The following is a 72,089-nucleotide window of genomic DNA, read 5'->3' on the forward strand; positions in this document are numbered from 1 at the left end:
ACCCCCTCTTCTGGCTAATGTTCAATCCATTGAAATAAGCTAGATGAACTCAGAAGTCGGATTGCTTTTCAACGGGACATTAAGAACTGTAACCCCCAGTTTCCACCGGGTCCGGCTGCGCCGCGTTACGGCTGCGCCGCGGCGGTCGTAGGAATCGCGGCCCACTCTAGGTCCAATGGGTGCTATTTCCACCCCAAGTGCCGCCCGTTACGGGTCAGAAGCGTCCCAGAAGCGGCTCGGCATAGCGCTTCTAAAATTAGGATGAATCCTATTTTTGCCATGGCGCAGCAAATGGCAAAAGGTCGGGCAGGCAGCCCCCCCTCGCAGGAAGTGGAAAGGTGAGCATCTGGGCCAGGCCCATCCCCCACATATACTAATTTAGCAGACCCCCCTCCTTCACTTCCACTACGATACGCACAATGGACGACGAGGTTTTCATAATGGAAGTGGACTGTTACAATTATTATTAACTGTGTCTGGAGACTACAACACAACAAAATAGGAAATTTATAACAACAATAAACACAATTTAAACAGACACAAAAATAAAACATTTAACTACGTAGCCTACAACTTTCTTGTAGACGTACAAATGTCCAGGATGCCCGAATCAATAACAAAACTGCGCAAGCCTGCACACACGACGCTACGCTTCTGAAACGCTTCTGGGACGCGTCCCGTGGGTTATGGCGCTAGAGGAGGTCGGACCCAAACCGTGGCGCAGCCGTGACGCGCGCAGACTGACCCCAGTGGAAACTGGGGGGTAACGGCCCCTAAACACGGCGAGTGCGTTGAAGCTTCCAACGCTTCTGCCCATTCACTTTGAATGGGGTGGGTGACGTCACTTTTAGCCGAACTGCATTTGGGAAGCAACGTGGAGCGTTTGCTGGTGTTGCTGGCTTCAAAAGTTGAGCAATGTTCAACTTTTGACGCCTCGACGGAGGCGTCAGCCAATCTAATCATATGCCAGTACAAGCTCTAGCCAATCAAACTGCGTGCTTGTGTGTCTGGGGCGGGAGATTCATGTGATTGGTTGTTGGTCGAGTGTCATACACGCCCACCGGCAAGCGTCAACGCACGCCGCTGTGTGGACGGGCCATAACGTGTTAATTCTCACTGAGACTCGGCTCAACCCCGCTATCCCGGACTCCGCCATTGTTCCTGACGAATTTACAATTTTTCGCCAAGACCGGACTGCTAACTCGGGAAAAGTAAAGGAGGCGGTGTGTGTGTAAATAATGACTAATAACAACTGGTGCACAGATGTGAGGATTATTTCTTCGGACTGTTCCGCTCATTTAGAGCACCTTATGATCTCATCGGCATGAGATCAGGGCTTTTCACCTGCCGAGAGAATTCACATCTGTGATAACAGCAGTGTATATTCCGCCGCTAGCCGACAACAACACAGCACTCGATCAGCTGTTTGGGATTATCAACAAAAGGGAGAAACTTAAACGGGACAGACCGGTAACAAGGACAGTACAGCGATGGAGTGACGAGTCAGATTCAGCTCTGCAGGATTGCTTTGCATCTACGCAGTGGCGGCCGGCCCATAGGGGCGCTAGGGGCGCCGCCCCACCTCTTGCCAGATACAAAATAAAAATAAAAATTAAATTAAAAAAAATATATTTAAAAAAAATATATATTTTATATTTAAATTTTTAATGAACAAGGTAAATATCATACAATTAGTATCACAAAAATGTATAATCTACAATACAATCTCGTTTAAAATTGTGTTACGATGTCTAAAGTTACTGATAAGTCACCTGTTTCCTGTCTGGCCTTGCCCATGGCATTAGTTTATCATTACCGGGCAGAGCCCCCGAGCGAAACAGCAGCAACCAGCAGGTTGCACAAGTCTCAATAGTAAACTGTGCCGCCGAAACATAATTTCAGCCAATCAGCGCCGTCAAATATTTTGGTCACGTGGGCACTCACGTTGGCGCCCATGTTGCTTACGTGCGTTGACGTGAGTTGTTTTTTAGACTCGTGAGTGACCAAGGTGACGCAGTATTTGGATGAGAATGGTGTGCAGGTGGAGTCGCCGGAAACTCGGTCCGCCCAAGAGCTACTCTCCAATCCTTTTGAAAGGAGAAGTTTGGGAGATAAATTGATACTTAAAGACCTTGGGACCGGACCAACCCGATTTGTATATATCACAGCAAGCTCGTTAAAAAGACAAAACGTAATCAACAAAGCTTCTCACATGGCTAGCTGGATGCAAACAGGTAAATGCTATCTTTTGTTTCACATGCTTGCTCTTCAAACAGCCGGGGACAGATACGATCTGTTCAGAAACTAGACAAAAGTTAAACAAGACAAAAGTTAAACAAGTACAAACCACAGACTGTCTGTGTCACAGTCGCTGGTTTATTTATGTCTGTAGGCCGTTGTTGTGAGTGTGGACGGTCGGAGCATATATAGCGTTAGCTTAGCCAAGCTCCATTCAGGGAACAAGCATTCTAAAAGGTTTTTCGCCTGCCGTCTGTCTGCAGACTTGTCAAAGCATTAATTCATGGTTTTTACTAACTGGTATCAGTGTGTTGTTACGTCGGCATCATTTAGAAACGTGTATTACAATTAAATCACGGTAAAATATGTTCATGTTGTTGTAGCTGTAGCTCCCGAGCCAGCGCGTCTTGTTTGAATGATGCGAGTAAACACAGCTGACAGCTGCGGTGAAACTCGAGCGACTAGAGTGAGCGATGCGATAGGAGCGTTTAGAGCGAAGCGAATATTCGCATCGCGTCCGGTCTGAACGCAGCATTAAAGCGAGCTCCGCGCTGCACTGGAAACGCGCCATTACATCACCAGAAGTCCTAATTTAAGGGGTCATTTCTCCCAAAAAAATTTGTTTTACTCACCCTATCAACAGCCCCACCAAAAATATTTTCCACCAGCCGCCACTGCATCTACGGATTGGAGTGTGCTTGAGGACAATAACATCAACACACACACGGATACGGTCATCTGCTACACTGTGAAATGCATCGATGTCAAAGGGAGAATCTAGTAATTCAGTATGTTAGTAGGCTAACTGTAGTGATTACTGATTTTATAAAGTAACGAAGTAACGCGTGTCGGTCAATGTTAGTAACTGTGTGATTACTGAACGCGCTACATTACTCCGTTACCGACAAAAGTAATATTATTAGTAACGCGTTACTGTAATAATATTACTTTGTAACGCGTTGCACCCAACTCTGCTGATAGCTCTCCGGAGTTCATACCTAGAATTCATGAACTCCTCCAAATCTCCAGCTTGGTACGCACCTCGCTGTTTATCCAGGGCTTTTGATTTGGGAATGTTCGTACAGAAACCTTCGGCACCACGTCATCAGACAAGAGGGATTTCCACCGCAGGTTAATATTTACGTAACATTAGCGCGACTTGCAGATGCAGTACATAAACATGGCCTGAGTCAACAGTGATAACTTTCGAGGGGTGGAGCTATGCCCATTATTTTTGAGTTTGTCCGAAGATAAGGACAGGAATGTGGACGGTGATGTGCAAATTGTGTCCAGGTCAGAAGCTTTTGTCCACTGCTGCAAACACAACGTCAAACCAGACAACATTGCTAACGTGAAAGCTAATAGCTAAGGAGGACCTCCGACCGAATACAGAGTGAGGATGTTGAGTGTGCGCCGCCGCCGCCGACACGGGGGTGCTAGTGGAGCATCGCAGCGGCGAAACTCTGGCGTGCCTACACTGTAGACTGCCGCATTTGTGCGTCAGATGAGGCTCCCTCCGCAAAATTAAGCACCCTCCGCATCTGCGTGTTCTGCCTGTTAGGGAGGGTAAAGCACGAGTAAAGTAACGCGTTTTACTTTTTTTTTTAAGTAATATGTAATATTTGTTTGAGTAACGACCCATCCTGGCTATCAGTAGTGCAAGAGACAGTACAAAGGCAAGGTGGAATCTGACTTCAAAGGCTGTACACCCGGAAATGTGGGCGGGACTAAGAACAATGACAGACTACAAAGGAGCAGCGGATGAGCTGAACAGATTTTTTGCTGTGGAGGCACAGAAAGACCAGGAGCCCTGCCCTTTTGTTTTAAACAGGGCAGATGTGTATCAATCCTTTAAAAGGATTAACCCACACGAGGCTCCTGGGCCTGATGGCATCCCTGGCCGTGTTCTCAGGGTGTGTGCAGTTCAGCTGGCAGAGGTGTTCACAGACATCTTCAACAGGTCCCTGCTGCAGTCTGTTGTCCCCACATGTTTTTAAACTCCATCGTTCCTGTCCCCAAAAGACAAAAATCACCAGCCTCAACGACTACCGCCCAGTAGCACTCACCTCCATCATCATGAAGTGCTTTGAGCGTTAGTCAAAACCTTCATCACCTCCTCCCCTCCCTGACTCTCTGGACCCCCTGCAGTTTGCCTACAGAGCAAACAGGTCTACAGGACGATGCCTTAGCCCTCACCATTGTGCCCTCAAAGCTGGTCATCAAGCTCAGAGACCTCGGGCTCAACAGCGCCCTCTGTGACTAGATCCTGAACTTCCTGACGGGCAGACCCCAGGCAGTGCGGGTGGGAAACATCACCTCCTCCACCCTGATCCTCAACACCGGAGCCCTCAAGGCTGCGTGCTCAGCCCTCTCCTCTACTCCCTGTTCACACACGACTGCGTGGCCACACACAGCTCCAACAGCATCGTGAAGTTTGCTGACGACACGACCGTCATCGGCCAGATCACATACAGCGACGAGACGGCGTACAGAAAGGAGGTCGAAACCTGACATCTTGGTGCCAGGAGAACAACCTCCATCTCAACGACGGCAAAACCAAGGAGCTGATTGTGGATTACAGGAAGCAGCAGAGAGAGGGACACGCCCCCATCGCCATCAATGGGACTACGGTGGAGAGAGTCAGCAGCTTCAGGTTCCTCGGGGTCCACATCACTGAGGACCTGACATGGACTCTTCACACCACCACCATCACCAAAACAGCGGCTCTTCTTCCTCCGCAGGCTGAGGAGGTTCAACATGGACTCCAGGATACTCTGCAACTTCTACAGGTGCACCATAGAGAGGATCCTGACCTTCTTCAGGTGCTCCATAGAGAGGATCCTGACCTTCTTCAGGTGCTCCATAGAGAGGATCCTGACCTTCTTCAGGTGCTCCATAGAGAGGATCCTGACCTTCTACAGGTGCTCCATAGAGAGCATCCTGACCTTCTTCAGGTGCTCCATAGAGAGCATCCTGACCTTCAGGTGCTCCATAGAGAGGACCCTGACCTTCTACAGGTGCTCCATAGAGAGGATCCTGACCTTCAGGTGCTCCATAGAGAGCATCCTGACCTTCAGGTGCTCCATAGAGAGCATCCTGACCTTCTTCAGGTGCTCCATAGAGAGGATCCTGACCTTCTACAGGTGCTCCATAGAGAGCATCCTGACCTTCAGGTGCTCCATAGAGAGGATCCTGACCTTCTTCAGGTGCTCCATAGAGAGCATCCTGACCTTCTACAGGTGCTCCATAGAGAGGATCCTGACCTTCTACAGGTGCTCCATAGAGAGGACCCTGACCTTCTACAGGTGCTCCATAGAGAGGACCCTGACCTTCTACAGGTGCTCCATAGAGAGGACCCTGACCTTCAGGTGCTCCATAGAGAGGATCCTGACCTCCTACAGGTGCTCCATAGAGAGGATCCTGACCTTCAGGTGCTCCATAGAGAGGACCCTGACCTTCAGGTGCTCCATAGAGAGGATCCTGACCTTTAGGTGCTCCATAGAGAGGATCCTGACCTTCTACAGGTGCTCCATAGAGAGGATCCTGACCTTCAGGTGCTCCATAGAGAGCATCCTGACCTTCAGGTGCTCCATAGAGAGGATCCTGACCTTCAGGTGCTCCATAGAGAGGATCCTGACCTTCTACAGGTGCACCATAGAGAGGATCCTGACCTTCAGGTGCTCCATAGAGAGGATCCTGACCTTATACAGGTGCTCCATAGAGAGGATCCCTGACCTTCTACAGGTGCACCATAGAGAGGATCCTGACCTTCTACAGGTGCACCATAGAGAGGATCCTGACCTTCTACAGGTGCATCATAGAGAGGATCCTGACCTTCTACAGGTGCACCATAGAGAGGATCCTGACCTTCTACAGGTGCTCCATAGAGAGGATCCTGACCTTCAGGTGCTCCATAGAGAGGATCCTGACCTTCTACAGGTGCACCATAGAGAGGATCCTGACCTTCTACAGGTGCACCATAGAGAGGATCCTGACCTTCTACAGGTGCTCCATAGAGAGGATCCTGACCTTCAGGTGCTCCATAGAGAGGATCCTGACCTTCTTCAGGTGCTCCATAGAGAGGATCCTGACCTTCTACAGGTGCTCCATAGAGAGGATCCTGACCTTCTACAGGCGCTCCATAGAGAGCATCCTGACCTTCTACAGGTGCTCCATAGAGAGGATCCTGACCTTCTACAGGTGCACCATAGAGAGCATCCTGACCTCCTACAGGTGCTCCATAGAGAGGATCCTAACCTTCTACAGGTGCTCCATAGAGAGGATCCTGACCTTCTTCAGGTGCTCCATAGAGAGGGTCCTGACCTTCAGGTGCTCCATAGAGAGGATCCTGACCTTCTTCAGGTGCTCCATAGAGAGGATCCTGACCTTCTTCAGGTGCTCCATAGAGAGGATCCTGACCTTCTTCAGGTGCTCCATAGAGAGCATCCTGACCTTCTACAGGTGCTCCATAGAGAGCATCCTGACCTTCTACAGGTGCTCCATAGAGAGGACCCTGACCTTCTACAGGTGCTCCATAGAGAGGATCCTGACCTTCAGGTGCTCCATAGAGAGGACCCTGACCTTCTACAGGTGCTCCATAGAGAGGATCCTGACCTTCTACAGGTGCTCCATAGAGAGGATCCTGACCTTCTACAGGTGCACCATAGAGAGGATCCTGACCTTCTACAGGTGCTCCATAGAGAGGATCCTGATCTTCTACAGGTGCACCATAGAGAGGATCCTGACCTTCTACAGGTGCACCATAGAGAGGATCCTGACCTTCTACAGGTGCTCCATAGAGAGGGTCCTGACCTTCTACAGGTGCACCATAGAGAGGATCCTGACCTTCTACAGGTGCTCCATAGAGAGGATCCTGACCTTCAGGTGCTCCATAGAGAGGATCCTGACCTTCTTCAGGTGCACCATAGAGAGCATCCTGACCTTCTACAGGTGCTCCATAGAGAGGATCCTGACCTTCTAGAGGTGCTCCATAGAGAGGATTCTGACCTTCAGGTGCTCCATAGAGAGGATCCTGACCTTCTACAGGTGCTCCATAGAGAGGATCCTGACCTTCTACAGGTGCTCCATAGAGAGGATCCTGACCTTCTACAGGTGCTCCATAGAGAGGATCCTGACCTTCTACAGGTGCTCCATAGAGAGGATCCTGACCTTCTACAGGTGCTCCATAGAGAGGATCCTGACCTTCTACAGGTGCTCCATAGAGAGCATCCTGACCTTCAGGTGCTCCATAGAGAGCATCCTGACCTCCTACAGGTGCTCCATAGAGAGGATCCTGACCTTCTACAGGTGCTCCATAGAGAGGATCCTGACCTTCTTCAGGTGCTCCATAGAGAGGACCCTGACCTTCAGGTGCTCCATAGAGAGGATCCTGACCTTCTTCAGGTGCTCCATAGAGAGGATCCTGACCTTCTACAGGTGCTCCATAGAGAGGACCCTGACCTTATACAGGTGCTCCATAGAGAGGATCCTGACCTTCTACAGGTGCTCCATAGAGAGGATCCTGACCTTCTACAGGTGCTCAATAGAGAGGATCCTGACCTTCAGGTGCTCCATAGAGAGGATCCTGACCTTCTACAGGTGCTCCATAGAGAGCATCCTGACCTTCTACAGGTGCTCCATAGAGAGGATCCTGACCTTCTACAGGTGCTCCATAGAGAGGATCCTGACCTTCTACAGGTGCTCCATAGAGAGCATCCTGACCTTCTACAGGTGCTCCATACATCGTGCATCGTGCGATTCCCTGGAAACAACAAGCACACTGCACAGATCTCAAGTGTCCTGAAAGACATCTTATTTGTATTAGTAATATAATTTATTCTACATTATTTTTATAACAAAACAAAACACTGAATTGCAAATATTTAAATCGTCCTCTGAATAAATAATTATTATCTCATAATTACATAATATTAAATCAAGTATGAAGTCACAGTAAAATCAGTTTAAAGGTCACTTATTTGTTGTAATATGAGACCATTTTATAGGATAAAGGTCAGTAAGATTTTTACATATAATGGTCAGAAATAATCATTTAAAAACATAGAATATATTCTTTTGTTTAGAGAAAACATTGAGATCAAATGCAATACAACTCTTGCAGACATGATATCAAACATAAGGGAATATGAGAAAGAAATGCCTTGAGAACAGAATCACATGTTTACCAAATGCAATGTCTACATTTCACACGTGCAGATCTTACAGACACTTAGTCGCCACCGTAGATTAAAGACAAAATGCTCTTGTGGTGAGAGACTATGGATATGAGACTTACGTCAGTGAATCATCATTTCACTTTAAGGTGCAGCGTGGCCCTGTAGGCTTCTGGCAAAGCATTAGTGCACAGGGACACTACACTTCAAAGTGCATAGCTGGAGTTCTGTGAAGGCACGCACTGTATTCCAGCTCTCGGACACGTCGTGGAGCCGTGATTGTTTCGGGGTTCTAGAGTTTTGGACGGAGGGACCCGACCACCGGCTTGTCGGAGCAGAACTCCTTCCACCATGAAGGCCGCTCCATCACCTGCTTGCCCTGCATCACTGTGGACCACAGGTTCTTGTAGAGCTACGTGAAGGAGAACAAGGAGAAGAGGTCACTGACCGTTCTGATCCAGTCTTTAGTTTGTTGTAACCTTTTATTTTCTTAGACATCGTTCTGCTAATGCACCGTTCTATTGGGATGTCGTAATGTGAGTTTATGTGGTTGGGGATCAAGGATCCTGTCGAGTCCAATACCTCCGACACCTCCGACACCTCCCATACCCCTCAGTAATTGTCTGTCTTTTCATTGGTCTAAAGATCACAAGACCTTTATGGTTCTGTGATCGTAGAAATTAAGACTGTTTTTTTATTTTCTAATCAAATGCTCGGCCTCCAAAATGGAAAACATAGATGACCCATTTTCACATCCATCTGGTTTTTGGAACATGGACCGTTGTTGTTCTAACTGTGGAAAGTTTGGTAACACATCGCCCAACCCCAATGACAATACTCAAGTAATGACAATATCCTGTGTATTGTTCTTGTGAATCCTCCCTCTGACTGTTTAGCCTATCCTCTTTGGGTGTTCATTTGATGTTATCTACAGTCTTTATAATTATTTTGCTAACAGATGTTAATGTGTCAAAAATAAACCAAACCCCCCCCCAAACATTATTTTGCAAACATAGCTTAGCAACCATAGCTTAGCATGAGGAGAGGATCGCGTTTCTTTAAATGTGAAAGCACGTTCATTGCACTTTACTTAAAATGAAAGTCATTTTCCTAAAGGTTTGGAAGGTGTTGATTGTTTGGCCTTTCTAAAAAACATGTTAGCTGCTAATGTTAGCATGCTTTAGCGTACTGTGTTGGGTTACAGTTCGGAAACATTTAGGAAAACAAAGCTTTTCTTCAGGATTTGAAGATCCAGTCTGTTGGAATCACATAAGACCAGTCACAGACGAAAGTATATTGAGCTAGCTTACTTGCTGTACATTAGCCCAGCACATCAGAACATGCTCAGTGTTTCTATATATGTATAACAGAGCAACATCCTGTTTGTATTGACCTTTTGGTTGGGACTTGGTTAGACATCTTCATGGAATTTTTTGATACGGTAGAGTCAGGGGCGTCGCCTGGACCTGAACACATTCGGGGCTTAGCCCACAGTGGCGGCTGCGGCGCTACAGTGGAATGTTCTACTGCACACACAGTACACCCGACTGTTACAATGAAGGCTCGATAATCAGCTCACGGCATATAGGCAGGGGTAAAGTGCTATTTTTTTATGAGTGGGGTGCCTCACCTCCTCTAGGGGGGTCCGGGGGGATGCTCCCCCGGGAAGATTTGTTTTAAATATTGAAGTTAAAAGCATCAATCTGGTGCACTTTGAGAGCAACATGAAGAGATCTATGGATACCTCTCTCAACACCCAGATGACACACAACTGGAAGCAGATGTTCTTTTTCTTTATGGATATTTTACAAATCACTCCCCTTTCAAACTGTATTCTTGTTTTACTGCCATATAGTATTTCATAACTGTTTTTCCTTTATTCTCTTGTTTTTTTATAACTATAATGATCATATGAAGGTGTGCCTAAAGCCCCGAACGCCCAGGCCAGGCGACGCCACTGGGTAGAGTAGCCTTTCTGTATATTCTGAGCGGTCGCCATCACTTCCTGTCCTTTTGGAAACAAACCAACGACAAGAAGAGACAAAGCTGTCATCTTGAGAATAAAACAAACATACTGCTGGCCTTCCAAATGTCACAACTGAAACAGATTTGATTTAAAAAAACAGCCCACAGCCTCAATAAGTATGTGTTACGAAGCTGAAGAGGAAGTTTGTTTATGTGGGTTAATGAAGATTCCAGAAAGTTACAGACTTGCTGAGGAACTTGGCAGGATAAGGTTGTGGTCAAATCGTACTGATATACACCTGAACATCAGCAGGAGAGGACTCTTTAAAGTAGAGACACTACATACTGATATACACCTGAACATCAGCAGGAGAGGACTCTTTAAAGTAGACACTACATACTGATATACACCTGAACATCAGCGGGAGAGGACTCTTTAAAGTAGAGACACTACACACTGATATACACCTGAACATCAGCAGGAGAGGACTCTTTAAAGTAGAGACACTACACACTGATATACACCTGAACATCAGCAGGAGAGGACTCTTTAAAGTAGAGACACTACATACTGATATACACCTGAACATCAGCAGGAGAGGACTCTTTAAAGTAGAGACACTACATACTGATATACACCTGAACATCAGCAGGAGAGGACTCTTTAAAGTAGAGACACTACATACTGATATACACCTGAACATCAGCAGGAGAGGACTCTTTAAAGTAGAGACACTACACACTGATATACACCTGAACATCAGCAGGAGAGGACTCTTTAAAGTAGAGACACTACACACTGATATACACCTGAACATCAGCAGGAGAGGACTCTTTAAAGTAGAGACACTACATACTGATATACACCTGAACATCAGCAGGAGAGGACTCTTTAAAGTAGAGACACTACATACTGATGTACACCTGAACATCAGCAGGAGAGGACTCTTTAAAGTAGAGGCACTACATACTGATATACACCTGAACATCAGCAGGAGAGGACTCTTTAAAGTAGAGATACTACATACTGATATACACCTGAACATCAGCAGGAGAGGACTCTTTAAAGTAGAGACACTACACACTGATATACACCTGAACATCAGCAGGAGAGGACTCTTTAAAGTAGAGACACTACACACTGATATATACCTGAACATCAGCAGGAGAGGACTCTTTAAAGTAGAGACACTACACACTCTGATATACACCTGAACATCAGCAGGAGAGGACTCTTTAAAGTAGAGACACTACATACTGATATACACCTGAACATCAGCAGGAGAGGACTCTTTAAAGTAGAGACACTACATACTGATGTACACCTGAACATCAGCAGGAGAGGACTCTTTAAAGTAGAGGCACTACATACTGATATACACCTGAACATCAGCAGGAGAGGACTCTTTAAAGTAGAGATACTACATACTGATATACACCTGAACATCAGCAGGAGAGGACTCTTTAAAGTAGAGACACTACACACTGATATACACCTGAACATCAGCAGGAGAGGACTCTTTAAAGTAGAGACACTACACACTGATATATACCTGAACATCAGCAGGAGAGGACTCTTTAAAGTAGAGACACTACACACTGATATACACCTGAACATCAGCAGGAGAGGACTCTTTAAAGTAGAGACACTACTGATATACACCTGAACATCAGCAGGAGAGGACTCTTTAAAGTAGAGACACTACATACTGATATACACCTGAACATCAGCAGGAGAGGACTCTTTAAAGTAGAGACACTACATACTGATATACACCTGAACATCAGCAGGAGAGGACTCTTTAAAGTAGAGACACTACATACTGATATGCACCTGAACATCAGCAGGAGAGGACTCTTTAAAGTAGAGACACTACACACTGATATACACCTGAACATCAGCAGGAGAGGACTCTTTAAAGTAGAGACACTACGTACTGATATACACCTGAACATCAGCTGGAGAGGACTCTTTAAAGTAGAGGCACTACATACTGATATACACCTGAACATCAGCAGGAGAGGACTCTTTAACGTAGAGACACTACTGATATACACCTGAACATCAGCAGGAGAGGACTCTTTAAAGTAGAGACACTACATACTGATATACACCTGAACATCAGCAGGAGAGGACTCTTTAAAGTAGAGACACTACATACTGATGTACACCTGAACATCAGCAGGAGAGGACTCTTTAAAGTAGAGGCACTACATACTGATATACACCTGAACATCAGCAGGAGAGGACTCTTTAAAGTAGAGATACTACATACTGATATACACCTGAACATCAGCAGGAGAGGACTCTTTAAAGTAGAGACACTACACACTGATATACACCTGAACATCAGCAGGAGAGGACTCTTTAAAGTAGAGACACTACACACTGATATATACCTGAACATCAGCAGGAGAGGACTCTTTAAAGTAGAGACACTACACACTCTGATATACACCTGAACATCAGCAGGAGAGGACTCTTTAAAGTAGAGACACTACATACTGATATACACCTGAACATCAGCAGGAGAGGACTCTTTAAAGTAGAGACACTACACACTGATATACACCTGAACATCAGCAGGAGAGGACTCTTTAAAGTAGAGACACTACACACTGATATATACCTGAACATCAGCAGGAGAGGACTCTTTAAAGTAGAGACACTACACACTCTGATATACACCTGAACATCAGCAGGAGAGGACTCTTTAAAGTAGAGACACTACATACTGATATACACCTGAACATCAGCAGGAGAGGACTCTTTAAAGTAGAGACACTACATACTGATGTACACCTGAACATCAGCAGGAGAGGACTCTTTAAAGTAGAGACACTACACACTGATATACACCTGAACATCAGCAGGAGAGGACTCTTTAAAGTAGAGACACTACGTACTGATATACACCTGAACATCAGCTGGAGAGGACTCTTTAAAGTAGAGGCACTACATACTGATATACACCTGAACATCAGCAGGAGAGGACTCTTTAACGTAGAGACACTACTGATATACACCTGAACATCAGCAGGAGAGGACTCTTTAAAGTAGAGACACTACATACTGATGTACACCTGATCACCTGATCACGAGCCTTAATGGGCCCCTTTAACACGTTAAGTACATGTCCTGTCTTTATCTTTTCTTTGTTTCACTGGAACTATACTAGCTACTTGTTATTGAACTCAGATCCAAAAGAAAACATATTTCTTATTTATGTATTGGCTGACAATAGACTGTCATGGTGATGTATACTAATCCTATTTCACTCAATCCTGCTGTTAAAACCATTCTAATTAATAAGAAATGTCTCCAACACCAAACCTTATATTGCCTGGTAATTTATTTTCTATTTAGTTCGGCTCATTATTCCTACGCCCTTGTTTTGATCCGATGTATCCATAATTAAGACCCACAGAAAGACGTGAACAGCCAAGACTGAGTAGAAGTTAGCCGTATTAGCATTGTTATACTATACATGTTATTAAACTTGCAATATCTTGCAGTCAAGGACCAATTTAGCATCTAAAATAAATTGGGTGAACCGTGTGGCTGACGCAGAGACACAGAATACACTGCGGGTCCACGTGACGTGCTCTTCTCAGGCAGAACACACATTAGTTAAGCCTTCTTATGACACAGGAAGCTCTGACAGTGCAGAGGGTCAGTGTCAACAACTGTCAAAGGGCATTTATAACAAAAGAGCACGCTGGTGTGTTTTCCTGGAAGAGGGAGAGGCAGCAGCCAGAGCTCTGAACGGAACCTGAGTAACAGGCAGACTGCATGATGGGAAGGGGGAGTGAGGGAAAACCACTGTAGGGCCCGTTCGTGAGTCACTGAGATGGGTGTCGCTGTGTTCACAGCTACCATGCATTTAAACATTTTACAAATCTATGCTTGTACAATTTATTTAATTCATGTATTTAATAATATTAATATCATTTTGAGTGCCCACTGGATGTAGTCATCATTTAGTAATCATTTGCCCATAGCTGAACGTGTATACAGTCTGGGGTCTGGAGAGTGCAACAAAATTATTTTATAGATTTCATTTTACATTTAAAATAACTGATAGAAATATTGTTTTAATTTGAACAAACAATATAAATTGAAGCTAATACATCATATTTATTTTAGTTATAAATATCTGTTGGTTGTGGCCAATTACAAAACAATTACTGCTAATATTACAAATGCAAAAATATGAAGACAACAATTAATAAACATTCTTTTCTTCACTGTCCCTATATTTTTCAAAATGTTTTTTATTAGTTATTAATTTTACTTGCACCGCCTCTATTTGTTTTTGTTTTTTAAAATATATATTTTTTTCTTGAAATCAAAGATCTGAAAACAAAATAAGAAAAAAAAGCAAGTTTTAAAAGTCCTTTACATTACTTCTGTAATGTGCCTGCAGTATAGTATCCGGAATTAGTATTATTGATTTATTAAAACATATATACACTACTCCAGCTTTACGCTCCACGGGGTCACGAAGAAAAATCACATTCAAAGTTTCATCAAAGACTGAAACTTCTCAAATTAAATCAATGACACAAAGACACTGACGCTGTGCCATTGCCCGAAAGACTCATCTAGCTGTGCTGATAACATGTTAAGAGCATTCAACATATGATGGTCTGACATGTCTAGGAAAATACTAAACATGCTTAAACAAAGTTACACTTAATGTATACTGGAGGTATTGGTTACCTGTCCGTCAGCATAGCCAATAGGTGAGTTGAGAATGAAATCAGTGGGGGCGAAAACATCCACCAGCGATACGGCATCGTCCTTCAGCTACAGGACACACAACGCAGACATCGTGGAGAATGTACTTTACACTTTCAAAGGGTATGAGCGGAGAGCTGTAGCATGCAGAGGACGCCGTGTTGGAGTACCTGGGAGCAGAGAGTGAGAATGGCCGTTTGGAGCAGCTCTGCGGGCTTCCTTCCACTCAGATAGCTGCCTGCACAGGAACAGAGCCATGTTACAGGAACCACACATATACTACATGCTTCGTACATCGATGTTTGCAGTTTAAAGAGTGCAGTCACACCCTGGTAAAGTATGGCCATGTGTGTTCTGAGACTCCACAGCCCGTACAGAGCACACAGTTGGCTGAGAACAGGTCTGAGATCAGCCGGTGTGTCCTCATCAACGGTCAGGTCATGGAACCTCTGCAGGCAGTTGTGTTCTATGTAGGCCATCGCCAGGGTACGAGAGGAGTACACCTAAACACACACAAGGTGGAACATTAAAACAGTACATTCTAAATACAAAAACAGCAGCTACAATGCATGATTGTATAATGTGTATAGCCTCCTATACTTATATTGTATGAGCAGTATGTTGGAATATCTATTATATTTTATATTATCATTCTAGTGTGGATATGTATATATGTACTTGTATTGTTTATTTTATTTATTGTGTCTACTTTACAAATTGGGATTGATAAACTAGTATTGTACTTTTTATTTCTGCTGTCCACTCGAGCAAGAAAGACATTCAGCTCAACACTGCCTCCTGCAGGAAGTAGCATGAAGCTGCATGCTAAGCTAGCCTTATTCGCACGCCAGAGCCTCCAGATTTCCTTTCACCAAAGTAGAAATTACTACAAATCTAGACTTCGAATATTGTAATATTATATATATTGTGGTATGTTTTGATGTTCATAACATTTTCCTAAACGGGGATTGCAATAGAAGAATTAGGCAGGATTCACAATAAATGGGATTGTTAAACATTTTAAATCATTAATGTAATGCAGATGAATGCACAATGTTCCTGGAGCATGAATAGTGTAAATACAGTAACACATAATGGTGTGGAAGGAAAGAATTTTTCCACAGGTTTGGATGAAAATGATTATTAAAGCTTCCGATATCCCAACTATATATTCAGCTTTGCAAACGAGCAAGCTACTAGCTAGCCTGCTCGTTAGCAATGAATGTGAATGACAGGCAATGAACAGGAAATAAACTATGTTAACCGTAATCTTCTCTGGTCCCCTCCCCGATCTGATCAATGATGACATGTATAGCCGCATGTCATCATTTCAGCGCTGGTTGTCTTGGTGGTGCCCAGCAAACAATGTGGGCTTCGTAAATAATTGGACAGCCTTCTGGGGAAAACCTGGTCTGATTAAGAGAGACGGCATTCACCCTACTTTGGAAGGTGCAGATCTCATTTGGGCAAACATTTCAGGGCTCTGTGGATGATCCATGACAAACTGGAGTTGAGACCAGGAGGCAGAGTCGCAGTCTTACACGCTTCTCTGCGCTCTCTCCTAGGCAGTCATCCATAGGAATCCCGAACCCAATAAAATACCCAATATTAGCGTTGTGTGTGTCTGCCCAAGGACAATTTAAGGTAAAACCTAATAGAGGTGTCATACATAATAACCTAATAAAAGTAAATGTAATAACTACTACAGTGCAACAAAACAGGAAGATTACATGTGGTCTCTTAAACATAAGATCTCTAGCATCTAAAGCAATATTGGTAAATGATTTAATATCAGATTATAATATTGATATATGCTGTCTCACTGAAACTTGGTTGAGACATGAAGAACATGTCAGCATAAATGAGGCCACTCCACCCAGCCATGTCAACACTCATATTGCTCGAGGCACGGGCCGAGGAGGTGGAGTTGCAGCAATCTTTGACTCAAGTTTACTTATCAATACTAAACCAACATTAAATTATACCTCCTTTGAAAGGCTCGTTTTTAGTCTTACGCATCCGACCTGGAAAACTTTGCAGCCAATCTTATTTGTTACAGTGTACCGTGCACCAGGTCCTTATTCAGAATTCTTATCAGAATTCTCTGAGTTTTTATCAACTTTGGTTCTTAAAACAGACAAAGTAATTATCGTAGGTGACTTTAATATTCATGTTGACGATGATAAAAATAGCCTTACTGTTGCATTTAACTCTATATTAGATTCTGTTGGTTTCTGTCAGAGTGTAAATAAACCAACCCACTGCTATAATCACACTCTCGACCTTGTTCTGATTTATGGTATTGAAATTGAGCAACTATTAGTCGAACCGCATAATCCTGCTTTATCCGACCATTTCTTAGTAACTTTTGAAGTACTGTTACGAGACTACAAAGCATTAGTCAAAAGCTCTTGCAGCAGAAACCTATCTGTTAGTGCTATAGCCACATTTAAGGAAGAGATTCCACCAATACTTAACTCGATAGCACGTCTGCATGTAGGGGAGGAAACTTATACAAAATGTACACCACCCCAAATTGATCATGTTGTTGATAGTGCTACAGATGTGCTGCGAATAAAATGACTCTGTTGCTCCTTTGAAAAAGAAGAAAATAAAACAACATAGATTAGCTCCATGGCATAATGCCGAAACCCGCAAAATAAAGCAAAAGTCGAGACAACTTGAAAGGATATGGCGTTCCACTAAACTTGAAGAATCTCGTTTAATTTGGCATATTACTCTCAATGAATATAAGAAAGCACTGCGTAAAGCGAGAGCAGCCTACTACTTTTCATTAATAGATGAGAATAAGAATAATGCAAGATTTCTTTTCAGCACTGTCGCCAGGCTGACAGAGAGCCACAGCTCGATTGAGCCTTCTATTCCCATAGCACTCAGTAGTAATGATTGTATGTGCTTTTTTAACGATAAAATTGTTACGCTCAGAAACAAAATTAATGACCTCTTGCCTTTGACCAGTATAGTGTTATCAACAGCTCCCGGAAACGTAAGTTCTAATATTACACTAGATAGTAAACTAGAATGCTTTTCAGCCATAAACCTTGAACAATTACATTCAATGATTCTCTCTTCTAAACCATCAACGTGCATGTTAGACCCAATTCCAACTAAGCTGTTGAAGGAAGTTTTTCCATTAATTAGCACCTCTTTATTAAATATTATGAATATGTCTTTATTATCAGGCTATGTTCCACAATCATTCAAAGTAGCAGTGATAAAACCGCTTCTTAAAAAGCACAACCTCGATCCAGAGGTTTTAGCCAACTATAGACCTATTTCTAATCTTCCGTTCCTCTCAAAGATTCTTGAGAAAGCGGTCGCAAAACAGTTGTGTGATTACTTAAAAAACAATGATTTATTTGAAGATTTTCAGTCTGGCTTTAGAACACATCATAGCACAGAGACAGCTCTGGTTAAAGTCACACATGACATTCTAATAGCCTCAGACAAGGGACTTGTCTCTATTCTTGTTTTGCTCGATCTCAGTGCTGCATTTGATACTATCGACCATGATATCCTATTGCAAAGACTAGAGCACTTAGTTGGCATACAGGGAACTGCTTTAGGCTGGTTTAGGTCCTATCTATCTGAACGCTCTCAGTTTGTACGTGTTAACGATTAATCTTCCACGCAAACCAAAGTTAGCCATGGAGTGCCACAGGGCTCAGTGCTCGGACCTATTTTGTTCACATTATATATGCTTCCGTTAGGCAATATTATATTATGTAAACTTTCATTGTTATGCGGATGATACTCAACTATACTTTATCCATCAAGCCTGATGAATCCATTAACCCAGCTTCCCCACATGTCTTTCTTTTTGGTCTCTATATACACACCGGGATCCGGAGTCATGGATGATCCTGCGGTCCTGAGTCCTGGCTAGTGAGCCCTGGATCGTGAGTCGTGGCTGTGGCCCTGGATCATAAGTCCTGGATGGATATCCGCGTGGATTCATCTTCCTATTATGCACACATGCATTTCCAAACATTTGGACTACCTATGTTGAAAATGTATTATCTTTTCAATTTTCACACGGCATCTATTGCACGTCTGTCCGTCCTGGGAGAGGGATCCCTCCTCTGTTGCTCTCCCTGAGGTTTCTCCCATTTTCCCCTTTAAACTGGGTTTTCTCCGGAAGTTTTTCCTTGTACGATGTGAGGGTCTACGGACAGAGGGTCTGAGGACAGAGGGTCTAAGGACAGAGGGTCTAAGGACAGAGGGTGTCGTATTGTCATACTGATATTCTGTACACACTGTGAAGACCACTGAGACAAATGTAACATTTGTGATATTGGGCTATATAAATAAACATTGATTGATTGATTAACAAATCTGTTTAAAATCATTTAAAGGTGGGGTAGGTAAGTTTGAGAAATCGGCTCGAGATACACTTTGTGTTATATTCCATGGAATGCTCTGAGCATCCAGAGAGCAATGAATATCTGAAGTGCTTTGACAAAAAATCCATTAAAAAAGGTCATCAGTGGAAGCTGTGGCGCTGTAAAAAGCACGACCAATCATCTGAGCCGGCTAAAGTAACTGGATGCCTACCTGCCTGTCAGCCTTCCATCTGTGCACAAACTGATCTCGTGCCCTCATTGTTCATGTGCGCGTTCATGTGTGTTGGAGGAGGGGCTTGTTAGGAAGTGGCAGGTATTTTCCGGCTGTGTATTTTCAAATTCTAGCGCACTCGAGCAGCTTTCTCCCCCACCTTTAAAAATTGGGTTTAATTTGTTCGGTACAAATGTAATCCAACTGAACCTTCTTGGACTAAAAACAATACATGTGCATTTGTCATATTAATGGCCAAAACAACAACCAAATGAGTAAATCCAGTGATACATACATTTCCCAGAACTACAACACCCATCTGACACTGTAACCTCCAGCATGCATCTGTGGTACAATAACTCAAACCAGATTACGGCAGCCCGGCTCTGTAAAGACTGTCCAAAACTCCACCTAGCCGAACTCCATTTATTGCCGTTTCTAATGAGACGGCCTGGAGACACAACGCAGAGAGTCTTCTTCTTCTCTGGAAGGAGAATCTAATCCTGCTTTAGTTTGGCAAGGGTTTACTTAAGAAGTGGGAGTTAATGGCTCAGAATGTGTAATAATATGCCAACATCTGAGTAGCTCCAGACACATTACTTAAGAAACAGCTGTAGTGTTCAGATCTGCTTTGAGAAGGATTCTTAAGTCAAAGTATTTAACTATGAACAGGAAAGTGTACTTAGACTATTACGAGTAACTGTACTCATTGGAAAAAACTTGAAATAAATAAAAATATTTGAGATACTGTGAAATGTTTTTACCAAGCAGCAAACTGGGGAAGAGCCGGGACGCCAATACGGAAGTGCCACACACTGCAGTTCATCTAGTGGCCAGTAGGAGCAGGTTTAAGAAGGGAGCAATTTCCATAGACCCCCATGTTAAAATGCCCAACTTTACAGCAGAAATAAACATGTTTACATCGTGGTTCAAAAAACCATATTCTCTGTATAGTTAGATTCCCCCTTCATGACTACTGTGTGGGGGGTGCATTTTTTCTCAACTCATCTGTTTAATTAATATTAAGCCTTAAAGCTTTTGCATTAATTAGGGCGTGGTCACGTTGATGGACACGTACATGCCTCACTGGCAGCTAACAGCAACTTGTCCACTCTGCTAGGCTACAACCATAGAGGCTACAACGTTAGTTAGTCATAGTACTGTACTTGACCCTTTAGCTTTAGCCGTGTTCGTGGTGATTGTGCCTTTTAGGGAATATTGTTACAAATACCAAACAATTAAAATGTCGTGCTGTGCGCTTGAATGTACTAACAGAACTTCCAAGAAGTCTAAAATGATAATATTATACATGTTAACCCGTTCGCAGGTGTTTGTGTGCTTGGTAGCTTAGCTTGTTACTTATTAGCCAGCTAAGAACGTAGCCCTTTATGAATACATATACATCTTAGTTTATGATTCAGCCTTGGGTAAGAATTGTATAGTCTATGGCTATGACGCCCATAATGCTAAACGGGAGCAAATGTTAATAGGGGACCCAATTATCCCAGTGGTGGCCGCCGGAGCTAACGGAGCCGCAGGGGGCTAGCTCCAGCCGGCGTCCCGGAGCTAGCCCACTGCGGCTCCGTTAGGTCCGGGCGGTGGAGTCCGTCTTTTCTCAACGTGTGAATGACAAGCATTAAGAATAACAAAATACAGCTAATTCTCTTGCAGATTGTCTCATTTGATTATGAATGTAACGTTTATATAGGGGAACTACACTGTTAGCAGTAACTTGGTATGCATGTATTTCATGTTAGCTTAGCTTCTTAGCCTGAGCTAGCTCTGTTTACTTCCAGTTCGGAGGCAGCAGGTCCCACCTCGGCTCCGCCTCTTTGCCCTTATTTGGAGCAGGCGGGATTAGACTGACGTCACAGTCGAGCCGTTAGTGGCCGACTCCGCTACTAAGGGCTTCACGGCAACTCTGCAGAACCCTATGGGTGACGTCACGGACACTACGTCCATTTATATATACAGTCTATGGTTTTTACACACACACAAATTGACTGAAATTATTATCTAAACTGCAGACAAATATAAATCTATACAGAAACGTAGTTTAAGTTGTAAAATAAATGTAGTAAAGTAAAAAGGTACAATATTTCCCTCTGAATTTCAGCAAAGTAAAAATTGAAATTGCCAAAAAAAGGATAGTACAAGAACATGTGTATCTATGTTGTACTCTAGGGGTGTTGAAAATAATCGTTTCTACGATGCATTGCGATGCGGACGTGGACGATTCGGTCTCGATGCAGTGACGGAAGATAATCGGTTATAGAGTGGTAACGTTGCTTCCTGATTTTCTGGCCGCGGCTTTACTATAAAAAAAATTCTGTCACTTTAATATCAAATCGGTCGGTGACGCAGAGATCAGGGAACAGACGTGACAGCGGCATAGCAACACGGAGCAGTCTGCTTTATCCACCAACACAAGAACACCAGTCCAGAACCGACAGCAGAAGGACCCGCTCTCAATCACTCCGTGTCAGAGACACAGGGTCCCTGTGTCTCTGAGCCGCAGCGACACGGAGTGTGACAGGGATTTATGTTTTTCAAAAATAATCGCGTTACAATCATGTCAGGTTTTTGGTGGATTTAATTAAGTCTTGGATTGCAAAGTATGAATGTCCTCTAGCAATTTTCAGACGATATATACGTGTGTAAAGTTTGTGAAGGCAGGAGGAAAAAAGCTCGATCACCGTCTCCTCTCCGTTCCTCCAAGCCCCACCCCCTCCCTGAAAATAATGAGTGACAGGCTGATGGTGACCCGATAGAAACTTTATTATTCACTTAATCACTGAGATATAATGAAGCTAATTTAATCTCATACATTCATGGGATTTATGTAACAGTAAGACAGAGAATGTAAATGTGCACCCACATGCACTATTTTTGTTTGTATATGCTGTTGTAAATACTCCTGTTGTCTGCTGTGTTCAGACTCAAGTCCTGTGTGTGATGCCTCATTCAGGACATTCAGTGTCCTTTCTTAACAGAAGACTGTTGCTAGAAGCTGCAGCTAGACTGCAGAAGCATTAGCTTTTTGTTTTTGAGGATGGAACAACTTCACACACGGAGGCTAGACCTATACAATTCATTTATTTTGGTTTATAAATTAATGTCAAGACATTTATGTTATTGATTTCTGAAGCACTTTCTAAATAATAAAAAGAGAGTTCATATGTATTTACTGCATGTATGCATTGATGAAAAATAAGCCATGTGCAGTAATATAGAAAATTGAAGATGCAACGCATTGGTATGAATCGTGATGCACCGTGATATCGAACCGAATCGAAGACAGGATAATCGTAATCGAATCGAATCGTGAGACCAGTGAAGATGCACAGCCCTATTGTACTCCACAACTGCTGTTTTTAGCTTGAGTTGTGGGAATAGCTGTGAGTGAGCATAAAGGGTCCTTACAGTAGCCGCGTTCACACCGCAGGACTTTCCCTGGTACTTTAGTTCTTTAGTTCCGTTAGTTCCGTTAGTACCAATAATGTCACGTTCACACCGCCGGGACTACTCAGTGCCGGGAACTCTTTTGGAACTCTTTTGGTACGTTTTAGTCCCTGCTAGAGAGGTGGTACGAACCTGGTGACAAAAGAGTGCCAATTTCTATTCTATTTCTATTGGCTGGGCGAATTGCAAACCACGCCCCGTTAGACTCTGAATTTGTTTTGTTAGGCAGCCATTTTTTTCCTCGCTACAAAACCACATCCACACCTGAGCGAGTAGTTTTTTTGTACTTTAAAGCAGTTATGACCACACGTACTACAACACCGGAGTGGTGGAATGATGAGGAAGTGTCGGCGCTTCTGGCAATTTACTCCAAGGACGGGATGCAGCAGCTTCTACAGAAAGCAAATGTTTTGAGCGATGTTCGCTACTTGAGCTGGGAATCGTGCACAGTGCACACGGATGCCGGGTAAAAATAAAGAAACTCAGGCAGGACTATAAAAAAATTAAAGACCACAATAATAAGAGTGGTAACGATTTTCTATTGTTATTATATATATATATTGCCACTGTTTTTTAATACTGACATCTAACCTGCACTAAGGCGTGTCTGCTGCTATATATATTGCCACTGTTACATTGTTTTGAAACTACTTTATTTTACATTTCACACTGTTATTTAACTTCAATTTACATGCATACGACACACCTGGAACAGCATGATGCCGTTATTGTTATGTCTTGACTGTGCAATAAAACAAACAAACTGGCGAAGCTTTATTTATTGTGTCCCACCCCAAATTTGCAGAATAGAAGAATGTGAGAGCAGACCGGTGTCGGTGGTTGAATTGATCAGAAACACAAGTCTTACACACATAAACACAAGTAATGTATCATGTCATTTGTTTTAGATAAATAAGGGAAAAACACCAAACAAGGGTTGATGTCCTTTTCCAAAATCAGCCTGAGGGGGTAATATATAATAAATACATAAAGATAAAGTCCATTGTTATAATGGGGTATTTTATTTGTAAATTACCCTTATGAACTCCATCATGTCTGAGGTCGGAAAGTAAACAAACGCCTCATACAGCGGATGGGCTTTATACCCCCTCCCCCCGTGTAGTTCTTCTTCTCTCGTTTTTTTGTTGTACTCGCCGTGAAGTGGTTTTGCGGCCTGCCAGTAAACCCAGAGAAGAAGAAGACGAAGTGACGTCAGCGTAATCGTGCCTCAGGGAAAGTACTGCGGTGTGAATGCGATTGGCACTAGCCCCCTGGCGGATTTAGTGCCGTGGTACTTTAGTGGTACTTTAGTGCCGGCACTAAAGTACCGCAAGTCCTGCGGTGTGAAAGCGGCTAGTGGTGTGTGTGTGTGTGTGTGTGTGTGTCCAGGATCACAGTGGTGTTAACACTGCAGGGTGGGGTCACAGCAGAACTTGAGAGCATCTTGAGACATCCACAGTGCTTCCCAGCAAAGGGATCACAGGGGAATGTTCCCAGTGTGACACTCTTACGTCAATTCCCACCAGGCGTTTTAGTAGTGTGTTGTTTTACCGGGCAGAACTTCAACACAGTTGATAAGCCTGGCATCAATAATATTTTTGACGATAACATTTAGCTTCTTCAAACCGAGATCAAGGTCTGTGCATGCATCATGCAGACGGTTAGTATTAGGCTATAACACGATTAGATTAAGGTTTTGGTTTGAATGGAAATACTAAACCCCCCCTCCAGTAAACCAGATGTGCTGTCACGACCTGAGAAAGTTTAGATTGCTCTTTGTCCTTCTCCCACTAACATTCAAAGTTTTGCGAGAATTGGAATGCCTTCCATCTCTATCAACTCGTCAAATACTAGTGCAGTGGAACTACAAGTGAAATGATGACGCTCCATTCTCCAATCACACCAGAATCAGTTTGACGCTAGCAGGGCTACCTCTCGTTGTTGTGGTAAATTATGATGGGAGTAAAGGAGGACATCAGGTGGTGTCATATAAGAAGTGTGGCAGAGTTGCTTGGACACAGGACTATCACCCAGGAGAAAAGCCTTTGTGTCCCATGTGAAACAAACAAGTAAACATTGACTTATTTGAACTTGTGTCCCACACTTACTCAACGTATAAGTAACCTATGTTACATTATCAAACCATGATTGTAAACCTAGAGTCACTACAGAGAAGAAGAAGAAGAAGAAGAAGAAGAAGAAGAAGAAGAAGAAGAAGAAGAAGAAGAAGAAGAAGATTTGATTTTTAAAACAAATTTTATTTGCATTTGTTTTAAACATACACCCACCCTGCAACAGAGTCGGAACAAAACTAAAACATTACACAATCAAATAAATAAACAGATTTTCATGACTACCAAATAAATATCATTTGAAAAGCGTTTTACCCATTTAAAAACATCCTCTTTTACACACTTTAAAAACAAAAACTACACCTATCCTTTAAAACTTCAATATGAGAGTCATTCTCCCCCAGCGAGCACAGAACCCGCCCCACAGCCCACACATCCAGAAACCCCTGCAGGTGATTGATCAGCGTATAGTACGCATGCTCCACCCTCAGACGCGCTGCCACCAGCCCCCTCAGACAGAGCACTGCATCCGTCCATCCCACTCCAGCAAGTTGGTTCTTCCTACTTTTCCAGATCGCTAATTTTGCATTAGCAAACAAGAAATTCATCAACAGTAGGGTTTCCTTCTTTTTCAGGATGTATTTGGGGCCATGGACAAAAAGTGGTATGGAGAAAACCTCCCCGAACCCTTCCACCCACCCCTGTAACATTTTTTTAAGACCAGCCAATCTGGGACAGGACACGACTAAATGCTCCAATGTTTCTGCCATAAAACAGAACGGACAGCCTCCCCTTGTGCCTGGGTCAAAATGAGCTCTGTATTTGTTAGTGGCTATTGCACCGTGTATAATTCTCCATTGGATGTCAGCCATCCGTTTTTCAACCGGAGATTTATACAGGATCCGCCAGCTGCCCTGAGGGGAAGAGCCCAAGCCAAACACATCCGTCCACCTCGACTCTCTGACGCCTGCAAGCGAGCTGAGGTTTAACACCTTTACGCAGCTAAGGTATAGCTTCTTCCCATTGCAGGCGCTGAACGTTCCAGGTGTTAGAGTCCCCAGTGATAGCAGGAGACCCTCCTCCTCTCTCCATTCCCCCACCGCAGGACCCACACTCAAGGCAGGAAAGACATACTCATGTCCCTTTCTCCACTGGTCAGCCAGATCTGCATCCAGAGCAAAGGTCAGGTGGGATGGCGACAGCGACTGCCACACCTCATCTACCAGGTTCTCGAGAACTCGGGTTGATCGAATGCCCGTCACCTCAGCCAGTGTTTCCATGGAGACCCCCGTCAAATGGCCAAGTTTTACCACTCCCGCTTCAATGAACGGGTTCTTTAGGGTGGCTGAAGAGAAAAGGGTTCCAGAAAGAAAACCAGTGTCAAACAGTGGCTCCTCAAACAGCCACATCCCAGGCCGGGGGTCGGGTGGTCTGGTGAAACTCAGAATCTTCCAGGCATTGATGACTGAGCAGTAAAAAGGTGTAAGTCCAGTTATCTTGTACGCAGGGGCCTTCAGCAGAAACAGGTGTTTATCAAAACCAAAGCCCCCCGCCCTCCAGAGCAACAGCCGGGCCATAGCCAGCCAGCAGGGAGAGGCACCATACAGCAGCCGGGCCATAGCCAGCCAGCAGGGAGAGGCACCATACAGCAGCCGCTGAGCTGCCTGCAGTCTAAAAGCAGCAGTCCTTGCAGTAATGTCCACGAGGCCCTGCCCCCCCTCCGCCACAGGCAGGTACAGGACCGATGCTGGCACCCAGTGATGACCCGACCAGAAGAAATCCACGAGGAGCCGCTGCAGTTGTTTCATGAGGCCCGGCGGTGGGGTTAACACCTGCAGTCTGTGCCACAGAGACGAGGCAACCAGATTGTTGGCGACAAGAACTCTTCCCCTGTAGGACAGCTGGGGGAGCAGCCATTTCCATTTGGCTAATTTTGCTTGCACCTTTTCCAGCAATCCCTCCCAGTTCTGTGCCACCATGTCCTCGGACCCCAACCAAACTCCCAGGACCTTTAAACCCTTGTTTCCCCAGCTAAGGTTACCAGGAAGACTGGGCCTATTTTCAAGACTCCACTGACCTACCAAAACTGCCTCACTCTTCTCCCAATTAACTTTGGCTGAAGCAGCCTTCCTGTACAAAGCTAGACTGTCCTGTAGCTCCTGGATATCTCGCTGACCCTGGACAAAAACACTGACATCATCAGCATAAGCTGATACAACCACCGGGGGGGCCTGAGCTGACTCTGGCAGACACAGGCCCCTCAGCCGGTTTCTAAGTCTGCACAAAAGCGGCTCGATGGCAATACTATACAATAGGCCTGAGATAGGGCAGCCCTGCCTGATCCCCCTTTTAACTGGTACAGGTCTGCTCAGCCCTCCCCCCACCTTCACAACACAACATGCATCACTGTACAAACACTTCACCCAGGACACAAAATGCTCCCCAACACCAAAAGCCTGCAATGTGGCCGCCAGAAAGGTGTGATCCACACGATCAAACGCCTTCTCCTGGTCAATAGAAATAATACCAACATTTATATTATACAGTTTACAAACATCAAAAGTGTCTCTCATCAAAAACAAATTGTCCACAATTGATCTGCCAGGGATGCAATATGTCTGATCAGGACCGATAAGAAGTTCGATAAAAACCTTCAGTCTGTTAGCTAAGACCTTTGACAGTATCTTATAGTCCGTACATAGGAGAGCCACAGGTCTCCAGTTCTTCAGCAGGGTTAGGTCTCCTTTCTTAGGCAACAGTGAAATCACTGCACGCCTACAGGAAGCTGGAAGAGTCCCTTTCCCAAAGGACTCCATCAACACTTCTAGCAAGTCATGTCCCAGAATACTCCAGAAATGTTTAAAAAAGTCTGCAGGTAAACCGTCTATGCCGGGAGCCTTGCCGGAGGCCATCTGTGTCACCGCAGAGGTCAGTTCCTCCAGCGTAATGTCAGAGCCCAGGGTGTCACTTTCGGCTGGACTCAGCTGTGGAAGACCCTGAAGAAGTTCATCAGCAGCTTCCACGTCACAACCTTCAGCTTTGAACAGGTCTGTGTAGAAGGACACTGCATGCCTCCTCATCTCAGCAGGCTCAGAGGTTACCTGTCCATCGGGGAGACGCAGACATACCATCTGCTTCCTTTGGCCCACAGACCTCTCCAGGTTGAAGAAGAAGGTGGTTGGTGCATCAATGTCTCTCATGGAAGTGAAACGGGCTCTGATCAGGGCTCCCTTGGCCTTCTCCTGAAGAAAACAGTTAAGCTGTTGTTGTTTTAGGAGGGACTGTTCTATATTTCGAGCAGACACACTCTCTAACTCTCTGATCTCCCTCTCTAACTGCTCTATAGATCTCCTAATGTTTGCAGTGGAGTAGGCTGTATACTGTTGGCAGAACACTCTAATCTGAGCCTTTCCTACCTCCCACCACTGACTCAGGGAGGGAAAAGACTCTTTCTTTGATTTCCAGTTGATCCAAAATAATTTAAAATTCTCACAAAAAGTCAAATCTTGTAAAATGTTAACATTAAACTGCCAGAACGATCTCGGCTTCTCTGTGTTGGATAAAACTAAATCTAAAGAAACTAGCTGATGGTCTGTGAAACCAACCGGTTGGATGTGACAGTTCACTGCACGAGTAATAGAAGAAGCAGACATGTAAAATCTGTCTAGCCTGGCTGCACTGACGCCCCCATCTAGCATTCTCATCCAGGTGTATTGTTTAACAGAGGGGTGTTTCGTCCTCCACACATCCACTAAGTCAGCCTCTCTCATCACCTGTGACAGTAAAAGGGACGACTGAGGATGCGGCTCCCGTCCTATTCTGTCTAAAGTGACATTAGTGCAAGCGTTCCAGTCCCCCCCCAGTATCACACACTCCCCCTGTACACTAGTGTCCAACTCATCTTTTAATAACTGAAACACAGATACACGTGCAGGGCCCTGATTGGGTGCATAAACATTAATAAAAGTGAAAAAGAACTCTAACAGTTCCACCTTCACCATCAAGGCTCTACCTGCCACTATCTCTGTGCTGGATACAATCTTAACATTTAGAGAGGGGGAGAAAAAAACAGCTACTCCAGCACTGAGGTTTGAGCCATGACTGAGTACATACTGACCCCCCCACCACATCCCCCAGTCCGTCTCATTCAGGCTATCACTGTGCGTTTCCTGCAGAAATATCACATCTAATTTTTTCTGATTAAAGACCTCCAGCACTAAAGCTCTTTTCTGTGCACTTCTACCCCCGTTAATGTTTAAAGAAGCAACCCTTAAAGCCTGCATCAGAGTAAGGAGATAGAGAAAGATAACAGACAGGTACACACAGCAGAGAGGAGACACCCAGTGTTGCATGATCATGTTGACATTATTTAGACCTTTTCAGTTTCCCCCCTTTTTTGCTTCCTTTCGGAACTTTTCTCATATTAGTCACATGCTTCCTGAGACGATAGCGTTTCTTTTCATCCAGCAGGTCTAACCCTACAACTTTCTGAAGAGTGCTCACCGTGTGAAGAAACTTGTTAGTGTCAGGGAAAAACTCTCTCACTTCCACTGCCTTGCCAAAGGACTCATCTAAAAAGACATTAATTTCTTCCAAAGAATATATCTCTGCGTTATGAGAGAGACTATCTGCAATTGAAACACAGTCAGAATCCCCCTCACCGTCTGTGTCCATCTCTGTCACCTCATTAATGTCTGCAGCCTGTTGAAGCTCTTTTTGCCTCCCAGAACCAGACGGCAGCTCCTGCTGCGTGCCAACAGCCTCCACCTGTCCCACAGCCCCGGTCCTCACCTGTCCCGCTACATCATCTCCCACCCGTTTACCTGTTTCCACATGTTCTCCTCTCACACTCACCACATTCTCTACAATCCCCGTTTCATCTCTCCCGATATTCATCTCTACTTCATCCGCAGCCCCTGGGGCCCCGGCGGGTGCAACAGCAGCCCCCGCGACACCGGGCTCCGCGGCCGCCGACCCAGCGGCCCCGGCCGCCCCAGCGACTGGCTCGGCGGCCACGGGCTCGGCGGCCACGGGCTCCACCGCCCCGGGCTCGGCGGCCTCGGGCTCGGCGGCCTCGGGCTCGGCCGCACCCGGCGGAGCGGCGTGCCGTCTCTGTGGACATGCAACACGTTTGTGACCCGACTCCCCACACTCAAAACACTTTACGTTCCCTGAGCTCGCATAAACCATATAAAACCCCTCTTCATGCCTCACCCGGAAAGACACATCCAGTGTCTGAGTGGGACAAGTCAGAAACATGAACACCTGTCTCCGTAGAGATTGGACATGTTTTAACTTTTCATCTTTACACCCCAGAGCAACAGTGCGGAGATTACTGGCAAACTTACCGAACCGCTTCAGCTCCCGTTCCAGCGCCTCATTCGGGATGAATGGAGGAACACCAGACACAGTGATCCGCGTGGACGGTGTCGCCAACGGCGAAACTTGGATATATTCCTCGTTTACCATTAATCCGCTCTCAATAAGTTCGGTTACATATTTCTGGTCTTTCAAAAAGACCACGACCGCTTTGTTCATGCGGGAAGCATAGGAGATGTTTACATGGCCTACCTGCTCCCCCACAGCCAGCAGCACCTGCTCCACTGTGCTTGCGGCCTGAGCCACCAAACGCACTCCGTGTCTCAGAGACACCGGCGGCGCCCCGAAGGACGCCATCCCAGCCACGAGGCACGGAAAAACAAATTAACCGTACTTGGAAAGAGTACAAATATCCCCACGTAAGATCATACAGTGAAAGAAAACGATTGAAACAGAAACAAACGAACTAAAAATGAAAATCCCTCTTCCCTCTTCAAAAACACACCTCCACCACAGAAGAAGAAGAAGAAGAAGAAGAAGAAGAAGAAGAACGCATATCTTGACAGACAGTTATCCTTTCACAGCAGAGCTGGGGATCTTGAGATTACGGAGGTGCTAGAGTTGAGTTGAAGAAGTCCTTTGTCCTGAAGGACTTCCATTTGAGTGACTCAACCCAGTGGGTCCTGATCGAGCCCTGATAATGAAGAGTTGAGAGAGCGAATGTGTTTGAAGATATCCACATTGTAGATGCCTTTTTTTGCATGTGTGGAAACTTTCTCTCGAAATTAAACAAATTGCTGTGGGTTGAAACAATATTTTGCCACACAAGATGTGCTTGTTGAGATGAAGAAATCAAAAGGCGGGTCATTCAATGGACGAATATCTGATTTCCAAAAACAATCTCAAGTGAAACTCAGTTGACATCCCAGGACCAAGACGGGGAGGAGTGAGTGGAAGAAACACAATCCAAAGCACTCCACCTTAAAGAAATCCTTTCTGCTCATTCCTTCTCTTACGCAGGGTTACTCAGTCTGTCTGCTGAGCATGTGTTTCTACTCAGCTCCATTCTTTTACTCCCTTTTCTCTTTGACCTCGACCCATATTTCCATTTTACTTTCTTGTGTATATGTCTTGGGGGGTCCGAAAACCAGTCAGTATCTGGTATGAGGGGTAGGGGTAGGGGTAGGGTAATGTTGTGAATCGAGTGGCCCATGGTGGTGGTGGGGTTATGGTATGGGCAGGCGTATGTTATGGACGACGAACACAGGCCACTTGATTCACAACATTACCCTAACCCTACCCCTACCCCTAATCCTACCCCTCACACCAGATACTGACTGGTTTTCGGACCCCCCCAGACCCCCCCAATAAAGCAAAACTGCACGTTTCAGAGTGGCCTTTTATTGTGGCCAGCCTAAGGCACACCTGTGCAATAATCATGCTGTCTAATCAGCATCTTGATATGCCACACCTGTGAGGTGGGATGGATTATCTCGGCAAAGGAGAAGTGCTCACTATCACACATTGTTTCAGATTTGTGAACAATATTTGAGAGAAATGGTTATTTTGTGTTTATAGAAAATGTTTTAGATCTTTGAGTTCATCTCATGAAAAATGGGAGCAAAAACAAAAGTGTTGCGTTTATATTTTTGTTCAGTGTAGATAGTACATTATATAGCTGCATAGTGATATTTCAGTTAATGTATTATTCATAAATGTCCTTTTATTATACTTTGCATTGTATATTTACCCCAGCTGTTATCATCATCATCATCATCATAGGGCTGTGATTTATAGTTTCACACTTAGTATCATTTGTCTTCATCGTGGCCTGTTGAAAGTGCTGATTGTTGGTCGTGTTTTGATACCCTTTATTTGCCATACTGGCACACTGTGTTCTTGGAAATGTTTAAACAGCAGTTAAAGCACTCACGTGTCAAAAGCTGAAGTCATGGCAGTTATATTTTTAAAACAGATTTGAACCTTATTTTCCGGAGTGTGTGTGTGTGTGTGTGTGTGTGTGTGTGTGTGTGTGTGGCATTACTATACTTGTGGGGACCTAAATCTGTTTACACAGTCACGTGTGGGGACTCGCCTCCCTTAAGGGAATCATTAGTTTTAGGGTGAAGACTTGGTTATGGTTAAGGTTAGGATAAGTCTCCAGGAAATGCATGCAAGTCAATGTAATGTCCCCTGAAGTGATGTATACATGGTATGTGTGTGTGTGTGCGTGTGTGTGTGTGTGTGTGTGTGTGTTACCTGGCTGTTGTTACGGGCCTCAAAATCATTTTTTCCCATGACCCTCTGCTGCTCCAGCTTCTTCTGGCTCTCCTCCAACAGGAAACACACCAGCCACTTGTAGGCAGCCAATGGCACTGATATGATGAACAGGGGGATAAGATAAGAAATCATAATCAGTAAATGAGCAATGAGGCTAACCCTATACTGATCCCTTCGGAGTACCTGCAGAGTCCATGCACTCCTCCATGGTTCTTGCTGTGAACTTGGTTAGCAGGGTGTTTTGGAGATCATCCAGGAAGTCCACAGTGTGAAGAGGAGACTCAATACGCACACCATCTGAAAACACACAACAGCCGAAACGTTGGAGAACAATCCTGTGCTCACAATTTATGTTATCATAGTCTGAGTTTGCTAAAGGTTTGTTGTATCTCTTATGAACCCAAATATTCACGTAGAAATTCAGATTTAAAAAACATGAAAAAACTGTAATATGTGCACATTTAGGGAAAACCTTGTCAATAGGGAGAATAAAGCTGTACGTGGAATTAGATATGTCGAACACAACAGAACAACAATAATCTTTACTTTCCTTACAAGCCGTAATAAGAATTCACAGTGGAATGCCGTACACAAATATATAGCAGTCTAAATATATAGCAGTCTAAATATATGGCAGTCTAAATATATGGCAGTCTAAATATATAGCAGTCTAAATATATGGCAGTCTAAATATATAGCAGTCTAAATATATAGCAGTCTAAATATATAGCAGTCTAAAGGGCTGAAGAGGCACGAATATATCAAATGTTTTCCTGCATCAAAACATCACGACAGCTGATGTAAAAGAACATCCGTGATTTGAAAAGCCGATAACATGGATTTTGTTGTGAAAGCTCGCACTTTAAGAACCTTGCGAGCGGTCATTCATTCATAGCACATCGCACAGCTCCAATGACTGACATGATATCTCGTATTAACCCTCACGGCACACACTGTACTGACCGCTCTGTTTGGCATGGAGCCAGCTGAGCAGGTAGTTGCTGGTCTGTTGCAGCAGCACGTTGTTGTCTCCTTCGTACGTGCAGTTTGGGTCGTTGTCATTACGCAGATCACCCAGCCGGTTCACTGGAAGAGAGGGAAGGGAGTTAGTTCTCTGAACGTGTGTGTGTGAGAATGTGTGTGTGTGAGACTGACTGGCCAGGTATCCATGTCCCCCGCAGGCCTCCCTGCACTCCTGGATCCCCCTGGCAGCGGTCCAGGAGCCCAGGGGTTTACTGGAGCAGCCAATGGCGTGGATCTCCCTGCCCATCTCTGCCTGCAAGAATCACAGCGGGGACATGAGAGAATAGAGAAGAACAACACACATTCGTAATAGAATAAAGTAATAAGACAAATAAGTACAAAAAGCAGCAGCATCAATTGTTGAGACATGTATAAAACATTTTGGGACATTTATAAAATAATTTTTAAAAATGCACAAAAGTGATAATTCCACAGTACAGTTGCAAAAAGAAGTGTATGTATATATATCTTTTGTTTGTTTGTTTTTTCCCTGCAACGTACTTGCACCATTACATATATTTGATTTGAAGTAAATGCTGAGTCTCAATTTGCGAACGTTTTGAATGTGTCCCAGTGCTAAGGATGAATGTGTCCCAGTGCTAAGGATGAATGTGTCCCAGTGCTAAGGATGGATGTGTCCCAGTGCTAAGGATGAATGTGTCCCAGTGCTAAGGATGGATGTGTCCCAGTGCTAAGGATGAATGTGTCCCAGTGCTAAGGATGAATGTGTCCCAGTGCTAAGGATGGATGTGTCCCAGTGCTAAGGATGGATGTGTCCCAGTGCTAAGGATGGATGTGTCCCAGTGCTAAGGATGAATGTGTCCCAGTGCTAAGGATGGATGTGTCCCAGTGCTAAGGATGGATGTGTCCCAGTGCTAAGGATGGATGTGTCCCAGTGCTAAGGATGAATGTGTCCCAGTGCTAAGGATGAATGTGTCCCAGTGCTAAGGATGGATGTGTCCCAGTGCTAAGGATGGATGTGTCCCAGTGCTAAGGATGGATGTGTCCCAGTGCTAAGGATGGATGTGTCCCAGTGCTAAGGATGGATGTGTCCCAGTGCTAAGGATGGATGTGTCCCAGTGCTAAGGATGGATGTGTCCCAGTGCTAAGGATGAATGTGTCCCAGTGCTAAGGATGGCCACATGTCGTGCACCGAGTTCCCAAATGGGGCTTTCATAATAGCTAAAACGTTGAGTGTGGAAAACAAATCAAAGTTATAAATGTGTTTCAGTATTTCATACGCATACCAGTAAACTGGTGACGAAGATAAGCAATTGTTTATTTTCTGGGTCTTTTGAGCAATCTGATGATTGTCTCCCCACTGAGCACTGACGTTCCTAGCTAGAGCTGATCGTCACATTCACAGAGTGCTGTTTACGTTTTAGTACAACCCTAGTAGGGCCAAATGTACACACTGTACGACATGCAGCGTACTAAGGGAAGTGTCAGAATGAGACACGGCAGTATTGTATGGCATTGTTGGTCCTTAAGATTTCTATTTCCCAAACACTACTGATATTGTGAATGTTCCAATAAAGCCTTTGAATCTTTAATGATTCTAGATTTGGATATACACCCATGCATCCATCTGAACTCACTTGTCTGTCATCCTTCAGCCTCATTGCCTGTCCAATTCTGAACTCAACAAAGTCCATGAAGATGGACTTGGTGAAGTGTTCAAGAGCATACGCTGCTGCCAGGAAGGGGATCAGACGCCATTGCTGAAACAACATACAAAGAAATGTGTGAATACATTTCACACTCAAAACACCAAGTGTTGTGACTTTAGAAAACGAATGTCACGAGGTACTTTGAAGATGAACACTCCCTCCTTCCTGACCTGTAACTGGTACTCCAGAACAGGGATCTCCTCGGTGTCTTTGGGTCCAAACTGCCTGCGAGTGGCCGAGAAGCGGATGGCGATAGTCAGGGCTAGCTTCAGGTTGACCAGAGCCATCCTGGTGATGGTCACCCTGCCCCCTGACAGGGTCCCCAGAGACTCCCCAAAACGCTTGTTGGGGTCCTGAAGGTGACAAGAGACACACCGGCGAGACATGGGAACGGAATTCAAGATAGAAAAATAACTATTTACATATCACACACACTCCGAGGCAAATGATTCACTATGGAAGTGGAATACGTTTGTTTTAAACAATTGCAAAATCATCAGAAGCAGGAGTGGAGCACTTCATGTCAAATGAAATACCTGCAGGAACAATCGGTAATAACAGAAGTCTTATTCGGTAAGATGAATGTCGTCCTCAAACCTGGATCTTAGTTAGCACTTTAGCTTCTTTAGCTCGTCTTGCAGTCAAAGGTTTATGATCAAAGGTTATTCAGCTGATGAAATGTACACCAAATATTCAGAGTATAATAAGAAGCTACAAAACACAAGAAATAAGTTCCAAGTTATTCAAAGTAACTCCAAAGCGTTGGAGTGGTGCAGGAATGAGGCCTACAACATGGAATGTACAGCAGTTAGCATTTTAGCTTGTTTTTCTGAACTCTCAATCAAAGGTTTTCTGAATGTGTTTTTAGCTAGAAGCCTGAATAAGGTCAGTGCTACACACAAGCTTAAGATCGTTTTTGAGCTTTGTTCTATGACGTAACATGCATCAGTAAATACCCCACTGGTGAATGTCGAAGGCTTTGTGTCTTAGAAAACGCTGTTTGCTAGCAGGCTGCTAAATGAGACTACTGAACTGCCTCACGCAAACATATTAGCTGCCCTTAGTTTAGTGAGGGGACATGAAGCCATGCAACTGTGATGTTTATAGCTAAACATGTTAAAATGGCGGCTTCTACAGCGGTTAGCTTAGATGCTACAATAGCATCAGTGATATTGGAGAAGGAGAATATCTTTTCATTGAAGAGCAAAGAACAACACTGAAGCCTTTTTTTCAGGTCAACATATGTTATTGCTCATCTACTGACTGGCTTCAGCAAGTGTGTGGCGGACAGATGGTTCATCCAATGACCTGCCGAGTGTTGTTTCCATGTTTCTTTATTGGCCGTTTCTAAGATGGTACAGTGGAACAAACAGGTTTTCGCATAATGAATAAATAATTGACAAAAGGATTATAAAAGTGCATCATAGGTTACCATGGTGATCTAACCTGGTTAAAATGTAGCCCAAATAGCTAGCTGACCCTCTAATGGAGCTTCATAGAAAGGCCAACGGACTGTCCTGACTATTTACACCTCTCATGGGTCACCAGAAGAATGTTCCATGTCTGGTTGTCGTTACCAGTCGTCTTTTCAACACGTCATGTACGTGTGGCCCCTGAGAGCTCATGAAATCGCTGCAGCAGCAGAAAGCGTCCGACTGCTTAACAGTCTGGTTGCCAACTGCATGTTTATCTGCATGCATAATAAATAAGGAGATGTTGAAAGGGGTTGAAGCAGCAGGTCCTATGGGATTGCTGAAGGAATACACATTGAGAATATACAAGGGTGTTAGATTTGTTTACACTGCTTTGAAAAGCTTGAGTTCACCCAAAGATGGTTTTATGAGTGCAGGTTTCCATCTCGGATATTTCTTCCTTGGGAATTGTTGACACAAAGCGAAGTTGAAATAAAGTCTAAAAACCCTGACAATAGTTGTAAAGGCTGAACTGTGTTGGTGTGTGGGTTAGAAGTCTGATGGTCGTTCTTCAGAACAGCACATGCACATAGATCCATGCCTCCTTTAGATCAAAGGCATTATCCACCTTCATTTCAACCTCTATCGACCCAGGTGAATCCCACTGAGGTCATTGATCTCTTTCCAAGCAGTTCCACATGAAACATGAAACATCAACAGAACAATTGTTGTAAATTGTAATCCCTGTAATGATGCTGTAAGATGTCCTTTTGTTGCTGAAACTCAGGGTCTATCCTCAGGGGAGCCATGCTTTGTAAGGCTGTAGTTAGGCACAGCAGTGGTGTTAACTAAATGATAATGTCAACATGAACACATGCTCACAGGGACAATGGGAAACACCATTAGTTTACCGTACTGGGGCCGTCCTTCGCTAAGGTTCCAGAGACAGATAGCGAACACCTCAGCAAGCGACACAATCATTGTTATTGAACAAGTAGCTTTGGTTAACTTGAATTGGTGCTTCTCGAGAAACCTTACTAACCTTGAACGGCGTAACGTAGCGGCCCTCTGGAGTCACATCTCCAGTCTTATTCAGTAGATTCTCCCGAGGGATCCGCACATTATGAAACATGGCAAACCTGAAGGGAAGAGACAGAAGTGGGACATCGTAGAGGTTACATTCATGTGGCGTTTCATGCTGCTCTTAATACCCTCAAAGAACGCCAACGTGTGACTTCAGGGACAGACAATGTGTGTTCGCTAAAACACAACACAAAAACACATAATCAACTTTATAATATCGTAAGAGCCAATAGAAATATCCGTGGACGAAGTCACACCAGAGATGTATACATGCTCCAAGAAGCTAAAGCAAATGAAACATTATGATGGATGAACAGGTGACTGTACTGACCAGCCATTATCATCTACCAGCATTTAACAAAAGTAATTGTACTATTTCTCTTCTTTTTTTAATATTGCTGTGCTATTATTAATATGTGCTTTGTAGAAAAGAGATCAATTTACTTTTAGAAGCAAATATATTAACAATCATGACATCAAAGATCTATCGAGTGCTAGATCCGATAGATCGCACTCCATGTTGTATTTATGGGCAGGAATAAGTACGACATACTTCCATAAAAGAAACTTCAACCAAACAATATTTTAATTGATCATTAACGTACACACGCTGTTTGATCTGGCATATTGGACTCCTTTGTGGAATCTGAGTCGTGTTTTAGCATAACTTATCTCCTCTTCTCACGACGTCCTTGTGACCCGACTATAGCTCCACCCAGTGACTCGCACTGCAGAACGCGCTGCTGCTCGACACGGACCGCGTGTGAGGTAGGGACGAGTGATGCACATCGCCAAACGGCTGAAACCAGTGGGTTCAGTTACAGGTCTGAGCTACTTACGCAGGATCCGGCTGTTAACAGAGCAAAGTAGGGCCAACACTAATGACTCACCCGAGCTGGGGACAATGAGGAAGATAAGAGTGGCATTGAGTAGACCCCGCTACATTGATAACGTTGAACAGCGCTAGATCATCAGTTATCGTGCTCCTTTTGTGTTCATTTGGGTTACTTTGATTTCTCCTTACTTTAAATGCCTCTTTTATTAGACGCCTGATTGATCAAACAAACTGTGTGTGTTTTTAATTGAATCTCTTTGATCCTAAATATCTTAGTCCCTCTTTTCCAAGTTACGTTGTTTAGTTAAAAACACGTAACACTAGTAACACCATGTTATCGAGGGTTTGACACCGAAACGTTCAGGTACATGGATTTTATGTTGTGAGACTGATGATACACGTTTTAAAGGAACCCTTATAATCGTAAAGAAGCAAAGAAGCGGGATGTAAAAGGTACTGACCTCGTGGTAAACCCGCGAGAGAGAAAGCGCTTGAGCTCCATACCGCTTCAGAAGTAATGCTGAAGTGGTATGGAAGCGTTTCGATGAGTATCTGGGAAGACATGTCCTGCATGAGCTTCTTTAAAGCTACAGACTCGGAATCAGCAGTGTTCTAGCAGGGCTGAAATAGAGGGGGATGAGGCATGGCTACAATGGGTGGTCCGTTTGGTATCTTGAGCAACACACTTCACAGACGTGTTTTTTACATATCCGAGACCTATAATATATGCCTCCAAGTAGTATAACGGGAGCTTTAAGGTCACACGGCACATGGGAGGTCTCCCTGGAGAGAGATCTGTGATGTCAATGGGACCGTCTGGTTAAATGAGGGTTTGAAATGAAATGCACCCTGTGGAGACTAGAAAACAGAGAGGTGCATTGGGTTGTAACGTCTTGCATATTTACAGGGGCGGCTCAGAAACCAAGTAGTTCCGGAACATTCTACAATGAGGGGGCTTCCACAAAGAGAAACACCTCACAGATGTGTTGACCTTTATTCAAATGATTATTTACTCCTGGTTGTGCCGCCGTATGTATTGACGCAGTTCACTCGGTCCTCTGACCTTTGACCCTGTGTGCGAGGGGTGATTGGCCGGCTTGTCCTTCTGGAGACTTTACTTTGGCATTTCTCCATCTTTATTTATGAGGCCCTTTTGAACCCAACCTTTCTATGGCTGCGGTCACCTACCCGTTGTCCAGTCCGTTCTGGCCCAGCTTCTTGCCCATATCTCCAACCACCACGCCGGGCAGAGCGAGCAGGGTCTTGATATTTCTCACCTGCACAACAATGGTTATAGTCACGCTGCAGTGTGGTCATCGATACATCAGAATGTAAAGACATGTACATTTCCCTCTCTGTGGGACGAACATATTAAACCCATTCCTCCCACATGTCGCATGACTGCTTTCCCCTCCAACATGTCACTTAAAGGTCCCATGTCCTCTCTACTCATCATAGTCCCAGTGTTGAGGTCGACTAGAATAGATTCACTTTGTTCAATGTTCCAAACTCTCTTTGGTTTCTCACAGCATCTCTGTACAGTCTGTGTACTCACTCTCTGTCCTACACGGCCTGTTGGAGCTCCTGAATAACTGGCAACCTTCAAGTCACAACCTTCTTTACCCATTAAAGGTCACCTATTGTGCACAATCAACTTGTCCATGTCTTTTATACATAAATGTGCTCAGGAAGTTTCAGGAACAAAGATACTCTCTTTTATTCCTGATCCATTTCCATAAAAACCTGTCTGAAAATGAGCTGATCAGATTTTGGCCACTTTGTGATGTCACAACAGTTTGTTGGGTTGTGCAACGATTAACCAATCAGCAACCAAGGTTAACATTAGTATAATAGGGGACCTTTAAGTGCCAGCACCCTTTAACACAGTAAAGCATCCAGCTCAGCACATAACGTGGTGCAGAAGATGGATACTTCATGCGTGAAGGAAACCCTGACATGCTAATCAGAATAGGCGATGTGGTCACATCAACCAGCTGTGTGCTACAGAAGAGAGTATCGTCAGGGCCCTACCTGCACTACGAAGGAGTGCAGCCCTTGGCACACCTGGTCCGGCGTGAACAGCTGGGCGTACACCAGAGCGTGCGTTGCCGTCTTGCCAAGGTTCCCCACCCAGAACTTGGCAGCTTCGAAGTCTGGAGAGTTGATCACAAACTCCTACAGGGAAGAAGGTAAAGAAGGTTCCAGTGCAACTCGGATCGTAGCCAGAGAGTTAGAAGTGTACAATGAACACGTTAACAAGAGCGTTACATGAAGTATTAATGACAAAAAGACAAGTGTTGAAAGTTGAATGATTTAAAACGTGTTGTGGTTTGCTAATTCCTCACGATACATCCCACGTCCCGGGAACCAGCAGTGAGCGCAAAGTAATCTACACACACACTTAAACTCTGTTTCCTGCGTGACTTAATCCAGGGTTAGTTCCAAGCACGAGGGTTAGTCAGGACCAGCCCCACCCCCAGGTGAGGTGGCCAGGACATAAAGGATGTGACGCATATTAAGTAGAACATATGGAGACTTTATTTCAGTGTCACCTCAAACTCCAAGTCACATTGTCCACCGTGCCAAGTAAACAACAACAGCCTTATTTCATTGTTTTGCTGCAGGTGCTAAAGACCCCGTGCTCAGAGCTCAGTGGGTCTGCTGCAGGGGCTTTGCATGCATCTACTTCATTAAGCAAAGATAGTCAACGTAAGGTAAATGCTAGTTCCCTATGTGAGGTCGAAAGCCATGTGACCAGTCCGGGGTCCCAGTGTCCCCAGTGACTCTCTGTTGGAGTACCTTTTGTAAAAGTGCTATATAAATCACATGTGCTTCCATCGGTCCCCTTCCCATGGAGGCGATGCTTTCTGAGCCAGATGTGTCTCGTCTGTCTTTCTGTCAGTGTGATGATAGATACACACTTAGTACACGTGTTACCAGCCGGCAGCATCTACCGAGGACACGGTTGCGAGGTCGAGAGGTTTCATTGTTGAGCAGTGAGAGTGACGATGCTGATTCATGTCAAACCGTTGCAACATAAGATGAAAAAGGAAGAAGGGAAAGCACCCTTTATGAAACAACTTACTTCTGTTTAAGCATTGTGGCTTTCATTCCGTCATATCGCCATGGAGACACACCTGAGTGTGGTGCGTTCACTGACCTGAGTGGAGGGGTCGTAGGTCGCCGTGGTCCTCAGGGCTCTGGTGTTGCTGCCATGGCTCAGCTCCGTCAGCGCAAAGCATCCAAATGTCTAAACAGATGGAAGACGTTACAAATCCTGCGTTCATGGTGATGGTGATGATGAAGATGAAGATGAAGATGAATAGCTGCAACACCAGGGTTTCCACACAGACTCCACTCGGGCGGCGATTAACTAGTGGACCATGATCCCTCGCTCTGCGCCTCCTGGACCCAGTCCCGGACTGGCCATCGGGAGGACCGGGGGGTTTCCCGATGGCCAGGCCTGTTAAGTGGTCTGCCTCACACAGGGGGACTGGCTGTCTACATGATGTGGTCTGCCTCACAGGGGGACTGGCTGTCTCCATGATGTGGTCTGCCTCACCGGGGGACTGGCTGTCTCCATGATGTGGTCTGCCTCAGAGGGTGACTGGCTGTCTACATGATGTGGTCTGCCTCACAGGGGGACTGGCTGTCTCCATGATGTGGTCTGCCTCACAGGGGGACTGGCTGTCTCCATGATGTGGTCTGCCTCACAGGGGGACTGGCTGTCTCCATGATGTGGTCTGCCTCACACAGGGGGACTGGCTGTCTCCATGATGTGGTCTGCCTCACACAGGGGGACTGGCTGTCTACATGATGTGGTCTGCCTCACACAGGGGGACTGGCTGTCTACATGATGTGGTCTACCTCACACAGGGGGACTGGCTGTCTACATGATGTGGTCTGCCTCACACAGGGGGACTGGCTGTCTCCATGATGTGGTCTGCCTCACACAGGGGGACTGGCTGTCTACATGATGTGGTCTGCCTCACACAGGGGGACTGGCTGTCTCCATGATGTGGTCTGCCTCACACAGGGGGACTGGCTGTCTCCATGATGTGGTCTGCCTCACACAGGGGGACTGGCTGTCTACATGATGTGGTCTGCCTCACACAGGGGGACTGGCTGTCTCCATGATGTGGTCTGCCTCACACAGGGGGACTGGCTGTCTACATGATGTGGTCTGCCTCACACAGGGGGACTGGCTGTCTACATGATGTGGTCTACCTCACACAGGGGGACTGGCTGTCTACATGATGTGGTCTGCCTCACAGGGGGACTGGCTTAACAAATTGTTTACAACATTAACATTGCTTTTTATTTAAACAAATAAATAATATTTCACATCAGAAGAAACAACAATGTTTTAACAAATCGTATTAAATAATGTGATGACAGAACTGTGAACAGAATAGCTGAAACTTTAACAAAATAATTTCCTCTAATCATTAACCCGTGTTTGTATCATGGAGTTAACTCTGTGTGTTGCTGCTAGCATACAGAACACCTGACGTGGAGACGTTCCTCTGGATGGGGCTACAGAGCTGCTAGCATACAGAACACCTGACGTGGAGACGTTCCTCTGGATGGGGCTACAGAGCTGCTAGCATACAGAACACCTGACGTGGAGACGTTCCTCTGGATGGGGCTACAGAGCTGCTAGCATACAGAACACCTGACGTGGAGACGTTCCTCTGGATGGGGCTACAGAGCTGCTAGCATACAGAACACCTGACGTGGAAACGTTCCTCTGGATGGGGCTACAGAGCTGCTAGCATACAGAACACCTGATGTGGAGACGTTCCTCTGGATGGAGCTACAGAGCTGCTAGCATACAGAACACCTGACGGGGAGACGTTCCTCTGGATGGAGCTACAGAGCTGCTAGCATACAGAACACCTGATGTGGAGACGTTCCTCTGGATGGAGCTACAGAGCTGCTAGCATACAGAACACCTGATGTGGAAACGTTCCTCTGGATGGAGCTACAGAGCTGCTAGCATACAGAACACCTGACGGGGAGACGTTCCTCTGGATGGGGCTACAGAGCTGCTAGCATACAGAACACCTGATGTGGAAACGTTCCTCTGGATGGAGCTACAGAGCTGCTAGCATACAGAACACCTGATGTGGAGACGTTCCTCTGGATGGAGCTACAGAGCTGCTAGCATACAGAACACCTGATGTGGAGACGTTCCTCTGGATGGAGCTACAGAGCTGCTAGCATACAGAACACCTGATGTGGAAACGTTCCTCTGGATGGGGCTACAGAGCTGCTAGCATACAGAACACCTGACGGGGAGACGTTCCTCTGGATGGAGCTACAGAGCTGCTAGCATACAGAACACCTGATGTGGAGACGTTCCTCTGGATGGAGCTACAGAGCTGCTAGCACACAGAACACCTGATGTGGAAACGTTCCTCTGGATGGGGCTACAGAGCTGCTAGCATACAGAACACCTGACGGGGAGACGTTCCTCTGGATGGGGCTACAGAGCTGCTAGCATACAGAACACCTGATGTGGAAACGTTCCTCTGGATGGAGCTACAGAGCTGCTAGCATACAGAACACCTGATGTGGAGACGTTCCTCTGGATGGGGCTACAGAGCTGCTAGAGAGACAGTGGAACCCGGTGCTTTCCTCTGTCTGGATGTGGAGCACTTTTGATAAATGTTTAGACAAACTGCTCGTGTTACCGCCCTCACATGCTAAACACTCTTGGCAACGAGCATCGTCCACCTCGAGACGGGTAACATGTAACCACACCTTGGAGCGCTTCTCTCCGCCATCCCCGCCGTGTGTTGCTGCATGTAGCAGCCGAGTGTGTGTGTAAACTGCCCCGCCCCCTCGCACACAGACGGGAGAGAGAGATCTCGTCTGGATTGGAAAGGTCGAAAATGCACCGACCATAGACGCATTTGTTTGTCTTTTTGCATGTTAGAAACGAGTTGGCGACACTAAGACTGCGAGATAATGTTTGTGTAGCAATAATACATGACCTTTCTCTTTCTCAACTCGGACGGAAGTCGCTGTCATACGCCTTGTGAACACTCCGATAATGCCTCTCCACGTTACCTTTCTTTGGCAGAGCGACGCTTGCTTTACAAATAACCTTTGAATGCGTCTCTTGAACTTAATTAGAGTTTTCCCGGCACTTGACTGATTTTGTATCGCTTTGCATTCTGGGTTAACAGACTGGAAAGCGATAGGTCGCTTTTTATGTCAATCAAGTAAACTCCTGAATTAAGTGGCAGGGAGGCCAAGGGAGGAGGGATCAAAACCTGTCTATTTTAACGGAGTTGGATTTTTTTTTTATGAATGACTCGCTATCTACCAGCATTGCCCCCGCGGTCGACGTACTGGGCACCTCTGATGTTGGTGTTCCCATAGATCTAGTCTCTTTATTTGCCCCTCAAAGTGCACCAGATTGATGCATTTAACTCCAAAAAAAATATCTTACCCCCCTAGAAGATTTGAGGTCCACCCCCACTTAAAATCACATTGATAGGTTCCTAAATACATTTACCATTTTTTTAAATAGTAATCTAAGTCCATATGTTTATGTGTGGGTAGTAGATTTAAACTATAGGGCTATCACTATGGGCCCTGCCTGTACCTGTTCGCTCTGCCATCGCGTGAAGGGTCTGCTAACAAGCAACCAACAGAAAGGTTAATGTTGTTGAACTCTTACCGTCATGTCTTTTGTGTTTTCAACAAATGTGCTGTGTCTCTGTGATCCTGAGCCAGCAACATTCATTCCAAACATCTGAAACAAAAATGGTTTTAGCTTCCATTACTTACACAATAATTTAAGATGGAAAGAAAAGGCTACAACAATGCTAGCAGTTACAACATGCCAATAAAGTGTGTGACGGATACAAAATAATGTAACTATATATATAAGGCGCGTTCACACCGGAGTACTTTTCCCATTTAGTTCCGATAGTGCCTGGAATTTTGCATTCACACCAAAAAGAGAACTTAGTTCCGAGAACTTTTACCCCCATTTTCAGTCCCTGCTAGAGAGGTGGTACTATCCTGGGGAGAAAAAAGTACCAATTTCAATTGGCTGGGCGAATTGCAAACCACGGCCCGTAAAACTCTGAAAAGTTTTGTGAAGCCGCCATTGTACAAGCTGGACCCTGAGGTACTCAAAAACTACCGCCCCATCTTAAACCTGCCTTTTCTAGCAAAAGTTCTGAAAAAAGTTGTTGCCCTTCAGCTTCACAAACATCTCCATACTCATGAGCTCTATGAAACCTTCCAGTCTGGTTTCAGACCAGCTCATAGCACTGAAACAGCTCTGGTCAGTGTTCTAAATGACCTGCTGATGGCGGCTGACTCTGGTTCCCCAAGCCTACTCATCTTGCTGGACTTAAGTGCAGCATTTGACACTGTTGACCATCGCATCATGTGTCGGCGACTCCAGGAGGTGGGAATCGCTGGCAAGGCTCTGGACTTTTTCCACTCGTACCTCACAGGAAGACAGGAATATGTCCATTTTGGAAAAAGCACCTCCGACACAGTGTCACCTCTGGTGTACCCCAAGGGTCAGTCCTTGGGCCACTGCTCTTTTTAATTTACATGTTGCCCCTGGTACAAATACTGAGGAGCCATAACATCAGCTTCCACACATATGCTGATGACACACAGATTTATTTCCAAACTGCCCCGGATAAACATCTGGCACTTTCAAATGTCTCAAGATGCCTGGAACACATACACCACTGGATGAGCAACAACTCCCTCCAACTGAATAGCAGCAAATCAGAGGCCATTCGGATTGGAACACCACATCAAACTAGTGTTGTCACGATACCAACATTTTGGTTTCGATACCGATACCAAGTCAAGAATTGCGATTCCAATTCTTTTTCGAAAAGAAAAAAGGGAAACAGTCTTAAATGTAATTATTGTGCTTTATTTCACACCAGAACCATAACACAAACTTTTAAACAATGAGAACAATAAATACTAAAATAAATGACAAGAATTCGTATTAAATTAAATTAATAAAAGGTACAGACAGGCCTCGTGGTGTCCGTAGGCTTGCCCTCACTGTCAGAGATATCGCTAAAATACATCAAAATGTCGCTTTTTTTTTCAACAAGCCGAGGCGCAGCGGCAGTTGCACTCCCACTTGCAGCCATGCTTCTCGTTTTCTCACGTGCTCTGGCAGCTAGCGCGTGCATGAGAGAGGGGAGGGACTTAGAGCGTGCTTGAGAGAGGGGAGGGACTTAGAGCGTGCTTGAGAGGGGAGGGACTGCAGGCACGGCTGCAGTGCAGGGAGTGGAAGCAGAGCTCTGAACACACACGGCTCTTATTAAAACGGAGCTTTCTCACCGGAGTACTTTTCCCCGTCATTCTTAAAGTATCGATACTAATGAAACGGAGGAATCGTAACGTTTTTAACGGCAGGGTATTGCGGTACCTTTCAAGTATTGATACACCGTGCAACACTACATCAAACACAAACAACTGATATCCCTCATATCAGCATCAATGGCCACTCCATTCTCCTCTCCCCACTTGTAGCGAGCCTAGGTGTGAAACTGGACTCATCCCTTTCATTCCAAGCACACATTAAGGCTGCGGCCCCACGAGGACGAAAACGGCTAAACGCATAGGATTAACGCAAACGCAATCGCAAACGGCTTCCGTCCACATGCATTAATTATCTGGATAGTGTCTGCCCACACGAGACCGCTCCGTTTAGCTCCAACCGCTGGAGAAGCTGCAGTACATATGCAGGAGCCTCTACGTGGCGCTGTAACTTCCTCCACAAAAGGAGCGAAGAAGCATGGTTGTCATGGTTGCCCTTCTGTTTATTCTCCGCGGTGGGGGCCGAGGGAACCGGGCAGAGTTTTTCGCCAGTCAGCGTGTATTAAAGTTGAAATCTTCCGGACAAAATTATAAAAGTGCCGGTCAAAGGTCTTCTTTGTTATTTATTGAGCTTTAAAACAAATGAATAACGACTCTATATAATATAATGATAAAATACACGGAGCCTCTCTTTTTCCTCCCTCTCTTCGGACGGCGCCAGTGTCTGTCTCATGCAGCAGCTGATCCAGTAATGAGTGACCCGGCCGACAGTAAAAAATAAACATATTTATAACTAGTTTAGGGAGTTTGAGAGGTAATTAAAATAGCTAAGGGTGATGATCTGACTTGAAGTGTGTGTTTTGCTGCAGCGGGAGGAGCTGTAGGTGAGCAGAGCTGCGTGTCTCCGTCCTGTCAGATTAGACTTCACTCGCGAGAGAAAGATAAATAATCTGAATTCAGGGTGCAGTTTACTTTGACGTGGGGGTGAGCAGCCAGCATAGGTGGGGAGAGGCGGGGCTATTGCCTCATCATTATTGCTGTAGATGTTGCACAAACAACTGTAGCATGGTCAATAGCGTCCGGAGCACGATAGCAACTCTGCGATCCGCCATTGTTGTTGTTGTTGGTGGCGAAACACTTCAGCACTGGCGCGGGGTAAGCGGAGGTGAGCAGAAGAGGTGGGGAGAGGCGGGGCTATTGCGCAATCACTATCAGTGATCTGAAAATGTCCGTATAGGGCGCACACACGGAGCTGTTTGACCCCCCAGAGAGTGGCGTATGCATTTCTATCCACCTTGGGACCCGTTGTCGTTTCCTCAGTCGTTTAGTGCCATATTCGGTCGTCCTCGTGTGGCCGAACGGTCTATATGACACTAAACAGTAACGCAAACGACCGAATTCGTCCTCGTGGGGCCGCAGCCTAAGATGGTCTGCCAAGCCTCATACCACCACCTGAGGAACATCTCCAAAATGTGACACTCCCTCACCAAACTGGTCCATGCCTTCATCACCTCCTGCATTGACTAGTGCAATTCTCTGCTTGCAGGCATTCCAGCAAAAACCACTCGGAGACTACAATATGTACACCCCCATCCTTCACTCACTCCACTGGCTCCACTGGCTCCCTGTAACACACCGGATTAACTACAAGGTCCTCATAATGGTCTTCAACGCCATCAACCACACTGGCCCCACCTACCTACAGGAACTGCTAACCAGAAAACATTCCCATACCTCATGCTCACTCAGGTCAGACAGCTCCAATCTCCTTGCTGTTCCGCGGACAAAACTGGTCACCATGGGAAACCGTGCTTTCTCCTGCCTGGGTCCACGTCTGTGGAATCAGCTTCCAGAGAACAGACGGACCTCTGCATCACTCTCAGTTCTTAGGAAAGGCCTCAAGACCCACCTGTTCCACACCGCACTGACTGTCCTTTACTTCATTTTTAAACCTTTTATGCTCTTAACCTTTTTATATTGCCATATTTTATCCAATATGCTCCTTTAGATATATTTTTACTAATTTGTCCTTATAGCTTTGTGAAGCACCTTGAGATGACGTTTGTCTTTAAAGTGTGCTATATAAATCAAATGTATTATTATTATTTGTTGGCATTAGCATTAGTAGCATTAGCATTAGCCCAGCGCACAAACGCAGAGAGACTAACTTATGGCAACACAAAAGAAAACATGGGAGCGGTGGAGATGAGGAGGTGTCGGTGTTCTGGCGATTTACCCGGAAGTGCTGGGAACTAAGTGCTGGGAACTAAGTATGGCAAAGTACTTGGTGTGAAAGCGGCTATAGATTTAAAGAGGCCCTATTATGCTTTCTCTTTACAGTCGTGTGTTCTACAGGTGTTGTGCATGTAAATGGTCTGCAAAGGCTAACATCTCTGTGTTCCCTCCAGAGGCAGTTTCTCTCCCACACTGCTGATGCACACTCACCCCTTGGTTGAGAAAGTACTTGGCCCCCATGGCCCAGTCATACATGCCCAGACAATCATTGAGAACCACAGTCTTCCAGGGGTTAGACATCGCCTCTTCTTCTGTCACGAAGTTGTATCGAAAGAGCTGCTTCACCCTGTGAATGTGTATCTGACGCTTTAGTTTGTATAGATTAGGATATGATGGAGGGTGTTAGTCATGGAAATATGTTGATACCTCAGGAAGGTCAGCTCTCTCATTTTCTCCAAGGAGACGTCTTCCCCAGGAAGGCGTGCAAACAGGGGGTCGTCCTCAAGTGTCTTCCACAAATTGTGCTGCAACAGAAAAAAAGGGTGTAATGCACAGAGGAGCATTTAGACGACATCAAGTCCAAAACATTTTATAACTAGTTGCTAAGTTAATTTAAGGTCAAGAGAACCAGAACAAAAGAAAATCTAGTAAAAGAAAAAAAGACATTTTTTATATTTATTTGGCTTGCATCAAAGTATCATCGCCGTTTGGGTGCTGGTGAAGTACATTTGCAAAAATAAAAGGGCACCCTATTGACCATTATAATAAAGATGACACTTTGAAACACTTCATTTTTTAATAGCAGAGGTCGAGAGATGTATGGGGACATGGCAGGTGTTGGTTGCAATGCTGTTTTGAACAGGTGAAAATGAATCCACGTTGCTTCGAGCAGGGCTTTTCAAAGTGTGGGAAGGTGAGCCTCCCCCCTCCCAATTATTATTGCTATTATTAGGGTCTGAGACCTAGGTCGGCGAAGACCCTATTGAAATTGGAAAAAAATCGGTCGCGCAGCGACCGATAAACCTGCCAAAAACACCCAAAAACATGGAAAACGACCTACTAAAGCACCGAAAATGTTCGTAAATAATGTCGGCTGATAGACCGCGTGAGCGTGACTATCATCAATGGTCCGGCCCTCAACAGCTCTACGTGACATTGGAAATCTCAATGTATGCCGTTTCCATGGAAACGCATCCCTCGCCGTCAAACATCATGTCGTCGTAATTCAATGGAAAATCGTCCAAACACCACCAGACTTCAGACTATCATCAATGGTCCGGCCCTCAACAGCTCTACGTGAAATCTGAAATCTCAACGTATGCCGTTTCCATGGCAACGCATCCCCCGCCAAAAAATATACGATGTTGTTGTAAGTCAATGGAAAATCATCCAAACACAACCAGACTTCAGACTGTCATTAATGGTCCGGCCCTCAACAGCTCTACGTGAAATCTCACCATTTGCCGTTTCCATGGCAACGCGTCCCTCGCCATGACACACGGTGTTGTCCTAATTCAATGGAAAAGGTTCCAAACGGCACCAGACTTCATATGATGGCTGATGGTCCATGCCTCAACAGCTCCAAGTCAAATCTGAAATCTAAACGAATGCCGTTTCCATGGAAACGCCCAAAAATACGATGTTCTTGTAAGTCAATGGAAAATTGTCCAAACAGCACCAGACTTCAGACTATCATTAATGGTCCGGCCCTCAACAGCTCGATGTCTGGGATGTCATCATATGCCGTTGCCATGGCGACAGATCACCCGCCATCAAACACAACGTTTGTGTTACTGCCGTAATACTGCCGTAACTCCTAAATATTTCGTCCGATCGGCCGAGTCCTCGAGACACCTAGACACACACGTCGACGTGCGGACAACAGCCTGCGGAACGTCGAAGACCCGCTCAACGCTGCTTGCAGCTTTAATTATTATTATTGTTGCCGTTATAATGCAGGGGTATTCAATGGCATTTCAAAGAGTTCCAGTAAGAGAAAATGTCATTAAATGCTCTGTTTTCGCTGTCTACCTTCCGCCATTTGAAATGACTCCGACTGTTCCTCTCCTCTTGTCTCGTCTCCGTGTTTGAACCCATCGCTGACTCACTGACTGCACCCATTTGATTGGCTGAGTAGCGTCACCTCCTTAAAACATTGAACAATATCTTTTTTAAACCTTTCTATCTTTATGTTTTAAACATATTGTATAAAATTCCCCACTACTTGGACGATTCCTTGCACCCCTCTAGAATAAGCCCGAATGGTCTCACCCATATTGCATCAGTAACGTGCACTTGTTGTTATAACAAGATCGCAAGGACACGTAGCGATCGTGTTCAGTTTGTGTGCTGTGGAACATGCACGTTACAATTTGTTTAAAGGCCATTGATAACAAGTCGGCAGCTGCGAGCCTTTATTAAAATGCTCACGACCATCCGACTATATGTACGCCTAAAGCTGAAGAACATGGGTTCTTTGTTCATTACATTATGGCTTGCGTAATATAGGCTATATTTATTTATTTTCCTTTACGCAGGATATTGGCAGAACTTGTTTGAACTTTTATTAAAAGTTACTTTTCAATAAGATACATCTGAATGCCTTGATTATTTCATCCTTAATATAGAGCTGTTATCAATTTGTTTTAAAGCTCAATAAATAACAAAGTAGAGCTTTGACCGGGACATTTCCAATTTGTCCGGAAGATTTCAATCCTAACGGACAGGGGGACCGGCACACCTCTTTTCTAACGGGAACTCTGACATGCAGGCATGAACATATACCACACCCCCATCACAATGACATGTTCAGTCCACTGCCCTGGAAGTTAATATGTGGACAGCCGCTCTTCCTTGCATGCAGGGAGTGAGCACTCTCACAGGTGGGTGGAGGTGAAGGGAGTGAGCACTCTCACAGGCAGGTGGAGGTGAAGGGAGTGAGCACTCTCACAGGCAGGTGGAGGTGAAGGGAGTGAGCACTCTCACAGGTAGGTGGAGGTGAAGGGAGTGAGCACTCTCACAGGTAGGTGGAGGTGAAGGGAGTGAGCACTCTCACAGGCAGGTGGAGGTGAAGGGAGTGAGCACTCTCACAGGTGGGTGGAGGTGAAGGGAGTGAGCACTCTCACAGGCAGGTGGAGGTGAAGGGAGTGAGCACTCTCACAGGCAGGTGGAGGTGAAGGGAGTGAGCACTCTCACAGGTAGGCGGAGGTGAAGGGAGTGAGCACTCTCACAGGTGCAAGTGACACTTTACTCGTCTGTTTCTCGTTCTTCTTTTCTCTCTGGCTCCTCCCCTGAAGCTCTCTGGCTCCTCCCCTGAAGCTCTCTGGCTCCTCCCCTGAAGCTCTCTGGCTCCTCCCCTGAAGCTCTCCGGCGCCCCCCAGGGGAGGCGCGCCTCACACGTGAAGACCGCTGGCACAGAGCATCTCTACGATGATGATAGGGACTGATACAGAGAGATGTAGAAGCTGACGGCTACACAGTACCTTGAACGCCACCATCTCCTCTCCTTCCAAGAAGACGAGCATGTCCTTCCAGTTGAAGGAGGATGCCTTCCTGTACACATCCAGCGGGCCACTGGGGAGCTCAGCCACTTCATGGGCCATCGCGTGGTATTCAGGCTGACAGTATCCACTTTAAAAAGGGGAAAAACAAGTAATTGGTTTCTCATGTTTTTGGCAATGCGGCAATATTCCACCACTACTGTGTGTCTTTGTCGACATTTAGCTTCAAGAGCTTCGTTCCTTCAGCTCACCCGGCACTCAAATGAGCTCTACTTTACCAGCTGTGATGAGAACACATAATAATCATATTAGTAACTCAGTATACAATTCTGAAAAGGGCCAATGCGGTATTTTTGGTATTTTAAGGGTTTAATTGTTATGCCAATACTCTTTTACTAAAGTAAGATTTTGAATGCAGGACTTTTTAATTAGGACAAAGTACATATAACATGTAGTATTGCTACTTTTTCTTAAGAAATACATCCGAGTACTTCTTCCACCACTGGAATCATAGTACACATGTAGTGGGTTCCAGTTAAACTTAAACAACAAACATATCCAGTGGTGTCAGGTAACTAAGTACATTTACCCAAGTACAATTTTGAGGTACTTTACTTTATTATTTCAATATTGTTGCTACTTTGTAAAGGTAATAGGTACATGGTGTACTTCTACTCCTCTACAGTTCAGAGGTACATGGTGTACTTCTACTGCTCTACAGTTCAGAGGTAAATGGTGTACTTCTACTCCTCTACATGTATTTAATCCCTTTAGTTACTTCACAGATGTGGATGAATGATGGTAAATATAACCACCTGGAGTGAATCCACCAGCTACCCTGCAGTCTACAAAGTACTTCAGACTAGCTGCACCTTCACCAGCTTTGAGAACACTTTCATGATCAATCATTATAAAACACATCATATATATTATTCTGAAATTGACCAATCAAACAACGACTACTTTTACTGTCTTTCACTATATTTTGATGAGAATACTTTTACATGGATAACATTCAATAATTGAAATTTAACAGAGTATTCCTACACTCTGGTACTCCTCCCACCTCTGTAAACCACCATATAGATTCAGCGTTATCTTCGCAGGAAATCAAAGCAACCTTTATAGTTGAGCTGCTCGGTTCAAAGTCTCTGGAAGCTGTTTCACTGGACGATAGTAATATCAGGTGTATAAAGGTGACTGTTAAACCCTGCCATTTCCCACTGTTCCAGAATAGCTAACATATTAAAGTATAGGTTGTTACTGTTAAGTCATCCGACAGCCCTGACTCGGTAGTGTGTCTCCACTATTACCTTACACAATGTGTTGTTCCAATGTAGTCACAGCGGTACAACTGAAGAATTACTAAATAGTTTACATAATCTTTTGTGTAGCTATGTCTTACCTGCAGTTCTGTCAGCTGTTAATGTTAATGTCGCCCACTTGTTTCTTCCGCTGTTATACAACTAGTGTGACAGTAGCTGTGTAACCTTTATGCAGCCATGCTAGCAAAACAACACCATTTCCTGAATGTACCCTTCAAAATAAAAGCACCATGTTCACACAGTTATTGAATGTGAACTTTCAGAATAAGAGTACAAACGTGTGTTTGTTATTGCATAAAACAAATGTGCAAAAAGGACTGTTCTGTACATTTAAGCCGTTAAAACTGTGTCTGTATTTCAGCGTGAAAGACCGAGCTGCTAAAACGCTTTAGCCTGAATCGCGTTTCCGGTCCAATTACTTCAGTTTTTCATGGTTTCTCTTTATCGATCAATTTTTCATGAGAAGGTTTATTCGTATTATTTGGTCAATTTTGCCAAACTACAAATGTAAGTTTAAGAACTAATATTTTACTGAAGGAAATAGATGGAGCGACTAAGTCAAACCTTGTATGCTGAATCATGCATGTATTCTTAAAGTGAGACCTAAATAACACAATTGTAGTCCAATAAATATAAAATCTTGAAATGACTTTGTTACACAACTCGGACCCACCTCTTTGTACAGAATTGTACTAACTGTTCTATTTCATTAAGGTATTGTTATGAAAATGTAGCAGAAATGTGTCATTTATTTGATATTGCTTCTTGTCACACCAGGGGCGTTCCCTGGACCTGGAAACATTCGGGGCTTAGCCCACAGTTCATTAGGTACATTAAAGAGCCTGTGACAGCCACCCAACAACTGTTGTGCAATGAAATATTGGGCTACGAACATCTCGAACAGTCAGTTTAAAAAATAAAAAGCGATACCGTTCCGATAAATATCAATAATTTCGAACATCGCGGGTAAATTCCTTCGACTCATTTTGAGGATTTGGGGGAAGCCGGAAGTGACGTCAATGCGGGAACGTTTCACATTTAATCAAAAATAAATGCATTTCAACAAAGTAAATTATATTTCAGCATCTTATATTTTAGCTTCTTTCCTCAGGACTAGAAATAATAATACATCAAATCAAACATGGTTCAAACAGATTAAACATTTGCAAATATTCACCAGCAGCGTCTCGGTTGAATCTTTGAGTCTCTTCTCTCACAGGGAACTGTGTGTCCTCTGCTGAGAGTGTGTCCCAGGTGTCCTCATGTATCTGTGTGTCCTCTACTGAGAGTGTGTTCCCAGGTGACCTCATGTATCTGTGTGTCCTCTGCTGAGAGTGTGTCCCAGGTGTCCTCATGTATCTGTGTGTCCTCTGCTGAGAGTGTGTCCCAGGTGTCCTCATGTATCTGTGTGTCCTCTGCTGAGAGTGTGTCCCAGGTGTCCTCATGTATCTGTGTGTCCTCTGCCTGAGAGTGTGTGCCAGGTGTCCTCATGTATCTGTGTGTCCTCTGCTGAGAGTGTGTCCCAGGTGTCCTCATGTATCTGTGTGTCCTCTGCCTGAGAGTGTGTGCCAGGTGTCCTCATGTATCTGTGTGTCCTCTGCTGAGAGTGTGTCCCAGGTGTCCTCATGTATCTGTGTGTCCTCTGCTGAGAGTGTGTCCCAGGTGTCCTCATGTATCTGTGTGTCCTCTGCTGAGAGTGTGTCCCAGGTGTCCTCATGTATCTGTGTGTCCTCTGCTGAGAGTGTGTCCCAGGTGTCCTCATGTTTCTGTTTGTCCTCTGCTGAGAGTGTGTCCCAGGTGTTTCTCCCATTTTTCCCTTTAAACTGTGGGTTTTCTCCGGAAGTGTTTCCTTGTACGATGTGAGGGTCTAAGGACAAAGGGTCTAAGGACAGAGGGTCTAAGGACAGAGGGTCTGAGGACAGAGGGTCTAAGGACAGAGGGTCTGAGGACAGAGGGTCTAAGGACAGAGGGTCTAAAGACAGAGGGTCTGAGGAGAGAGGGTCTGAGGACAGAGGGTCTAAGGACAGAGGGTCTGAGGACAGAGGGTCTGAGGACAGAGGGTCTAAGGACAGAGGGTCTAAGGACAGAGGGTCTGAGGGCAGAGGGTCTGAGGACAGAGGGTCTGAGGACAGAGGGTCTGAGGAAGGACAGAGGGTCTAAGGACAGAGGGTCTAAGGACAGAGGGTCTGAGGGCAGAGGGTCTGAGGACAGAGGGTCTGAGGGCAGAGGGTCTGAGGACAGAGGGTCTGAGGACAGAGGGTCTGAGGACAGAGGGTGTCGTATTGTCATACTGATATTCTGAACACACTGTGAAGTCCACTGAGACAAATGTAACATTTGGGCTGTAAATAAACATTGATTGATTGATTGATTTGTCTTTTTGCATGTTAGAAACGAGTTGGCGACACTAAGACGATATAATGTTTTTGTAGCAATAATACATGCCATATATTGTTTAAATGTCTCCAGTACCGATAAAAAGACCAATAACGTTGGAGCTTAACGGCGCGTAAAACACACGGATGACGTCACCAACGAATCGACGACCAAATTAGTTGGCAACTAATTTGGTAATCGATTAGTTGTTGCACCCCTATTTTGTATTTGTAAAAAACTAAAGTAAATAGGATGTAATACTGAAGATAAGAATCATGGTGCCGGTGTACACACCAAATCAGTGACGGTTTCTCTCAGCTCTCTGACTTTCTTCTCCAGGTCGAGGTTCCTCTCCGTCAGGGTCTCCACCATCTCCTCTGACCCCAGAGCCGCATCCACCTGGTACAAGCAAACACACACAAGCATACGGGTAGTTACATTTACAGAAAAGTCTGTTTGATTTCTGTAATATAAATGTGTTTCAGCCTTAATCTTATTTATAAATAACTATTAAATCCCTCTACTTTAACCTGAAGAAAGCCGCTTCAAAGACATATTCCTCCATTTCCTTGCTTCTCGCCGTCTTTACCTGCTCCTTCAGTTCGTCGACTGTAGCCTCCGCCTGCTTCACGTCTTCCTGCAGCTTTTCCTTCTGAGTCCTAAGAGTCTCCAGCTCAGTGTTCTTCTTCTCCATCTGCTTCTGCAGCTTCAGATGCTCCTGCTTCTCTGAAGTCGACAGGTCCCGCATCCTGAGGGGAAAGGGACATTTGAATGTTTTCTTATAACTTATCTTATAACCTTATATGTTTTAGGAACTTCCAATAACAAATGCTTTGTTTATATTTTCACTTTGATCAGAGCTGCTTTTTTGACATTTCACTGACCGAACCAATGCCTCCTTCAGTCTGCTATTCTGCTCCTCCAGCTGTTTGACACGGTAACTCCAGGCCGCTCCACCTGACCTGAAAAGACAAGGCGCCACAGTTCATAGAAGGAAGGAGAGACACATGAAATAAAGAGGCCTTTGTAGGACAGTGAGTCCAAACCTTTCTCTGAAGTCTCATGTCTAAGGATCTCCATGGAGAGCTCCTCCACCTTTTCCTTCAGCGTGTCCACCTCCACTTGCAGCGACTCTGACCGCTCCTCGGCCATCTCTTTGTCCAGTGTTGCCATCTCTATGGCGTCAGCCGTGTCCGACACCTCCTCCATGTAGTGGTCCTTCCTGTGCCTCTCGGGCATCCTGGAGGGACAACATGAGAGAGAACACTCTAGAAGGTCTGCTACTTTCAGTCTTAGAAGTTGGAAATTATCCATCATTTCCTACCCTAAAAAGAATAAGTATTTCTTTGTAACCACATATAGTAAATACCAATAATGCTCTTACAACAAAGGATAAGTACTTGATTGTTCTGTGTACCTTCTTAGCTTCTTTGAGCTGTTTCTGCGGGCCAGCCTGCTGCTCCTGCATTTTGTTCTTCCACTCCTGAAGCTGCTCCAGCTGGATCTCGTGTTTCTGGAGCTCCTTCAGCTTGGCTTTGTCCTCCGTCCGCTTCATCTTGAGGGTTTCCAGCTTCTCCTCCAGGCCCTTGACCTAAGCACGCATTGATTCCTCCTCCTGAGAGCAATGGATGGGTGGGGGGAGTTAAATGCTTTTAGTTAAGAGGATTAACTGGATAGTGCCGCGCACATATACCATCAGGATGTTAGTGATGGGGTGCGGCTGCGGAGTGATACTTGTGTATGCAAGCCCGCATCTACGAGTGATCTATGTGTCATGGCTGTAGACCTGTCAAGCAATAAAGATGCCTCATACAAAGGTCTACGGATACCTTATCACTCTCCATGACCTGCGGTCAACTATATAGCATAAAGGACTATTACATGGTGTCAGAAGTCGGTCCAGTTCGTCACTTTGCCGGAGCTAAACAGATGAAAGTTTTGTTAGCCTAAAGCTAACAGGTGCGGTCCCCAGAGAGCGGGAGTCGCAATTTTTTTTGGAAGAAAGAAAAAAGAGAGATGGATCGATTCGAATTACCATCTCCACTGGTACTCACTGGCAACTTGGGAGAAAACTGGCGACGATGGGAACAACGCTTCCAAATCTACATGACCGCGAGTGGTGCAGACGGTAAGGACAGGAAGATTAAAGTGGCCATACTGCTGCATATTAGGAAACGAGGCATGAAAAGAACTGCGCCTGGTGAAAATAGTGGACATTGACTCGATAGCAGTGAAACATCCCACAACAAAAGAGGAGCTCATAGCTCAGCACCCAACTGTCTTTCAGGGTTTAGGTGAGTTTGCTGGAGAATATCACATCCACACTGACCCCAAGGCCACACCTGTCATACATGGCTGTAGGAAGATACCACTGGCAGTAATGGACAGACTGAGAGACACTCTCGATGACTTGTTACAAGCTGATGTTATTGTACAGGTAACTGAGCCACCATGGGTTAGTAGCCTGGTGATCACAGAAAAGAAAGACTTTGCTTGGATCCCAGTGACTTGAACAAAGCTATTCTCAGGCAGCACTACTCCATTCCAACGACCGATGAAGTTCTGTGCAAACTAGCTGGTAAGAAACTTTTCACAGTGCTGGATGAAAAAGATGGATATTGGCAAATAAAGCTAGATAAAGAGTCCTCCCTACTGTGCACATTTAACACACCATGGGGGAGATACCGCTTTAAATGTCTTCCATTTGGGATCAAGTCAGCAAGTGAGGTTTTCCAGCAACGCAACTGTGAGACATTTGGAGATATCCAAGGGATCCACATCATTGCCGATGACATGATAATTGCTGCATCGTCAGAGAAAGAACACGATGAGATATTACAGAAAGTGATAGCCAGAGCAAAGGAGGCTAATGCAAAGTTCCTCATTTCTTGACTCGCGAATGGGACATGGTCACACACTATCTCTTTTGGTATTCCTATCCTGGAGAAGACTGATTTCATTAACATTAATGACAAGACATCACATACTGTCATTAAGAAAATGAAATCAGTCTTCTCCAGGATAGGAATACCAAAAGAGATAGTGTGGGACCATGTCCCATTCGCGAGTCAAGAAATGAGGAACTTTGCAGAATCATGGGGCATACAACTGACTCATTCCAGCCCAGGCTCTGCACAGTCCATGGTCTGGCTGAAAGGACCATACAAACTGTTACACATGTTCTTAAAAAAGCACAACTAACGAACACAGACCCTCATCGTGCCCTGCTCATCCTGAGAAACACACCTGTAACAGGCATGCAATACTCACCCGCACAAATGCTCATGGGGAGAGTGCTAAGGAGCACCTTACCGAGCTCCACCGTGATGCTTCAGCCTGCTGTGCCTAAGGATGTTCACTCGACTCTCGAGAATCTACAGAGGAGGCAGCAGCAGTATTATGACAGAGGAACGAGGCCGCTTCCTGAGCTGCAACCAGGAAGTACTGTTCACATGGAAACTGAACAGGGTTGGCGTCCAGCTTTGGTCACCGCACAGAGAGGTGAGCCACGTTCCTATGATGTTGTCACATCTTCAGGTCAGCACTAGAGGAGACATCTGAGGAGACATCTGAGGAGACATCTGAGGAAAACACCACACGGCGCCCAAATGGACCCAGAACCTGACTTACCTGAAGACAATCAACTGTGCACGCCAGATGCAGACACATCAGAGACTGTTGAATATGAAATGTCATCACCGCAGAGCACAAGAAGAACCAGATGTGGCCGACTTATTCGACCACCTGAGAGATACAAAGATTTCCTAATTAGCTCAGGCTAAAGGTTGTGCTAAGACAGAGTTTATATGTTAAAATCCTTACTCTATTTGCTAAAAAAAAAAGAAAAAAAAAAGAAAGAAAAGAAAAAAAGAGAAGAGTAAGGTGTGTTGTTTATATACAGGATTCATGTTTATATGAGGATGTTGGAGTGATATACACTGATTCTAAATTGACATGTTAATGTTCATACAAAATATTATTTCATATATTCGCATGTTAACAAGTGAACAATGTTAATATTGAGACCGTTATAGAATGTTTACTACAGCAAATGTTATATGCAACTTTCATTGTAAGAAAGGAGGATGTAGTATATAGTGCCGCGCACATATACCATCAGGATGTTAATGATGGGGTGCGGCTGCGGAGTGATACTTGTGTATGCAAGCCCGCATCTACGAGTGATCTATGTGTCATGGCTGTAGACCTGTCAAGCAATAAAGATGCCTCATACAAAGGTCTACGGATACCTTATCACTCTCCATGACCTGCGGTCAACTATATAGCATAAAGGACTATTACAATCATCGATTGCCAAAGACTTACTTAAGAATATTTTAATGCAGAGATATATAAAAATTAGTGCTGTCAAAATTATCGCGTTAACGGCGGTAATTAATTTTTTGAATGAATTGCGTTAAAATATGTAACGCATTTAACGCATGTGCAGAATGGCCCGCCCCATACGTGCCACCAGTGGCAGCGCCAGGGTATGGCTGGGGTAGGCTACACCCATACCAAGAAATGGCTTAGCCCCACCATGAAAAATGATGTTAAAGTAAGCAAAATAAAGTCTGCCAACTCGCGCGGAGTAAATTGCACAGACAGCAGTTAGTAAGATTGATTTCAGTAGCCACGGTTTTGAAAACTTTTGTCACGTAGTGATCGTCTTCTCAATAGAACATCTTTGATAATGTCTTCTGGCCAATCAGAATCAAGATAACGGCGTGGTGTTGTTGCAGGAAGTCCCGACGGAGAATACTTTTTCTGTAGTACCAGGGGTGCACATAACTGGTACGCAGATTATGTGCGTAATCTGAAATGCGTACTGTCACTTGTGTCACAAAGCGCATTTGCGTACCGACGTACTTGTGAAGCTTTTCAGAAGGCGGTTAGATCACCGGACGTCAGAGTCGGTCTCCGTGTGCACAGACAGGGCTGCTGTTAACGTCGGTCTGTACAACGGAACTGTGCCAAAACTACGCCAACCGGCTGCGGAGGGAGACTCACCCCCTTCATTGGAGAACTGCGCTAAAACAGCTGATCACAACGTTCACACTCTGTGGTCACGAAGTACTCCACTAGCGCGCGCCCCCCCCCCCCCTCTGTCGACTTTCCTGAAGTACTCCCCCGTTGATAGAAATCAACACGTAATGAATTAAGACCCCACGGTTTGATGATTGATAGGTGTGTGGGGTGTCTTTCATTTTGACACGCAGACATTTTTTATAATAAACATAGATACTGTATGTTAAATGGATATATCCGCCTTCTTTCATTTATCTTTCCATTCCCACAACAATATACATAAAGAAATGGCATATTTTGGACATAGTTCGAATGGTGATTAATCATGATTAATTAATTTTTAAACTGTGATTAATCTGATTAATTAATTTTTAAACTGTGATTAATCTGACTAAAAATTGTAATCGTTTGACAGCCCTAATAAAAATATATCAAGACCGAAATGTGAGACTTAATACTTTTGGTTACAGGTCTCTTTCTATCCCTGGCAAAGGCACCATTGTATTTACATAATAATAATGTATTGTCAGATCAAGTCTGAAATGTGACAGACATTTACTCACATTGACTTAAAATACAAATTATTTGAAGTTACAATAAGTAACTTCTTCTGTATGTTCTGACCGTTTATAGCTGCTGGTCCTTCGTTTTAAACCATACCATCCTAACAGCAACATACTAAACAGCTACACTTTTGTTAAATAAATGTTGCATGATAGTTATACACTTTACACACACGTAGATTCTGCATGCATTACCCTGCTTGGAGTAGCTGGACCCGCAGCTGCTGATGCTGCAGTTGACCCGCTGGGCTGAGGCATGCCAGGAGCCCCCAGGGCGGCCGGATGGGAGGGGTGGGCCGCCTCCCCGACATCTCCAGACAGAGAGCTGGACAGGCTCTCACGAGACGCCTGGTGACCAGAGCAGCTATGTTAGTGTGGGGAAAAGGAAAGAGATAGAAAGGGGAAGATGTTGTGGTGTTTAAGTGTTAAATATCACTCAAGCCGATAAACAAAACAAGAGCTTCTCCCACACACAACTGAACCTGAGTGAACATCCGGCTTCACATGCTGTGCCGCTGGATTGTCTTATGTTCAAATATAAAAACCTTCCTGACTTTATTCCGTTAACCCACAGACCAAAGTTCCCAGTGTCCCTCACAGGAGATGTGGTTCAAGGCCTGGAGTGCTCCACTGCCACAGTGTGATCATAGACACTGCGTTAGGTCTCAAGAGTTATTTGTAAAACTCAACTACATAGTTAGCTTGTTGTGACCGAAGGACATCTTATCAGGAAACACAACAGTTCATGGCCTTTTAAAGTGTTCAAACATTTAAAGCTGTGGCCTTGATTTAACTTGCAAAGCAGCCGCAGAACGTTGACATTAAAACACAACTTTTACGAGACTGATGTTTTTAAATCAAACAGTCTGCTGTGAGTCACGCTCACCTAGGCAGAGCGTCGGGCACACTGCTCACAGGCTGATATCTAGTGTATTCATACCCCTCACTGTTTATTCATCATTCAATTCATTCTATATTTTATTCTGTAGATTATGAACATTACTTTTCACTTCACTGCTTGTTGCACCGTGAGAAGCTAAACTGCATTTCGTTGTCTCAGTACCTGTAATCTGTGCAATAACAATAAGCAGGCTTCTATTTCGTATAAGGCTTCGCCCTCTAAGGCTATCGCTATTGGGTAATCCCCACTGCACGTGTGCAGCACTGACAGATTTATTCCACGCCCACCTACGACGTGGGCCCCACCTCCGGGCTGACTTCCGTATAAATAGGAAGTAGGCCCTACAATCCACTCCTACTTTTCTTCAGCACTCCGTTGCAGAAGCACTGAGAGGCAAACCAGTTCTTTTAAGAGCTACTTACTAAAAGAGCAAACATTCCTGGTTCCTCCGGACGGGGGAAACAGGGCGGGGGCCCGGTGTCAACCCGACATATGAGTTACGACCGGAGCTCACGGTCTGAGTTTTGCCGGGGATTAGAGCACGCAAACGCGGCTCTCACTCCCCAGGTGTTGTGCACTCATGATTGGCTAGTCCAGGAGTCTTACTCTGTAGTCCAGGAGTCTTACTCTGTGGACCAAGCCCTTTATTTATTGGATCGGAGTGGTGGGCAGCAGTCAGGCGACTCCTTCCCCTCCATTCACGGATCACCATGTGGTTCCCCCGCCCTGTCTCCCTCTCCTCCGGCGGGGGAGACGGGGCGGGGGCCCGGGGTCTGCCCGGTAGCCGAGCCTAGGTTCGGCTACCGGGCTGACGACGGGTCAACGGGTCCCTCTATCCGCCATCGCCAGGCGGTATTCTCCAGGAACTCCCGGAGATCATCGGAAAGGCAGCCGCCTAATGAGATCTCCCCGTTCCCCCGGTTCAGGAGAGCTCTCCTCCGGATGACATAAAGCTGCCTCACAGCCTGTCGGTTGTTAGGCAGCAAAGCTTACGGCTCAAACCAGCTGTCTTTAAAACCTGTCGGTTAATTAGACAGCCCGGGTTTGTTTCCTATGTCACAGATGTGCCTCCTACACACACCGCCGCTCATTCCTCAAGCAGGTTTGAGCGTGAACCTCAATGTCCGGTTTACGAGCCTTCTCTTAAACGGCGACATGATGAGAGCCGCTGTGCAATACAGCGTGTGGAGGTGCAAGAGCCGGCTGTAACCTGTCAGTCAGCAGGCAGCGGGGCTCGCGGCACAAGCCAGCTGTAATTAACCAGCCGGTTATTAGACAGCAGGGCTTGACGGTTAAACCTGATGCTCCTAACCTGTCGGTTAGCGGCAGCACGGTTCTTCCTCTGTCCCAGATGTGCCTGCTACACACGGTCGTAATGAGCCCAGGGCTGTTATTACGCACTGTGTGAATAGCACTGCACACACCTCCGCTCATTCCCTCAGCGGGTTTGAGCGTGAACGCGCCTCAATGTCCAGTTTACGAGCCTTCTCCGAAACAGAGACAGGAGGAGAGCTGGTGTGAGATGCAGCGTGTGGAGGGCCCCTCGCAGCTTTTCGGTCCGGGCCCCTCTTGAGCTGCTTCACGGGCAACGGCGGTGAGGGATCTGACGTGGCTTGTCACCATGACAACCACAGCACATCCAAAACAGGCGTGCGCTCTCAGAGTACTCAGAGTGGCGGCGCGTGTGTTCGATGGACAGATGGATAATAATAAGCAGCAAGGCCCACCGGGTAAGCCGGCTGCCCCTAACCTGTAGGTTATAGGCAGCATGGCTCGCTGCATAACCGGCTCTCTTTAAAACCTGTTGGTTTTTAGGCAGCTCGGTTTTTCTCCTCTGTCCCAAACCTACCTCCTACACACGGTCGTAATGAGCCACGAGTGCCATTATTACAGTGAGGACAGCACTGCACACAGCTCCGCTCATCCCTTAGGGGTGTTGAGCGTGAACGTACCTTAAATGTCGGTTTACGAGCCTTCTCCTAAACGCGACATAAGGAGAGCCTGTGTGAAATGCAACGTCTGGAGGGCTCTGGCGTGGCTCGTCACCATGACAACCACAGCACATCCAGAGCAGGTTCGCGCCTTAAAGCAAACAGATATTGTTCTAAACTGTATTAAAGTAAACAGGTATTAACTTGAACTGTATTGAAGTGAACATGTATTATTTGGGACTGTTTTAAAGTAATCCTATATATATATATAAACCTTCTTACTTACACTCCATGACCCAGACACCCTGACACACACACACACACACACACACACACACACACACACACACACACACACACACACACACACACACACACACACACACACACACACACACACACACACACACACACACACACACACACACACACACACACACACACACACACACACACACACACACCTCCTCTCATCAGCACACACACACTTCCCCCCACCAGCACACACACAGGTTATTTTCAAGGTTCTTTCTGGGGCCAATATAATCTCAAGCACCAATATATCTGTGTACAATGTTTGATACCAATATATCTGTGTACAATGTTTGATACCAATATATCTGTGTACAATGTTTGATACCAATATATCTGTGTACAATGTTTGATTGTTTGGGAAAGAAATAGTTTGTGTGAAACCTTCCCTGGGAAATTAAAGGAGTGCAGTCCGGTGGAAGATAAGCAGTGACTCTCCGCCCCAATATGTCCATATATACGGTTGTTTATTCATGCACGGTGCCCCCTGTTTCTGACTGGCTGGTCCCGATACCTGTATCGCACGGCAGTGGAGCGGGGGGCCCGGAGTGCTCTGTTACAGGGCACTCTGTATTTCGTATTGTGTCTTTTTACCATTAAAATCAGATTATTGTTATAACTTTTATGCCGGTGTTTTGAACTCCTTCTCTTATTAATCTGACCAGGCTCATCTAACGGACGGCGCGGAGTGGAGCTGGGCTTTAAGCCACCACTACTGAGTCTGCTCCTACAATTTGGTGACCTGCGACGTGATGAGTGCTGGTCTATAGGAGGACCACAGACAGCTAGCGGACGAATTCAGCCCAGGGGAGGACACCTGGACACCACTGACAACTACACCAGGGCGTCCTACATGATACAAAGGTAAAGCAGATACCTGTTGATTACCAAAATCTGTCATTTGGCTTTGCTACAACATTTTTAGAGTTGTCAGCGGCGTTCTCAGTGTTCTTAGTCACGGTAAAGAATACAATACTGTAGAAAGTAAGACGGTGCCCAGAGTTAGGTAGGACATTCCTGGACCAAAAAGCACTGAGTGTGTGTAAGAGTCGGGTAGGTGCATTCCCGTACCTTAACTCACTAAAGACAGTAAAGTGAACCAGCGAGGTCTCCGTGGGGTACTAGTCCTGCACGGCTGACTCACTGGGAACATTTTGTAATAAACTGTGTGATTTTTTTTACGTCGAATCTGTGTAATAATTGAGAAAAGAGAGCATAGTGATAGAAGGTTTGCAGAAGCTGGGAGCTTCATCAGACAGAGGAAGCTCATTTGTGGTCAGCTGCTGCCCTCTGGTGGCGAACAGGGTGTAACAAGAGTTTGCTCCACGTTGAAAACTCTGAATTCAAACTGTGTGCACGTCTGAATTAACAGGACATTCAAATAAATAAGAATAAGGACATTAAGAGTAACGACAAGATTTGTCCAGTGTATTAATAAATACAAGTGAACACATATCAACCTAGTCAGATAATAGATACGAAGTCAATTATGGAAGAAGAGTTTGAAAAGAGTGATTTAGGCGTTCCAATTCCCGGAAGCATCCGCGAACAATGGGAACAGACTGAGAGGTTGATTCTCAGTGGAATCAAACAGAGAGACAGAAAAAGGCTTGTGCAGACCTGAGATTCCTAAAATATAAAATGATGAAAGAGGACAGAGTAGGAGCCGACGAGACATTCGGAAATCTGTTTGTTGATTGTTCTGTCTGTTGATTGTCATTGTTGATTCGTAAAGACCTTGTTTTATGTTGCTAAATGTTTTGGTATACCAATAGTTTGTTGTTAGTTGTTGAAAGAAGCCCCCTTCTCTTGAAAAGGCTGAGAGCTCCAGCCGGAGCCGGGGTGTCAGTATTTGTCTGTAAAAGAAAGTGGTTCAGTGTATGTATGAAGGGGTGCTTATGCCCGCTTCGGTTTTCAATGTCCGCCATCACGTTAAAACAGAGGATTGGTGGCATTTTCAGTTCATTGCTTGCTTCCACACGCCTTTTCCCTCCTTGTCTCTTTCATGACTTTATTTAATGCATTAGAACGATTGTTATCGTAACTTTCCGTGTTTCTAGAAGTCAAACTCACTGTTCACATTACGGAGTATATTTCCGGAACGCGTTCCTTTAAAAATAAAAGCCACAGGCCGCTGTTCACCAGAGATGCCTTCACAATAAAATAGTAATTAGCTTAACAATATATTTAACTTATATTACGTCGTTAAACATTGATTTTAATTCATTACAGTTTTCAAATACGGCGCAGATTGAATACAGTTATTTGTGTATACTGTTACAACCTCACCATGCTTGTAACACAACTTAGATAAACAATTTGAAAATAAATATAATAACCAAGTAGATAAAAGATTAGTATAGTGGTTAAGGAGGGTTTCCTTGTTTTGCCTATTAACTTAGAACTGAAGTAATAAAGAATAGGCAGACTACTATCATTAGTTTGTTTTAACATTCACATGTTTCAGCATTCCTGACCTCAGCCGTTTTATTTTGTAACCCGTTGGGAGAGAGATTTAAATTGAGTTTTTCCCAGTAGCTGAATGTGATTACAGCAGCATTGGATAGTTCTTCACCACCTTTTGGGTTATCTGAATCAGCGTGTTGGTGAAGAGTTGCTCACTGCAAACAGAAGAAGTGTGCAAAGAACGCATCTCTGAGGAGATATTGACATTTTGCTTGTGCCTCGTTGTCAAGGCAACAGTGGTGTGAAGAGGTACTGCGGTTTTGGGGGATTTCTGCTGTACAGAGGACAACGTGTGTCTGCCAAGTGATTCCTTCCCTCATCCCAATGCCAGGGAGAGTTTCCTTGGAGCCCACTGACCAGGGCCGGTCCTAGCTTTTTTGGGGACCCTGCCACTGACTACAGCTGCATCACTGACTGTGCTCATTATGACAAGATCTTGAGACATGCTGGTCTCAGATGGTTCTGGAGGAATGATGCAATGATTTTACAGCATAATTGTGCAAGAGTTTCCCAGGGGGTGGTGTAGAAACCTTAATGCTTAGTGTTTAGATAAGAGGCTGCATGTTTAAATGATGGTCTGGAATGCTGAAAAGATTAAAGTTGAATATTCTTGGTTAGCAAACAAGACATCTGATTATTATGTCACACATAATAATCTTGACATAGAAACTAGCTATGCGTAAAACGTGTGGTTGTTATACCATTGTTATCATGAACAAAAGATAAATAAGGAAATAGTATATGTTTAAAGATGAACGGATTTCATATCCTAGAGGGGATTAGTTATTGTGAATACTCCACAAGGTATCTACTAATGTAATGTAAAGAACTTGAATTGACTTGATGAATAAGTGAAGATAAGAAGATGTATTAACCATGAATTAATCAATTGGTAAATTAAAAATAGCGGTAAAGAGGAAAACTATTAAAGTGAAGTGAAAAATCATCCTAAAACACACTGATGAAAGAGGGGGGGGGGGCATGATGGAAGTATGCACTAGACTTTAAGTAGTGGGTGTTTGGGAGTTAGGAGTACAGAGTAGAACCATATTCTTCAATCTTTTCATCATGTTTACAAATTATTCTTTTAGAGTTTTTATTCATGTGTGAATTTTGTAGTGTTTTAATTTGTTACAGTATTGATCAGTTCAAAGGGAGAGTTTTAGTAACAGCTCTATAAGATCAGACACATATTTATTCATATAGGTCATGTTGAAGGGAAAGCTAGTTCTAAACAAAATATAGTATTTCAATTTGAGGTATTGGCTTCACCATTGTGGCATATATTACTACAGGAGAACTTGTTATGGGGAAATAACTGTTGTTTGTCGTTGAGTTTAAAATTACATTTAAATTAAAAACAGCTAATTTAATTTTGAAAAAGCAATATATCGTGCCTGTTTAACTGAGTGTTTGATGAACCTTCAGATTATGTGATAATGTTGTGCACAATGTATTTTTTGGCCACCATCCACTATTTATGCTAAGATCTGAGCATATATATATTTTGTCACTCTACACTCGCCGATCAGAGCGAGCGGAGCGCATTTTCGCGAGCGGAGCACATTTTCTCATCCGCCTCACGGAGCGTGGAAAGTGAGGGGCAGGGCTGCCTCTCTTCCTTCGGCCTGGATAGGAGGTTTACCTGTGCACCTGTCAGTGATGTACCTGAACGCGTTCAATGAACGATCGTTCATGAACGCGTTCATATTTTGGGCGAACGTGAACTGAACGTACTGTATTTCCGCTAGATGAACGTAATTGAGAACGCGTTCATTCTCAGTGCTGTATAACGGCGTTCAAAAGTGCGTTCATTCTCAGCACTGTATTATAACGGCGTTCAAAAGTGTGCCAGATTTCATATGCCTTTCAGCCGAAAACCCAGTTAAAACACACCGTAAACAGGCTTCAAAATAATGCGGAAAACCACCCAATCTGGCAACAGCAAGCTGCCTGTGATGCGTACGCGCCTGTCACCCCTGGCTGTCGCACTAAAATATAAATATACTAAATATATCAGACTCCTCACAACAAACAATGTGGAACCGCGGAACCGGCGAGCATTGAATGAATGAATGAATTAGTATGGACGAAGCCGAGAGCAGCTGCAGCAGCACTCGCTCAGAGTGAGACTCTACGGCAGGGGTGGGGAACCTCCGGCCTCCGGCCGTATACGGCCCGCGAGACAATTTGGTACGGCCGTCGAGGTAATTTATAAACACACGCAAAAAATAAAAAAATTAAAGAAATCTAGACCGCAAAAAAATTAAACAAGCGAGTGCCTGTTTTTCCTGGCCAAGGTCAGGGTCCTTGAACACAACACGAGCCTAACGTGTCATCACGTGGTATATGTCTCGACTGACAGGGTTGCAGTTCTGACGGAGAGCACCAGAACGCCACTCCAACACTTCAGAAATTGCAGTACCGATAAGTCCATACACATGCCGCAGTTTCTGCGTGTCTGTGTCTTTAGTTGAAAGCCCAGTGGCGATCTGCTCATCTGTCATACAGTCAATAACTGTGTTGTTATCATTAGCATCTGGTTAGCTAGCTATGCTAACGAGTATAAGAAGCTTTGTCTACAACCAGTGAGGTAAAGGCACATCTTTATATGATCATTATAGTTATAAAACAAATAAGAGAATAAAGTAAACAGGTATAAAATACTATAGTTATTAATAAAGAAGAATACAGTTTGAAAGGGGAGTGATTTGTCAAATATCCATAAATTAAAAGAAAATCTGCTTACAGTTGTGTTTGGGTGTTGAGAGATGTGTCCATAGATCTCCTAATGTTGCTCTCAAAGTGCAACAAATCTTCCCAGGGGAGCATGCCCCCCGGACCCCCCTAGAGGAGGTTAGGTCCCCCCCAATTAAATCATGTTCACATGGATAGGAAACTAAATACATTTGCACACATCTTGTGCCCATAAATTATCTTTCTGTTTTGGTGGTCACGCCACACCCTGCACGTGCATGCATACGCGAGTCATGGTGAGATATCTGGATTAAGAGGTTGCTTTTTCTTTGCACAGCATGAAATGAATGAGCTGTGATTTTAGTTTTTTTTAAGCAGAGGTAAATAACTTGTACGGCCCTCTGAGGATATTGTAAAAATTGAAATGGCCCATTAACATCGTACAGGAGACAAATAATAGCTCGCAGCAACGTATTGAAATGAACTATAAATTAGTTCATTTTTGAAACCATGAACTTTAGTTCAACATTTTGAATTATGAACTATGAACTGAACTAGTTCATTTTAAAATGTGTGAACTGTGAACTGAACTAGTTCATGTAGAAAGTGAACTTTCCCAACACTGGCACCTGTGCTGTTGTGGGGCGGTTTTTCCCGGGAAGTCGCGGAGAGACGGAGCGGCTGCACGTTGTTGTTTGGGCCCCCTTTTTCCACCTGCCCAGTTGTGCTGTGGCAGGGACCTGCTTCCACTTGTCGTGTGCTGCTGTCCTGGCGAGATTTTACCCCGGGGGGCGTAACGGAGAGACCGGAGCGGCTTCGCGTTCGGGCTGCGGCCTGCTTTACACCTGCTGTAGCGGAGGCCTGTATCCACCTGCTCCACCTGTCGTGCTCTACGGTGCCGAGGACGTTTTACCACGGGGATATCGCTGAGAGACCGGAGCGCCTCTACGCCTCGAGCTGGTCCTGCTTCGCCTATCCTGCTGTACTGAGGAGGTTCTGCACCGGGGATATCGCGAGGAGAACGGAGCGCCTCCACATTTCGGGCCTGCCTATCCGGATGCTCTGCTGGTCTGGGAAAATGGCCCATATCGGGATTCTGCTGTGCCTGTTAACTGTCTTGGACTATGAGAAGATCTCTAGTCATTCTGAGAAGACTACTGGATTCAGGTCTGTTCTGCCACCTGCGGTGGGCATCCCCTGCAAAGGTTCGGATGTGTTGCTCAAACAATTACCGGTTGCCTTGTCACAGTCAATCTGCTCGACAAAATATGTTTGTCTTTTTTATTTTCCTGCGATGATGGTTCTTCAGGACTGCTTCTTAAGCTCTAATCACACTCTCGCAGACTTTTCCGGTGTTTCTAAAGTAGATGACAATGTATGTGTGTCATTTAAGAGGAAAAGATGCCTGTTTTTTTTGTTGTTATTACTGTCAGGAAATATCCAACCTAACCCTGGTCCGCCCTGTAGTAATAGTCAGATCGCTACTCCTGCTGATTTTAAAGCTAGGTCTGGTTTGGGTTTCATCCACTTGAATGTGCGCAGTCTGTTAGGTAAACTAGATTTTGTCCGTATCTGGGCGAGATCG

The 72,089-nt window shown here is 44.9% G+C and overlaps 2 protein-coding genes across 2 annotated transcripts; both read right to left on the reverse strand.

Moving 5' to 3' along the window:
• Positions 1–8,098: 8,098 nt before the first annotated feature.
• Positions 8,099–54,419, reverse strand: acox3 (acyl-CoA oxidase 3, pristanoyl). The gene is made up of 19 exons (XM_034078501.2): positions 54,311–54,419; positions 52,888–53,035; positions 49,832–49,929; positions 49,616–49,751; positions 45,540–45,614; positions 42,009–42,098; positions 40,880–41,023; positions 40,037–40,125; positions 37,973–38,069; positions 35,689–35,871; positions 35,447–35,569; positions 33,981–34,101; positions 33,789–33,911; positions 33,009–33,122; positions 32,805–32,920; positions 15,446–15,620; positions 15,288–15,355; positions 15,100–15,186; positions 8,099–8,823 (listed from the first exon to the last, which is right to left on the reverse strand). The coding sequence occupies exons 2-19, from the start codon at positions 53,005–53,007 to the stop codon at positions 8,704–8,706; spliced, it is 2,079 nt and encodes a 692-aa protein (XP_033934392.1). The 5' UTR covers positions 53,008–53,035; positions 54,311–54,419; the 3' UTR covers positions 8,099–8,703.
• Positions 54,420–56,879: 2,460 nt separating this feature from the next.
• Positions 56,880–64,721, reverse strand: LOC117442497 (dynactin subunit 1-like). The gene is made up of 7 exons (XM_071202435.1): positions 64,579–64,721; positions 62,393–62,561; positions 58,007–58,197; positions 57,640–57,834; positions 57,491–57,568; positions 57,196–57,355; positions 56,880–57,005 (listed from the first exon to the last, which is right to left on the reverse strand). Exons 1-7 carry the CDS (start codon positions 64,719–64,721, stop codon positions 56,880–56,882), a joined length of 1,062 nt encoding a protein of 353 aa, XP_071058536.1.
• Positions 64,722–72,089: the final 7,368 nt, after the last annotated feature.

Source organism: Pseudochaenichthys georgianus, unplaced genomic scaffold (assembly GCF_902827115.2).
Source record: "Pseudochaenichthys georgianus unplaced genomic scaffold, fPseGeo1.2 scaffold_438_arrow_ctg1, whole genome shotgun sequence".
Taxonomy (NCBI): domain Eukaryota; kingdom Metazoa; phylum Chordata; class Actinopteri; order Perciformes; family Channichthyidae; genus Pseudochaenichthys; species Pseudochaenichthys georgianus.

Bases quoted from the DNA above. Each gene is read 5' to 3' on its own strand.
- LOC117442497 (XM_071202435.1), bottom strand. From the start codon at position 64,721: ATGGTGACAAGCCACGTCAGATCCCTCACCGCCGTTGCCCGTGAAGCA. The intron at 62,562-64,578 runs GTAAACTGGACA...ACACTAACATAG, and splicing joins CTCTGTTTCGGAGAAGGCTC to CTGCTCTGGTCACCAGGCGT. The intron at 57,006-57,195 runs GTAAAGACGGCG...TGCTTGTACCAG, and splicing joins TCGACGAACTGAAGGAGCAG to GTGGATGCGGCTCTGGGGTC.
- acox3 (XM_034078501.2), bottom strand. From the start codon at position 53,007: ATGGCCCATGAAGTGGCTGAGCTCCCCAGTGGCCCGCTGGATGTGTAC. The intron at 49,752-49,831 runs GTATCAACATAT...ACACATTCACAG, and splicing joins AGAGAGCTGACCTTCCTGAG to GGTGAAGCAGCTCTTTCGAT. The intron at 8,824-15,099 runs GTAACCAATACC...TCCTTCACGTAG, and splicing joins TTGGCTATGCTGACGGACAG to CTCTACAAGAACCTGTGGTC.